Here is a 72,089-nt window from a genome sequence, read left to right on the forward strand (position 1 = left end):
GGGTTAGACTCGCTAATGTTCAACAATCGTGATTTCGTTAGAGAAGATTCCTTTACGCCATGTCACCGATAAGCAATCAACCAGTATCTTGGGGGGGGGATGAGGAGGGGGAAAGGAAAGCCGAGAGACACCAACAATAAAGTCGTAAAAACTGCTGGGTTAGTAATAAACTTTTCGGGTCATTCTGGACATTCTGTGTCAACAGATAATAAACATGCATTTGTGTCACCTGAGGTGAAATGGTGAATAAAGGTTGCAGGTATCTTGTGTTACGTTCACCTGGCCCCTGTCGTCCACATAATTATGTGGACATCACATTTTGGGTTGTCGATACTATAAAACTTAATTCATCATAAAATGAGCCCGATGACCACGTACGTGGAGACACTTAGTCTGCCATCTAGTGGTGTCAGAAGAGTAAAACACTCTTTTATAGTGTAGACAACGCGAAATGTGATGTGCACACATGTAGACGCCAGGGCTTAGGACGTACAGTGCTTGTACCCTGATAGGGTACAACTGGACAGCAAAAGGTACAGTCTCTTACTTTCTTCGTGTGTAGTTGTGTTTCCATGAGAGTTTTTTTCTTTTTTTTTCAAAATAAAGCAGTATTTCGAAAATTCCAACAAAGTACATTTGCTACTTGTAGGTGTTTCCACTGAAGGGTGTTGTGTATTGCAAATGAGCTGTAATTTACCTAAAGTCTATCTTATTTTTATAATCGTGAAATCAGACTCCACTTTGAGGAAGAGGCTGAAAGCGTTTTGTTTCGTTTCCATGGTTTTGGAACATTGATCTCGATTGCCACTATTCCACTGATTCCACTGGTAATGGAAACCCAACCTGTGTCAGTATGACTGGTTGGTTTAGTATCATTTCGGATTAATTAAAAAAAAAAAAAAAATCAAATGGTGGTATAAAGTATAGTCAAAATTAACACTGTAAATCATTTTGCTTTAATTTATTGCCTGTAATATATTACAGCCTTAATTATCTCTATGTATGTAGTCGGTGTAACAGCGTCTTATCTTGTATCGGCTCAGGTTACAGGATGCAATATCACAGGTGGAAGTGGGTCAAACGCAAACAGACGCCGTCGAACAATCGAGCAAACGGGACGCTTTAAATGTGACTCATGATACACTGGGGAGGAAACAGGTGACGCCTCATGAGGGAAGGGGAGACTGTACAGTAGGTGTGTGTGTGTGTGTGTGTGAAGGGAGGGGCAGGATCAGGTGATGAACTGAGGTGGGAAACAGGTATTCTTTACTGTTAGTATTAAGAGGAAATGCCATATATATACAGTACAGCAATTTCCTCCACTGTGCATTGTATTCTGTGATATTTTTAATATCACACGGCTATGGTGTGTTAAAAATCCAAGGCTGAAGCTGTAAGGCTGTTTTGTTGGTTTTTGAATTGGAAAAAAATAGAGAAGGTTTCTAACAGTTAGTGAAAATGATGGCTCTTATATGAAATGGAGAATTCAAAGCTTTACTTCTCCAATTTAGTTTACAAGTTTACCACTCTGCAGGTATCTTCCTTAATTACAAAAAAAAGGGGGGGAAAAAAAGAAGAGGAAGTGAAGGCATGTGTGCAGGGAAATACTGAAGCAATTCTCAGCAGGCACAGATTGCCTGAAAGGTGGAGAGGCTGTAATGTGACATACATTTAGTTCCCGACTTTGACTCAGTTTCCTCAAATGTCACCATTTGTCAGAGTTCATAGAATCCTTTCTTGCTTTTTTGATTATCATGCAGAAAAAGCATGTCTCATGTACATTATGGTCACATGCTGCATGTTTCTCAAACTCCGCTTACATACCTGTATGTGTTTGCCATGAAAGGGGAAGTGAAATCTCACTGAATATATTTGTCCTCTTCTTTATCTTGTATCAAATGAAACATCTACATCCTCCAAAAAAAGTCCCTTCAAGCCCCTTCTTGGTATTTTCTTTTCTCTCTCTTTCTTTTTTTATTCCTGTACTGACACTCAACACTGTGACACCTGCAGCGCACGCTCTCAGATTTCCATGTCTTATCCGACACTAGTTTGTCTAGTTTGTTCGCGACGGCCTTCTCAAAAAATGAACCTCAACCTTTCGGAAAGTGCATACAAGGAGATGCAACTTCACCAGATGAAACTAGGAATCTTTTTGTTTGTTTGTTTTAATTGACTTAGATTGAACCTGTGAGGTTCCCAATTTCGTCCACGCACCACCATTCTTACAGTAGCCCAGAATGGACTGACGAACCACTGCACGAAACCACAAATCGTTTGTGAGAAGAAGAAGAAGACGCAACTCGCCAGTAATCGTTCACTCTACATCTTTCACACTACAGTTTTACAATCCACACAATCATAGAGCGCTATCTATCATCTATAAATATCTATCACACATTCAACCTGGGACAAAGTGTCCTCAGGAAGAATTGCCAAATAGCCAGGCATGTAGAATGAGATTTATTTATTTATTTATTTATTTAACCTTTACTTAACCAGGGGAAAAAAACTAATTGGGATTAAAAATCAAATCAAAGTAAAATATAATAAAGTATTCGTTTTTTTGACCCTGGCAGAGTTATATCCTCTGTGTCCATCCCCTGTATGTGAGCTTTAAGATGCTATTAATGGAGTCTACAGTACATCTCATTTTACATTGACTTTTTTTAGGCCTATAGCTGACGCACAACCAGAGCGGACTTTAAACGAGTGTGCGAGAGAAGGACTAGTGTGTCGCAGAGGGCCTACAGGAGTTCGTTCATCAGTAAAACAATGGGGAAAAAAAACCAGCTGATTGACTGTGTGAGTCATTCTTGAATGTTATTGGTACAAAGCATTCTGTTTGTTCCATTCCTGAGTTTCAAATTGCAGGAATGGAACAATAATATTGTTTCCACCAACTTGCACTGATCTTGTTGTCCCTGTCAGTCACGGTTGACAATAACCTTCGAACTTAAAACACACAAACTGTAGATGGCTGTAGATCGGTTTGTTTGTTTGTATTTGACCAATATATAGTTTGAGTGAGACACTGGATGAATGTGTGCAATTCAGACTGTTTTTGCTTAAAAGAGGCTCAGGTTTAACTGAAATTACAGTAAATTAGTCTAACTTCTCTGGCTATGCAACTGATCAAAATATTATGGTGGCCCTGAGGTGCAAAACACAAACGCAAAACAAAAAACACAAACACAAAATGAACGCAAATCACAAAACACAAATGCAAATCAAAAAACACAAACGCAAAACAAAAAAACACAAATGCAAATCACAAAACACAAACGTTAATCACATAACACAAATGCTAAACAAAAAACGCAAAACAAAAAACACAAACGCAATTCACAATCACAAAACACAAACACAAATCAAAAAACGCAAAACACAAACGCAAATCACAAATGCAAATCAAAAAATGCAAAACAAAAAACAAACACAAATCAGAAAACACAAATGCAAATCACAAAACACAAACGTTAATCACATAACACAAATGCTAAACAAAAAACGCAAAACAAAACACGCAAACGCAATTCACAATCGCAAAACACAAACATAAATCAAAAAACGCAAATCACAAAACACAAACACAAATCAAAAAACGCAAAACACAAACGAAAAAAAACAAACGCAAAAAACAAACACAAATCAAAAAACACAAACGCAAATCACAAACACAAATCAAAAAACACAAATGCAAAACAAAAAACAAACACAAACGCAAATCACAAAACGCCAATCAAAATATGCAAAACACAAACGCAAAACACAAATCAAAAAACACAAATCAAAAAATACAAATGCAACGTTTATTGATTTGCGCTTGTGGTTTTGCGTTTGTGTTTTTTGTTTGTGTTTTTGACATTTTTTTGACATTTAAACATAATTTAGGACCCAGTGGCAATCTTGGGAATTGAACGAAATGTGGAGGCAAGGAAGAAACAGACGTAGAGTAAAAAATAATCAGCTAAAACTTTTCGGTGGTGAGACACCATATGGACCCGTGTATCTCTGGAAGATACAATAAACCATAACAGTGAGACGACACGTAGAACCTTGAAGGGCAGATGTTTCTCTATCAGTGACCCTGATGTTCTCACGCAGCTTGAAGGAGCGTTTTTCAGCCCTGCGTTGATACAGTAACTATCAAGAGTCTGACTTTTTGGAAGGTTATGATGGTATTACATCCAGCACATTTGAACTGAGGTTCCCCTGGAGCCGCAGATGAACTCTCACCTCTGCTTCAGAACAACCTGCTCATTTGCAGATTACTTCTACAACAATTATGTGGGAAAAAGTTTTTGCTCATCTGGATCTCATATCTCGAAACAATGATGTGAACTAAACGTTTTATTGTGTGGTGTGTTGTATAACCCTCACTCTAAATCCCCAGAGCAGTTTTAAAGAATCACCGTCCTTGCAAATATTCACAGTACTTGAGGTGGAACACTGAGTTCAGAGTCAGGTGTAACGTGGCCAAAGATTATGAAAATGTACAAAGGTCTGTCAGTGTGTGTGGACTTGTGTAAATGTTTATTTTGTTCCCTAAAATTCCCAAGCTGTGATAAAATTAAACTGTTTCACAATGAGTTTTCTCTCCAGATTACGTAGTTACCTGTATTTAAAGGATTTGCAAAGGTCTTATGAGAGACTGTTGCGTGGTAATCTCAGTGTTGTAACTGTACTTAAGTACAGAATAATTCACGTATCTATACTTTACTTTATTTGCATTTCTAGCAACCTTCACTTTTACTCCACTACATTTTCTCTAATGTAATTCCTCTTCCTGTATTTATATAGAGATTTTCTAGTCTCGATTAACTGCTTTACACTACAGTTTTGACATTTGCACGCTGAAGTACATATAGACAAGCAGAACCAGGAATTGAACCCACAACCTTCCAATTGAAAGATAACTTGCCACTGAGTTACCATGGCCTCATCCTAACTCCTCACTTATTTATTCCTTAAGTACACTTTATGTCATAAAATAAACTACTTTTGCCACTTACATACGCTAAATGTCATATACTTCAAGACTTTTACTTAAAGGTGCATTATGTAATAAATCTAAAGCAACTGGCCATAAAATCCTCCTAATATGTCACAGAGACTCAGGAATAATGTTCATATAACTGAACTCACCAACAACAAAAGTACAGCCAAAATATTTGCATTAAAAAAAATATTTTGCAGACTGCAAATCATGTTTATGTTTTGAAATCATGTTGTGGGCATGTGGCGCCACCTACCGCGGTCTATCAATCATTGCAGTAGTAGTCTCAGCTGCAGAGCAACCACGGGTTGCCATTTACGTCAGAAAACGAAACCTAAAAGACCTCGGTATTTTGAATTTGAATGTAGTAACTGTTTTTGGCCACATTCTTACATAGGGCACCTTTAAGTAATAACTATAAAATGTTACTTCAACTTCAAGATACTTGTACTTTTACGCAAGTATCCCTTTAAGGTTCTTTATATAAGACTGGTTAATCTCTATCCTCATGTGAAAATCTAATTCTTTTTAATTGGCAATTTATGGAAAATAACTGAAACCAAAGCTGGGTTTCTTCTATCATTTGAAGAAATGTTTTCCCCTAGAGGCAAGAAAGAGAATTGTACAGCACTCATTCTAATCTGTGTTAGATTATGGTGATGTGATTTACATGCATTTTTTTTAAACTATCAAGGCCTTGTTAGGTAAATTACCTTTATTTACCACATGTTGGGATATTTCTAACCTCTCATCATATCAGCACTACAGCACCACGTCTACCACATGACTTTTCCTAAATGTTCCAAGAATGAACTCAGAATTCGGTGAAACTACTTTCTCCCTCTAAGCACCATGAACATGGAACGAGCTGCACAACATACTTTCACTACAGACATGTGCCTTGAACACCTTCAAAGGTTGTTTTTTATGGACTTTCACCAAAACACATGTTCTTTTACATAACCTTTTTTAGGGGTTTGGATTCAGGGTCTTGTTGGTATGACCTGTACACTTCTGCATTTTACTTTACTTTTACTCTCTATTTTACTCTCTTTCAACTAGTTCCTTATATCTTTTATATTCTGTTTTCAGTTGTATATCTGAAATAGTTTTGTCTCCGTAACTCTTCGTACCATTTTCTGCTGCTATCTTGACCAGGACTCCCAGGAAGAAGAGCTCTTGTACCTCCCCTGGACCTTCCTGCCTAAATAAAGGATAAATAAAACAAAAATAATCAATCATTATCTCATCTTAACAGCCACTCTCGCAGCCACATTCACACATTGATTTAAACGATACATTCAGACGGTGGGAGAACATCATGCTGGGAGCGATTTGGGCTTCCCTATTGTGCACCAAGGACACTTTGACATAAAGGAGGGTTTGTGATTAAACCACTGAACTTTCCTCTGATAAGTGGAGCAAATGTTCACCTACAGAGAGAGACTTTCATAGCCTGATATTTGGTGGATTGAGTCAGCCCTTGGCTCAACATAATCTTGGACAGTTAGATCTTTTATTCAGGGACTCATGAGTGTTGACCTTGACCTATATATTATAAAATGGTTAACGTGTATTTTTCCCAGCTGGAAAACAAAGCCTTGTTTATTTTTGTCTCATGTATCTGGCCTCATAAATTCTTCCTTAGAGATGAGTCTAAATCGGATAAATCTCTCCTGTCTTTGTGGACCAGTGTCCACTGATTTCTTGGTTGGGATTATTTTATTTCACCTACTCTCTTTGTGGCCTCCCTAACTGACCTGGCCTGATTCCTCCTTATCTTATGAGACATGTATACAGAGGCTCTAAGATAACCTTCAGACAATCTGATGACATTATTATTATTGTTTATTTTTTACATTTTCACCAACTACAATCTTAGAAATAAGGGTTCCAAAAGGGTCCTTCTACAAGGGCTGAGGTTCTACCTGGAACCATTTGCTTCTGAAAAACCCTTTCCCCGAAAAAAAGGATTTTTCAAGGGTTCTTGGTAACACTAATGGTTCCAGTAAGAACCATTTTGATCCAGAGAACCCTTTAAAACCCATTTCCTGAATAAAGGGTTTTAAAAGGGTTGTACCCTATATAAAGGTTCTACCTGGAGCCAAAAATGGTTCTATGAGGACAAGCCGAAGAACCTTATATGGGTCTACTTTGCACTTTTATTTCTAAGAGTGTATATAAACACATCGGAGCAAAATGACTACTCAACATTTTAAAAAAACAGGTTGCATTTGTGAAATCTGGAAACACATTCACCGTTCAACGTTCGCTTGAGCTCGTTTTAATGTACGAAACGGTCTATTTTGTGACTTCTGCACAATTGTGCGATATAAAATGAATCATAAGACCGAGGAAGCGTGAAGATGTGACCTATTAACACACACCCCCAGGATGTCCATACGAGGAGTTGTGTGTTATTCCCACGGCAAATTACCAAGGGTGCACCTGCGGCACAGATCTGCGTGACCACTAAGTGTTAATGATATAATTCCCTATGCCACATGGTTGTAGGGACGCCAGTCCCCGTTAATCACGCGGCATTGATGTTCCAGCACTTTCATACAGACACTGTATCTCGTACGTTGAGACAGATTGAGTCTCCCGTTAATTTGCCCCGGAGGAATTTCGTGCACCTAAATGTCAGCATTCCTGAATGTCAGTTCAGTCTCTCATTGTTAGCCTTTACAGTGAGCGCTCCATGACGATGGAGATCAAAGAGTATACAGTGAGCGCCATGAGCTTGTCCTCCGTTGCACACTCCAGCGAGTCCCTTTTTTTACCCACGGAGTTTTGTAAAGGAACCGAGTTGCTGGGCAAACAAAGAGTCATGTCAAGTTTGAAATAGTTCTGTGCTCTGGGTCGTTTGAAAGCCAAGCCCGAATGGTTTGGTCAGAGAAACACCAGTATTTATGCTGGAATTATACACTGACTTTTGTTCCCTCTCTCTCTATATATATATGTATATGTATATGTATATGTATATATATATATATGTTGCTTCAATTTTTCAATTTATAAAGGAATGTTTTTACACGCTGGTTCCCAAGTATTTGATACTCGTGCCGGCTGTGGAAAGAAAATCTCCAATCTTAGCTGTGAACACTGCACGCAAAGAGCTGGAAAGCAAACAAAAGGTGCTGAATTAAAACATAACAGGCGATCTCTCATATTACTGTTAATACTGTGTGAGTGGGTGTGTGTGCGAGCAAGCGAGGGGAAGGGGAAAAAAAAACACTCTCAAACACTGGTGATGTTTCTTGGAAGGAGCTGCTGTAAGATTCCCAGCATCCGTGATACAAAGTGGGGATCCGTGGAAACACCCGTCTTTCACGTTCACCTGTGTTTACACTGAAATCACTTCACTTTCCTAGTAGTTGGATTACTGCAGAGCATCACAGATATGGTGAGAATAATTTCAACAGAGAAAGGCCTCAACCTGTCAAGCCAAATCCTTTTTGATTGCATGTATGACTGGATTAACCTGCTGTAAAAGTAGAGGGATTAAAAAAGCCAGTGACCCTGGTTAACCTTCATACTGTACCTGTGCCTCCCACTTCATCCATTTTGCTGCAAAGTCAAATTTAATACACATACTGCTTCAAGAATATGCAACCTAAAGCTAAAATGTGACTTTAAGAGCGACCCATAAGAGATAAAGCGTGAAGCTGCAGTGGAGAGGATTGGACTATAGGAAAATAGCTATTTGATTGACATCTGCAGATTGTTAAGAATACATTTTTCGGGGTTCTCATCAGATGAGCAAGGACAGACACACATCTCTTATGTGACAGGACACTGAATCACTTTGCTAATATTGACACGTTTACCTTTTTCCCCTCCAGACTTTTCCTGTTGCGTTTATTTGCAGTGTTATAAGCAGTCACTGTTGATGCTAAGCATCTTTACATTTAAGTGACATGCAAAGTGTTAGTTGACCAACAGTATATGATCTATAGAATCTATAGGAGCTGTCTTTTTTCCTTCCATCATGAGCTAGGACAGGTTTTCCCAAAGCTGGAACCAGAGATCAGAGAAGCTGCAGAAGTTTAGTTCTCTCCAAGATCACTTGGAGTGATTCTCTCTCTCCAAGCTCATCCATAGGGGGCGCTAGGGTGCCCCATTATATGGCCGCATTTATTCCATATCATATCAGACATCAGTTTCTTTTACTAGTCAGCTTTTAGACCATCTAGTGGTCGTTTGGTCCGATCGTAAGGCTCAAAGTCTTACCTACAATGTTGTGCACTAGTTAACAATGAGGAGTGAAATCTTCAAATGTACTAGTCGACTAGTGAGAAGGACAGTGTTCTCTCTATGAACTGTTTGCAGCCCAATTTATACTCCTGCGTAAAGTGCTCTACGTAGGCTACGCAGAGTCCTCTGCGTCGACGCAGAACCTGTTGTAGAGTGTCTGCGTCGTTTCCGGCTGCACGGAATATTTTTTAAGTGTCCGTCACTCCGTCAAGGGACAACGGAGACGGCAAGAGCTGCGATTGGTCCTCAGGACAGGCCGAGCGAAGCTGCTCTGTGCCCGCTCACAGTGAGCACCGAGCGTCCACAGAGGGCGGAGCTGATCCCCGCCAACTTCGTCGCTGCCGAACTATAAATACGTCATATCTTAACACACACAGCACATGTTTAGACTCTAAATGGCCAATTTCTCGCCTCAAATTATCTTAAAACTGCGTTCCGGGGCACAGAAAAGTGAGAAACAGCCACTGTTTCAGTCTTTCTCCCTCGGACGCCATTGCTCACTGTAGCCAAAAGCACAACAACCTTGCGCAGCGACCCCTACTGATCGGGCGGGAAATTGCAGCGCCTATCCGTCACCACGACGCAGAAGTATAAAGGCTCGAGTGGTCTACGTGGTGACGCAGACGGATAACGCATTACGCAGTCTGAGAAATATAATGTGGCCTTTAGGAGCCCAAATGCTCTCCATTCAGACTAGCTGAGGTATTTTTGACCTTTTGAGGCAAAAAGTGTTAACCTTGTTACACTAACGAGTGTTAACGCTAACTGGGGCACTAGTTTGCAGCTTTGTCAAAGACTGACTCGGTAACTATAGTGCAGTGACTTGACCGTGCTGTTGCAGAAGTCGATCCTGCTAGTTATGATCAAAGTTTAAAGGCGCCGTATGTAAGAACGTGGCCAGAAACAGTTACTACCGTCAAATCCAAAATTATGAGGTCTTTTAGGTTTTGTTTTCTCCGCCGTTGTAGCTCAGACGTAACTGGCAACACCGTGGTTGCTCGGGCAGCTGAGACGCTACTGACTGCAATGATTGGTAGACGGCGGTAGGTGGCGCCAGATGCCAAAACATGATTTCAAAACATAAACATGATTAAAATATTTTTTTAATGCAAATATTTTGGCTGTACTGTTGTTGTTGTTGAGTTCAGTTTGTTATATGAACATTATTCCTGAGTCTCTGTGACATATTAGGAGGATTTTATGGCCAGTTGCTTTAGATTTATTACATAATGCACCTTTAATTTACAAAACAGCTTTAGTTTGCGATTAAATCCATAGAGCACAATCATACAAAGGAACAAAGCTCGAAAGAATAAATTAAACCTAAAGGCAAGGGTTATTAAAATTAACACTTTGACAAGTATTCCCAATTTGGAGTTTATTTCGTGGAATTTCGGATATTATTGGCGTGTTCGCAAAATGCCGATCTTGCAGGGCGAGCATGCCTGTGCATCGTTGCTTTTAACAAACACAGGGAGTAAAATAAATACATTCATGTGATGTGAATATTTTGGTTGTACTGTTGTTGTTGGTGAGTTCAGTTTGTTATATGAACATTATTCCTGAGTCTCTGTGACATATTAGGAGGATTTTATGACCAGTTGCTTTAGATTTATTACATAATGCACCTTTAAGCAAAGGCCCAACATGTAGTAAAAAATGTCCCCATGTTTGGGGGGAAATGTCTTCCACAAGATAACCGCCGCTAGTTAACTAGTGACACCTTTGGAACCAAACAAGTTCACTGCAAAGCATTAAGCCTTACTAAGAACAGAGAGAGAGGAGGTGTATGAGCAGAGGAGAGCTTTATGATCTGTTGCCTCTTGCTGTGCAGAGATGCCATTGTTCTTTATAAATTCCAGAGCTGCTGGGAGTATCGTGTTGTTTCACGTGCACCGATGTACTGCAAAGGCGTTTGTGTACGTGCGTGCTCCATAAAGACATGAACGACTCACTCGTCACCTGCTTCTGCTTCTGCTGCTGTGGAGAACCCGTGCGCCATGTGCCATAGATGGATGCGCCCAGATTTACAGCTGCGCACAAGCACATGTGCCCCAGTAGTTCAAATAGACATTTACATGTGTGAACATTGTGGTTCATACTGGCGTAACCCAGCTATTTTTATCTGGGTTATTATTTATTGCCAGAATAAGAGTAATGCTTACGGGCATAAGATATTTACATGAGCCACAGGAAAGTTACGAGAATATTTCATTTGCATTGTGCGCTCGCGTCATTGTCCAGTGACGCAGAGAGAATTCAGAGAGAAAGGCTGTTTGAGAGGAGAAAACTGCAATAACAAAAGTAATGAGTGGAAAAAAAAAAAAGCTTGGGCTATAGAAGGAAAATATCTACTGTTTTCTGTTTTCTTGCTGTTTTTCACTGTTATCCTGAGGAGGATTTAATTGGGTCAGATAGTTGTAGGGTTTTTTTTTTGTGGAAAATCAATATCTGGCAACTGCAGAGTATTTTAGATGAAGTGAGTATCTATCATGCAGATATATGGTCACAGCACTGAAAAATTATCTTTAAACGCTCTGACCCCTCCAATAGAAACATTAATAATTAAATATCTCATTAGGATGTGATATCAGACAAAATAAGCTCCCGTAAAATACAATATAACACAAAATACTTCAATATGCTGTAAAAAAGACTCTAAAAAAGGATAAAAATCAGCAAAAACATTTTAGATGAGTCATGCTTGGGCTGTTTAAAGAACTGTGTTTGAAATGACTCGACACAAATGCGTTGTTAACAGATTCATTGTTCATAAATGGGCTGAAATGATTCAGCACACACACACACACACACACACACACACACACACGCTGCTGCGGAAATAGAGCTGTGAACCTGTGAGAGTCTTAAATGACTCTATCGGACTAATATATATATATATATATAATAATATATATAAACTCGATACTCTGACACAAAAAGTGTCCCATCACTGAAAATAGTAACAGCAAAAATATCCTGTCTCCTCCACCTTTAAAGGCGCCATATGTAAGAATGTGGCCAAAAACGGTTACTACACTCAAATTCAAAATACCGAGGTCTTTTAAGTTTCGTTTTCTCCGCCATTGTAGCTCAGACGTAACTGGCAACCCGTGGTTGCTCGGCAGCTGAGACTCTACTGACTGCAATGATTGGTAGACTGTGGTAGGTGGCGCCACATGCCAAAAACATGATTTATATGTTTAAAATGTATAAATATATATATGAATAATATATTCATATGTTATATGAATATTATTCCTGAGTCTCTGTGACATATTAGGAGGATTTTATGGCCAGTTGCTTTAGATTTATTACATAATGCACCTTTAAGCTGACATTTTAATTTTATTTAATGCTGGATATTCCCAAACAAAATCACAACAACAGCAACAACAAAAGAAGCACTTTGCTGCTTGGTGCATGGCTCATTTTCCTGTCACAACACCTTGCACTTGCTCAGAGTGTGGTGCGTACAGTAGATGTTAAGTAACACATTCCTACATGCACACGCATATTTTTTCTTGTCACCCTGTAAGGTGATCAGTCATGTCAGATTTGGAATACTCAAAGAGTTTTTGACAGCTCCATGACGGAGGGAAACTCGAACCATATATTGACTCAGTCGGTATTGGAAGGAGACATGATGCACAGGAACCCGATCCGTTGCTCTCTGAGGGACTATATAAAGATGAAACTGTTGCACGGAGGTACCACCGCACCCGCTTAACATGTACACGCACGTACTGTACACATACAACACATGTGCTTCTATTACTGAGCCAGTTTCCCAATCAACGACTTTATCTTGCCAAGCCCCTCGAGCGTTTTCCTTAAGAATGCACTTGGAGCATCCTCACAGGCTCCTTAGCATTCATCCTTTTGCATCTGACAAAGAAAGGCCACAGTGTTTCTCTCCAATCAGTCAGAGCCCCCCCTGAAAACTGCATCACGCCAACACCTCTGTCTTTGCTGCTCTGCTGGCGACTGCAGGGCTGTGGGTGTGATTCTGGGCACGGGGGGGTGGGGGGTGGGGGATAGCTAGAAACTGGGCCCTGTGGTCAGCCAGTGCCATGGTTTCCATGGTTTCCCCCCGTCAAAAGGAGGTTCTTCCTGGACCGGGTTCTTTCTGTCCCCCCCCCCGAGGTGCCGGAGCTCACTGAGAGCAGAATTCCACGGTGACTCTGGCTGCCTGTTTGTGTCCATGGCTCTGTGCCATGCACCAGTTAGGAACTGTGGTGAGTGGGTCACAGTGGGGCGAGAGCAGTAAAAAAAGGACCAGTGTGTATACGTTAGCAAACACACGGCAAAGACACACAAGATGTCCTTCTATCTCACATTTTTACATAACGACTCATGTTTTTGGATTTTTTTTTTCTCTCGCAGTGTCGTTTGCATATTACTTATTTTTGGGAACACCCTCTCACACATACGCATGCACACACATGTCAGCAAACACACACACACACAAGCATGAGCCTTTGCCCACAGTGACTCACCGGAAGGAGAGTGTTATAGGATAAGCCCTTTGATAAATAAAGACAATACCGCTCCAGACCGGCTCTCCCAGTCACTTGTGAAAATAGCTCACCTGGAGACAAAGAAGCTGCTAAATGAGGTGTCTCCTCTGCTCAGCGACGACGACAAAAAAACCCGTGTGAAGAATTCAAATGGAATTTTTTTTTTTCTGCACCAGGAAATATCCAGTATCTGGAGAGACCAGAAGCACAATACTGTCTTTATAATGTTTTGGTTGAAGATAACAATTATATACTCGACAGTTTGTTTTAAACTTAATGCTTATGCGATCTCAATAAAACTATAACATCACGTGTTCGTAGTGAGTTATATGACTGTTGGTGTGTTTGACGTGTGTGTGTGTGTGTGTGTGTGTGTGTGTGTGTGTGTGTGTGTGTGTGTGTGTGTGTGTGTGTGTGTGTGTGTGTGTGTGTGTGTGTGTGTGTGTGTGTGTGTGTGTGTGTAATGTGTGCCCATGTATTACTAATGTTGTGGGGACGTAAAAGTGATTACACAGTCACATTATGGGGACTGAAAAAATGTTTTAAGGTTAGGTTGAGGGTAGGGTAGAGTAAGGTTAGGGTCAGGGTTAGGATTAAGGGCCAATTCCAATTCCTATCTTAACCCTCAAGCTCAACCCTTAATCTTAACTGGCCCTCAAAACCAAGTGTTGAGGGTTATTTTGTCACTTAGAAATGGGACACCCCCTAAATGCAGATACGTCTTCAGACTGTGGGGGGCAGAATAACGCGAAAGCTGCGTCCAGTCTGTCAACTCCAAAGAAGAAGAAGAACACAATTACGTCAGGATTATTTATTACGATCCGTTTGTCAGTCAAGTTATTAGGTTGTCAGCTAGTTATAAGATGATACTCATACAAATACCACAACCACGGACATATTCAGCTGACAGTTACCACACACCACGGCTTATTGAAAAGTAAACGATAGCAAACGAACGATTGTCCGCACCGGCCGGGTATTGACAAAAGATCGTAAAATAAAAATAAATGTTACGCAACAATGACGTTAGTAATCCATAATATGGGTCTAAACTAAGATAATACAATGGTTTTCATCATTTTTATATCTCTATTAACAAAGAAAATACTTACATTAGTAGCGCACTCACTTCGCTGCTTTCGGCGCCATCTTTGTTTTGTTAAAACACGCAATGCATTCTGGGTAGCCCTTGCCCTTGTGTGTGTGTGTGTGTGGCTTCACTACAGCTGCAGTGATTCAGCGTCTTGCTGTGAGAGTCCACTGAAAAGATCATTTCCAACAAGTAGTCACACCTTTCATGCATACTGAACATAGTTGTGTTGTTACGTGTTGCCGTTGTTTCACTCTGGCCACAGGGGAATCCCCAAAGAGCACTACTGCTTTTTTTTGTGTGTGTGATTGATCGGTCACTATGACTCCTCTTACGCCTACACAGGACACAGGTTTTTTTTTTTTTTTTTACACTTTGTAAATTGTTATTATCTTAATACCACTGTGCATACAATATTCCCCCCTCAAGGACAGTGTAATAGTGTAATTCTTAAACAAAACACTGGAAAATGCTGTGATTCGTGAAACCACAGCGATTCCAAACGGGCTGACGCTGCTCATCACGCCATGTAAAAAGGCCTGAGTGTGCACTCAGTGAACGGCTGCGTTTCCACTGTGGCTTCAGAAAAAAACACACCTGGGACTCCCCCACAACATGACAGATGGAGGAGCAACCACACACGCAGGCTCCGCTCCGTGGGGCCAAACATAACAATAAGCCATCGACCGCTGGTCAGCAGTCGTACGCTGCTCCGCTTTCCATGATTTGACAATGTTGAATCCAAGGTTTTCTGCGGTCATGGTCAATGAAGACTCTGTCCACAAGTGCACACTCTAGTATGAGGTAAAAGACGTATAATAAGTGGATATCTGTGTGGGGGCCACTCGAGAAACCAATATTTTATGTGGAATTACACTCTTTATATTGCAATTTGTTTTTGCATTGCCAATTTTCTACAGATTACACTCTGACTATCTGATCATTGGGGTGGCCATGAACGTTATCCTCCACAAACACCAAAGAACGCTCAAGGAGAAAATAAAGAATGTATACTTAGAGGTAGAGGGACAACAAGTCAATGCATTCATGGCACATCGTCGAAGCAACAAATGTGATTGTACCACAAGATCTTACACCATATCTGACCTTAAACACACTTATTAATAAGAGGGCCTCATTATCCCTGAGGTAGACCTGAAAAAACCTTTGTTATTAAAACTTTTGACCATTAAAAACTTTATTAAACAACTTTGAAAATATGATTTCAAAGACTGGAGGAATTTAATTGACTGATGACATAATATACATTACATTAATTGACAAATCAACATGATCCTGTATTAATATGGAGGCTTTACAGGCAGGATGTTCATAATCATCTGACTGACGCAGTTCTGGCTCCCCCTGCTGGACATAAATCCGCAGTGCAGCTTTCTGTGTTGATTCCAAACCATCAAAATACCGGTGATAATTATCTCCTTTCGCTATAATAAATAAAGTATTCAAGTGGATTATTCCAACACCAATTATATTTGATTATTTGGGGATTATAACCGGCTGTGTTTTGGCCCAGATTCAAAAAGATAAGATTACACTTTCCTGCTCATTATTAACAATAGCAAATGGATGCTGTGGTTATTTATGGCATGGTTGTTTATTTAGAGTTATTTATATAAGGCCTGCTGCATCATCAAATTCTGATTTATTTATACAAAGAAACAAAAAATGTGATTATAAAAGCTAAAAAAAATTTGATTATATTAGAAATCAGTTTACTAAACCACAGTTATAGGGAAATGGGATTAGTCATTTTTAATCACATGGATTAAAGAGCATGAATACATTTGCGTTTATTTATTGTGAACTGACGTCATCTGTAGAAACTGCGTATTGATCATATAAGTTCCAGTGAACTTTAGACTGTCTACTAATAAACTGTGTGACCTCAGTTGGTCTGTCTGAGAACCTGCCCTGCAAAAAAAAAATATGGAAAATCACAAGAGCATATAATGGTTTTAGTCACTGCTGAGACGTGATGATGAAAGAGTGAATAAGTGACCACACTTTTAAATTTTAACAGCCAGAGACTGCGCGTCAGTGATGTCAAGTTTCTATTCCATTTAGGAGTTGTAGTTATAGTCACAGTGGGTTTTTATGTGTGTCAAAACAAATAGTCTCATCTTTACTGACTTCATAATGGCTCATTCTATTTAGAGGATCATGAGGTAATTCTTAGGTTTCACTAAATCATCTTTCAAATTAATTTAATACAAATAATTCTTGAATAAAAATAAGCCCTATAATCTATAAACCCTAATCTCTGCCTCATGCAAATGCTGTTTATATTGTATATATTATAATAATACAATTATACAATCTTATTAGTTAATAATAATAGTATAATAATTTATTTACTGATGTTTACTTTTCAAGATTTCCACTTGTAATTGTGTCATTTATTTTTATAGGGAAGTGTTATTACTTATCGACCACCCTATTAACCGTTTCCGGAATACCAGAGCAGAGATGTTGAGTAAGACAAGATAGAAATCTGTCACTTCCTGCCATCCCTTCCACTGTATACAATCGGACGTGTCCACGGATCCAAATCCACCAAATCTGATACAATTATATTTATTTTGTGATTTGTATGATTTGTATAATATTTAGATTGATTTTAAGATTTCTGTCTAACTTTTAAAGCACATTCTGGAATTGCTTTCCATTGATTTCCCCCCAAACATATGGGCCTATCATATAGTTCATATAATTTTTACTATTTTTCAGCACATATTGTTTACATTAATTCATTTTTATATTTCTCTCTTACATCGTTGTCATCACAATGTTTGGAAATAGTTTTGATTGTTAAAATCTGATTTTCTCTGCATTTTCTGACTAAAAACCGGAAGCCAGTTAGTTTTTGTTAACAAACCGGAAATCAGAAGGAATTCCACTCTCATTGCGCTCTTTTAATCTTTGTACATTTGTTAACAAGACACCGGCTTCCTGCAGAACGGTCAGAAAGAATAGTCACCTGTTATTGTTCATCCACTCATCCAGTTATTCATTCACCCGAGTCTGTGAGTTGAACAAGAAACCGCATCAAACCCGGATGTTGACTTTCAACTGCTCGATTACATTTTGTTTTGCTAGGTTTGCGTTAACTTCCGGTGTTTTATTACGACCTCCCCTTCCGAAGCACATTAGCTAACCAACAAAACAATTATTGACGTTAATATTAAAACACTGCAGAGTTGGATAATTCATGTAAAAGGTTTCAAAAGGTTAGTGGAATGAACCAGCTAATTTGACAATGACACGGTGAAAATGTGTCGCAACAATGATATCTTATTGTTCGAAGCTAAATTGTAAAATTATGTAATGTGGTCAAGATAATCTCTTTCAACATCAGAATTACGTGTACGACACTGTTGTCATTGTAAATAATGGTTTGTCCTTATTCTTAGTCATATAGTCATATATATGTAGTTATAGGAGCCGTTACTAGGTTATAATATTATGACGTGAGTGTTATTCTTTAGTAAAGCAAAAATGGTGTTTATGGTAACAAAACGACTGAAATAGCCTCATAACACTACACAATAACATCTATCCCCACGGTTACGTAACAAAGCTTTATTTACATTTTATTTGTTACCAGGCTGCTATGTACATGGACAGGTAGTGTTAATACCACTTAATTAAATCTAACTTAGTATTTTGATTATAATTATAAGATGAAACATTTAACTTCAACGACTATCAACTTGCATGTATTAATAGCTGATCTTTAGATCATAAATAACATACATGCTGAATTTAAGGATGTAGCTGCCCATTTAAATGTTGAAAATATTCTGTGGCCCATCAAAAGTATTTCTATGTACAAATAACATTGGAACTTTTTATTTGGGCTCTGCATATTATCCAATAATTGTGTATAATAGTCCATCCTTATGAAGCTAACAATTCGCAAAGCACGTTTTAAAAAGAATGATCATAGATATCGCACGGTTATTTGAAGCTTAGTTAATTATAAACAGAAAAATTACAATCCGTCTTCGTTGACCTTTTATGACCCTCAAAATGCAAAATCCTCATAACCCACATTTTGCGAATCACGACTAAACATTATGTCAAAAGTGAAATAGTGTAACTCTTTACAAAATGTGCCTTGTTACAGACAGCAACCGTACAGCTTTAATGTGATGCATTACACATTCTATAACAGCATATTTAATGATGTGTTTACTTTTTTTTACGTTTTCTATGGTCTGGATCGTTGTAGGTGACACCGACAGACGCAACCACATCATGTAAGAGACTGTCAAATTCATCATTTTGAGGAGAGAGCATTGGTATTACTTTTGATGTGAAATGTCTGAATGTTTCCTTTTTTTTCTTTTTCTTTTTTTTTCTAAAGGTCAGGATTAAAATATCACATGTCACTGCCGGTGGCTGTGGGTGTCCTGGTGGTCGGCCTCCCATACTCCATCTCTCTGGTTGCCCAGTGGCTTTATGGATGGCCCAATAAGCCTGGATATAAGAAATACATAGAAGCTCTAAAACCAAGGTAAAAAAAAAAATGTTTGTCTCAGTGTTTTTAATCATTAAGATGAGTTTTTAATTCAGTTTTTTTTCCACTTTCGTTGTCTCCGTCAGGCGAATATACTGTTTGACCATAGCTGTGCTGGAAAGTTTCAAATATCTGCAGTATGGAAGACTTTACTTTCAGGGGAAGTCTTGGTACACGGATGACAAAAACAATATGCACTGTGAAAAAGTGAGTTTTTTTTATAACATTAAGTTTGTGAATATGTGTTTCAGACATGTCATGAAATACAGAAAACACTACAGCTTCATTCTCTGCTAAGATTCTGATATAGAAATTAAATATAGAACATTTCTGAATCATGCATGCTCTAATGAAGGTAACATAGATCGATGGCTCAGTAGTGGTTAGCACTCTTGCCTTTGCAGCAAGAATACCCGGGTTTGAGACCTGGTTGGAACAAGGTGCATGGAATTTGCATGTTCTCCCTGTTTGTGTTTTCCGGGTTCTCCAGTTTCTTCCCACAGTCCAAAAACATGCAGATTTGGGGATTAGCCAAATTGGACACTCTAAATTAAATGACCGTAGGTGTGAGAGTAGATGGGCTGTTTGTCTCCCTATGTGGCTAAAATTTCCATCTCGGTGCTTTGTAGGCCATTGTCTTTGGTCGTCGAGGCAACAAGCTGGACTTATACCACCCACCAAACAAGCCTGAAGATGCTCCTGCACCGCTGGTGGTTTTCATTTATGGAGGTGCGTGGGGATCAGGAGAGAGAGCCACATACTGTCTGCTGGCCAGACAAATGGCTGAAGAACTGAGTGCAGTTGTCATTTGTCCAGATTACTACACCTATCCAAAGGTAGGGAAACGACACAGAATCACTAATGTCGTTTCAATTATTTGATTTGGAGAGCGTGAAGGATGAATACTCAGTGGTACCTCAAACGGCAGATAGTACATTCACTTATAATTTATCATTTAATGTGATTCACAGGGGAATGTTTTAGGAATGGTACAAGATATCGCTGACTGCTTGGTCTGGGCCCATGAGAGCGGACAGAAGTTCAATTTTGACAAAGTAAGACATATTTTCCACTGTTCTGTGGATTTTTTTTGTTTTTTACTTACTTTACTAAAAGTCCTTTTTTATGTAATAAGTACAGTTAAGTTTTAACTGAACCTTAACATTTCTAATGTTCGCCTATTTCTAAAAATTTTGCATTTGTATATTCTCTTTGGGGAAAAAATGTTTTAATGAACTATGTGAATTATGAACTTTCAATTATGAATTTTCTCCTGGAATTGAAGGAGTCAATGGTATCGAGTAACAACAGTAAGTGTCACTTTAGGACCAGCAGCAGACAGGTGGAGACCAAATGTTGCAATTGTTTTTGGTGTGTTTTTATACATTTTATGGTTTAATGAGGACCTCCTGGTGTGTTTTCACACTGTTATAAGGTGTTTTTTTGGTTGTTTTTAACCCTGCAATGTCCTGTTTTTTATGGAGAGGATGTTGATGCAATGAGGGAGGGAAAAACACATTTTACCTATTGCTAATCAGGTGACACCTAATACTCTGTGCCTAAACATAACTATAGCCACGAAATGGTGAAATATCAGGTCATATAAACAACATACATCATTTAGCTTCAGAAACATACGCTCACATGTACAAGTGGCACATAGAATCTTACTGATATTTTGTTGTTTTTGCTTTGACATTCATTCATTGTCAACCACTGTATCCTCTACATGAGGGTCATGGGGAGCTGGAGGGAGGCAGGGTACACCCTGGGCAGTAAGGCCCATGGGTCAGACTGGGTCACAAACCCGGACCGTCTTGCTGTGAGGCAACTTTGCTAGCACTACACTGCCATTTGGCCCATTTAACATTCATATTGACCTTTTTTCCACATCTTTCCATCCTTAGTCATATAGAGTTCATGGTAGAAAACCTGTCGTCATGTCTTGTTGTTTTGTTTGTTTTACAGGACAATGTTGTGTTAATTGGCCATTCAGCAGGTGCACATCTGTGTGCTTTGACCACGCTGTTTCTCACTGACACAAGAGAGGAGTTATACATTGAGGCCAATAAACAACGGGATATTACAATGGCGATCAAGGGAGTTATTGGTAAGGATGAGTAAAAACAGCAGTTGCAGCTATGTATTCTCATAAAGAAAACAAAGCTGGAATACATTTACTGTGACATCTGTCGTATTTCCGGGACAGGTCTGAGTGGCGTGTACAACATCATGGACCACTATGAGCATGAGCAGAAGCGAGCAGTTGAATACGTGTCCACTATGCACAAAGCCATGAATGGAGTGGAAAACTTCCCATACTACTCACCATCACACTCACTAAAAACACTCAGCCAGGACAAACTAAACAGGTGAGACTTATTCAATAGGTTATTTATTGTTTTTTATTTTAAAATTTTAAGTAGTAATACGAGCACTTTTGATTGATAGTCCTCTCTTTTTTTAAAATATTATTTCTGCCAGGGTGCCTCCATTCGCTCTGCTCCATGGCACCAGTGACACCGTTGTTCCCGTTGAATCGTCCACAAAGTTCTCTGAACTTCTCACCTCGCTGTCAGTGAAGGTGTCTCTTTACCTGCTGCCGAAAGTCAATCACGTTGATATTGTGACTGACCTCATGGCATCAGACAGACACTTCTACCATCCCATCTACAGCTGCATCAAACAGGAGTACAGAAAACATATGGGAATCTGTTGACGTCAGTCACCATTAAAGACATTTTAACTATTCATTCCTTATTAATATTACATGATTGTGCCAATTAACAGTATTTACAATTAATACTTCATAATGAGTCATATTTTGCCTGGATGTTTTTGGTTGTGATTCCATTAAATGTGAACTGAAGAGATTGGACTGCAGTGAATATGTCACCCACACAACAGTGTACACAAATAACTTGAAGTTAATTCATTTTAACCATACATATAAAATTAAGTCTTATCCCTTAAAAAAAGAAAGAAAACAAAACACCTTATAGTTGTGAGGACCTGTTAAAATACAACTATGGGGTTTGAAGCCAAATTTGTATCATGTATCATATATTAAGTTTATACACCATTTATATATAAAATAAATATAATGTGTTGCATTTATGAAATGTAAGAACTATACAAAAAGAAAGCACCAACAAAATAGACCTATCTTGAAATAAACCACAGAACTTTGTGCTAGCTATCTATTTCAGTCCTGTATTTGTGGAAAATGTATAAAATGACGAGAGCTTCAGTGAGGAGAGATTTCTATCGGCTCATTGACAGCAACTAGGAGGTTTTTGACCATAAAAACAAGTACGTAAGTAGATCTCCATAACTCGCATATATGTGCGATAAGACCACTCTGTTGCAGCTTTAAAACACAAGCAAAAGACAAATATAAGGAAATCAGATTAAATCTACAAGCAGATTATGAAAATGTTGTGTGGAGTTGGCCTCAAAGAACTCTCAATTTGAAAACGCTCAATGGAATTAAGTCAGTTTCCAGTTTTAGTGCAACATATGGTGCAGAATGCCAAGTCTGTGTGATTCTTTCCTCTAAACCACATGTGTCAAACTCAAGGCCCGGGGGCCAGATGTGGCCCACCACGTCATTTTGTGTGGCCCGCGAGTGATTAATTGGCCCTAAAAATCTGTGTTAAAATAGGTCTATGCTGCTTAAAGGCGTGCATTGACCATAAACTACATTTCCCACAATGCATGGCGATTGCGTTACCCGCAAAGGGACGGCATCCCGCCACTAGATCGCAGTGTATCACTGTATATGCATTGTGCGACAAGTGAAATTGAGACTGAGACTGTGATCGCAGCAGAATGTGTTCACAAAAGCCACAACCAAAAAACGATGAGGCAGTGAAAGCTCGCTTTATTATAAAGCTAGTCTTGTTTTGGTGTGTTTTGGAGCAGTGCATGCTGAAGGTGTGTGAGCAGCTCTGCCCCGACCAGATACAGACTTTTAAAACTGTTAGTTTGTCAAGAAACACCATCGCGGACCGGTTTACATATATAATGCATCATATTTGTAACTTGAATAAGTAATAAATACAGAAAGTTATTTAGCAATATGTTACGGAGTAGTTACCTTTATTTTACATTATATTTGGTTAGTGACATTTTGGCCCTGTCCCAATACCTCCCCTAACCCTACATTTTTCCCCTTACCCTAAATTTTGCACGTTCACGTGTAGGCTGGAGCAAAGGGAAATGCGATTTTGCTACTATAATCAACCCTCAAAATGTAGTGAGCTCTGATGCGGGCTTAAAAAGAAGTGGAAGATGAAATTACCCAGGATGCTTTGCGAATTCAGCGAGTTGGCTGATATTTTTCAACAAAGATGGCGGCCACATCTGCCGAGGAACAATTTCGTTGTAATATATTTTTGCAAATAAGCACGGTACAATGTCGAATTGTGTTGGAATATGTTGGTTTGATATACATCCAAAGGACCGTTAAGCTTTGAACACTAATATCAGAAAATAAGTGACGATTTATGAAAGCAGCTAGCTTACTAGCTAGAGAGCAGCTTCCCTCAACGAGGGGGAAATTACGGTTGAGGGCACTCAAAACCAAGGGGAAATTTTAAGGGGTCATTCTGTATGACAGTTGAATCTGGCCCTTTGAGGGTAACCATTATGCTGATGTGGCCCTCAGTGAAAATGAGTTTGACTTTTTTTCATCAATTAGGTCCTAATTACTCCATCATAAGTAAGTAATTTGAAAGAAAACAATTAAATAGTATTAAAAAAAATTTCAAAGCTGGAGGGAACCACTGCAGAGGGGCTGAAGTGACACATGTGGCTGTAGAGCCTCAGGTTGTAGACCACTGGCCTAGCTAAAACATGTACATACACACACACACACATGCGCGCGAGGCGGAGTCAGACACACAGGTCTGGTCCACTTCACTGCCTCCTCCTCCTCCTCCTCCTCCTCCTCCTCCTCGTTTCAGTGCAGTTCAGCCGGGCTTTAGCCGCCGCAGACCTCCGCTCGTCCTTCCACTACTTTGAGTGATTTAAAGAACTCCGTGTTTGACGAGAAGAAGCCTCGGCAGGTGCGAAAATATGTAACTGTCTGTGACAAAGAGTCCGCTGACACCAGTGTTTGTTTGAAGAACAAGACGAAGACGAACATGGACTCTTCTGTGGAGACAAACACCCGGAGGAAGTTGTGTATAGTCGGTCTCCTCTGGTGGTCGCTCGTGGTCGAGCTGGCGTCGGGAGGTAACACTTTAATTTCCCCACATTTTTTTTTTATCAATGAAAACGAACACAAACGACGAAGTTTATGTGCTGCGTTCAATGACTCGACTTTGTCACTGTTACGACCGCCGGCTCATTTTGACGGGTTTCCTCCAGTTGATGTAGTTCAGTGAGGTAACACGGTGTATGTCCTGAAGGTAACTCGACATTTCCAGGTTAGAACAACTCCAACATAATCATTAACATTTTTTCCTGACTCGTATTTCATTCATATGTGAGTTACAGCTCTATTTCTGCAGCAGCGTGCGTGTACGTGTGTGTGTGTGTGTGTGTTAAAAGCAGGCTTAGTGTCACTTTCCTGAGGATTATTATTAAATGATTCCTGTGCGTGCTGTTGAATTGCTGTGACTCTTCACAGGTCTTAAACTGTAGAAGCTGCAGTGCAGCAGGGTTAAATGTGGATGTGGGCAGCCTGGCTGGCCGTTGGGTGTTTTGGCTGCAGTCACATTTTATTTCAGCAACAGCTCCAAGTGTTTATTTTTAAATATACATGTGAATTAGAGTATCTTTCAATAGAGGTGTTTGCGTCTTGCACACTTTGTGACATGAACAAACCCCTCCCAACATTGTCATGGAAAAATGTAGAACGTTCGAGCCCCTGATAAAAGAGTAATCACTCTTTGAATGGAGTGTTTATTCATTTGTCCAATGGGTGTGCCTCAAGGATCCATCTTGGGGACCTGTATTATTTCATATTTAGGTTTTTGTTTACCAATCAATTGTATATTATATATTTTAGTAAACACTTTTTACTAGTAAAGATAAGCAAAACTAACATCTGGTCTCTGGGAAATGTAATCACTAAACATAAAGAGGTGCAACATTCATAAAATAATTATATTATTTATTTTTGTTTAATCTTTATTTAACCAGGTACAACCCACTGAGATTGACATTTCTTTTCCAAGGGTGACCTGACTGAAGAGGTCAGCAGCACACCTCATAGTAAATATTAGAGATTTAGGAGACAGGTTACAAACAATAACAATAATGTAACAATAATAACAACAATGTGTGTATAAAGTTTGCTTGGCATTTAAAGTGCAGGAGTTGATGTCACGCTAATAAATCAAAATCACGGGCACTGTTTACTGGTTCCTTTACTGGTTGTCTATTAAGGGACAGAGAAAAGTGTTATCTTGATGGATGTAGCTGCTCTAATTGACTTTTAATGATGGAGCGTTTCCATCATGGCGCAGTTCAGTTTGGTACAGTACGGTACTGTAGCCTATTACTCTGGTACCCCAAGGGAAGGGTACCGAAAAATGGAACAGTTGGGGCCAGTTGTTTTGGTATTAGTCCCAATTGAAAAGCAAAAAAAATACCTATCGTACCATACCGAATTCCATTCCCCTCGGTGGAAACACGCCATTAGTGACCTGTTTGTTTGCGTTGTTGTGGTTGTTTTCTGTATTGTCGGTTTTGATGATACAATGTTTAAGCCAGGTCTCTCTTGAAAAATAGATTTTAATCTCAATTAGACTTGTCTTTCCTGGGTAAATAAAGTATACTATATATACTATATGAATCTAAGTTAGTCATATAGAAAGTCTATACACAGCACCGTTCAGAGTACAAAAATGGTGTGTAAAAGCTTTAGATGATGCACTCATATCCTGGATTAAAAAAGGAGATTAACCTCATATAATGTATCGGGCCTTTGATTTCTCATGAATGAGACATTGAGGTTATTTCAGACTTACATTGAATAGAAGGTTTATGGAAAGAGATAAATGTCTTGGGGAAGATGCCAAGATTGCATAACTTTTAACATTCTGCTAATTTTCAAAGACATTTATAATGACGAGAATGAACTTATTTTATGTTTCTTTTAAAATGCACAATAAACTATATAGTTGTGGCTAGTATTTATATTATTTTGTTGTTTTGTGCATGCAGGGTGCACACACAGACACAATATGAGTATAGTGAACGCACCCACAGCACTCTTACCTTATCAGGGGCAGCAGCGGAGATGGGTCTGTGATGCCCACTGCACTGGAAGAACTATCTGACTGTGACAATGGCACACTTAAATGAATTCGAGGATATGGACAGTCACTGTTGTGCTTCAGGACCTAAGGGAAAAATATATTTTTTTTTTTGCTCAGCTTCAGATGTAAATTATTTACATCTGTGTGGACTTTCATTAGGTTGATTTGAGTGTGAGTATGTGTCATCTATAGTCAGTGTTCCTCTGCACTGTCCGCTTGAGGACAATGTGGAATTATATCTCTGTGACTCACAGTCAGCCTATAACTACAATATAGACAGTTGCTATACCTCCAGTGCATCACATCCTTGAATGTGTACATCCTCTGCGTGTTCACTCCACCTTGTAAAAAAAGTCTTTGCTAAAAGATCCACATCTCAGCCAGGCGTTTCCTAACAGCAACAGAGTGCTATGACAGGCTGCAAAACACAAGAACACACAAAGAGACAATTCAGTCAAGTTGCATCTCCAGTTAGTTGTATGAACTGAGCACACAGGCAGTGACAAGTGCTGGTCGTGCCCCTCAAATTAACTGTAAGGTGTTCACTAAAAGGTCAGTGTGGCTTTGTTCTTGGAGCAAGCGATTTGTAAAGTCTCCCAAAAGAAATGTCGCAGCTGTACAGAAAGTGCCCCTGCAGACACAAAGATTATAGAACAACCTTCAAACAGCCTCTTTCTGCCTCTAAAGGACCACTCTTTTAAGTCCTCACTGGTATGTTTATGTGTGGGGCATTGCTTTCTTCAGGTCTACTGTGCTCTTTCATCTACACAACCCCAAAACATAACCATGTCTGCAGATGAAAACGGCAACAAATATTCTTTCTACCATGATACTGCCATCTTTCTAAGAATCCAGTCTCTTATAATCAACAAAAAACAAATAAAACACGACGCTCAGTCACGACATGAGCGCCATGTTTGGCGACACCACCGAAATACAATTGAGCATGCATGTCCATCCCTGTGATTTCATCAGGAGATGTTGCTTTCCTCATGGCTAGTTTTGGAAATGCTTCCTTCCTGTTCTGTACACAGAGCCAGTCAGATGAATGAACATGGTGTATAAATGAGAAGGGACAACAAATTCAATCCGAGTTGGGGTCAGAATAAGGATAAAAAAAATAATAATTGTGTCCCTATGGACCATTTAAAAAAAAAATATATTTTTTTAGCAGAACATTAAGTAAGCTTCACACACAAATAATTATTAATAATGATGCACTGGATAGATGATGATAATTAATTTAATACAACACACACAGGAATTAGATTTGTTGGCTGCATTTGTTATGATCCACAGAAGCTCTGGGTAGTGCTACTGAATTCCTGAATTCGATGTCTGATTTGATTCAATATAGATTTTTCAGTTTGCATACCAATTTTGCTTGGTTATAAAAGAGATATTCATAATTACAGGACTACAGAAAATTTCAAATGAAGATCAATGAGAATGCAGCCTGACACTTTACACACTCATAAAACTGACTTGTTTAAATAAAACCTTTGAATTATTTCCTTTTGAAATTAGTGTAGTATATAATTTATAAGTAAATAAACACATTACTTACCGAGTTTAGATCTGATATTTTCAGTGTCATAAATGAGTAATTTAGTCTGAAATTATTACATCTGTGTCATTTATTATTCTGTTGATCTTTTTAGTGAGTTTTCTGCTTTGTTTTGTCAGCTAAAACAAACTCAAAAGGAGTTTGAGGTTGATATTCCGTGACATGTATGCCAGCTTCTGATAGATAACTGCACATTGATATGACTGAAGTGTCACTTTACATGCTTTACTGCTTTAACTGTCCATGCAGCTTGTGTTTGATTAAGCAATTGAGTCATTAGTTCATTAACTCTTTTAATGGAGACTAACAAATGCATCAGCTCGATTACTCTGTAGCTTCACCACGTCAATCACTGTGGCCCATTAGCAGTGAGCTGCTCTTGCCCCCAGGTCATATACTCGAGAAAAGGATGTCTGTTGTTAACCTTTGATTAGGCTCTGGGATTCTGGGCACTCATAATAAACTGAACTGGTCGTGCCTGGGCACAGAGGCTCAGATGAGAAATCTTCAGAGTATGTTATTCCAGATTACAGGGTGATTCAAAATGGCAGGGGGGGTGAGGTAGGAGAAACAGCTGGGTCCGTCTGCCAAGCCGTTTCTGGAACATGGAGCTATAGACAATGTGAGGACGTCAGAGCCTTTCATGTTCAGGTTGATGGTTCCTGTCAGAGCGGGACAGGCCCAAACGTGTCTGGCTTCCTGAGCCACATCCACTACCTTAGTTTTGATGCTGGGGCTGTGCCATTATTGTCAAATGACTTTTTAAAGTTCAGATATATTTCATCATCATACTTTTGAACAGTATATGAGCAACTTTCTCCTAAAGCCACAAACAACCTGAGACACAAACCTGCAATTCTGGTGCAGGAGTTTAGTTTCATGCTCAACGTGGTCATTATACTATAGGTAAAGCTTTTACAGTCGTAATTATACTTACACTGCACTTGAATGCATGTAAACCATTATAGTTGAGGGGAAAAGTACAAACAAACCTAGGCCACCAGGAAGGCTAAGCTGAGCACATAAAGAGTCTTACAAGCATTCTTTAAGTCGGGGGGGGGGGGGGGGGTGTAATTTGTGTGTGTGTGTTTGAGAGAGAAAGATATTATCACTCGCTCTTCTCCACTTGTGAAGAACAGCCACAGTGATAATTTTATCTAAATGTCAAATGTTGGCTTCATTAAGACCACAATGCTTGACTTGACTTGCTCTGTGTTTACCGTTGTCACCACTGCTGAAGTTTATCTTCCAATGCTTCCACATTCTTCACTTGATTTGAATGACTATGATGCAAAAAGACGATTTGCCAACCCACAAAAAGGCTGTGAACGCCACATTAGACCATATAACTTTCCCTGTAGTTCTCTCTCTGTGTTATATATATATATAAAAAAACTATCTCTCTCCAATGTCTCTTTTTGCAGCTTCCTTCTACGGGGACGGCTTTGTTCACCTCAAGGCATCCGAGTCGTCCAACCATAACACGCTACGCATCCGCTTCCGAACGTCCAGCACCAATGGCCTGTTGTTCCTTGCTGCCAGCCAGACCCACCACCTCCTACTAGAGCTCCATGCCGGTTGCCTCCAGGTGGGTACATCCATGGCCCCAGCACATAAGCATATGTGTTTCAGCGAGAGCATACATGAATGCACACGTGCACGGGCACACATGCGAGCCGCTGATGCAGATGTGTGTGCTCGACCTGATACGAGCTCACAGTAGACACACAGACCTGGACCTTGAGCTATAGTTCCATCGCAGCTGACAGTGTCAGTCTCTCAGCACAGTAACTCAAGCAGACAAGGTGGTGTGAGCTGCTGGTGGTGGTGTGGGTGTTGAATAACTTTCTATTGCTTTTTCATAAAAATGATAACTCAACTCAAACTTTCAACAAATGTGCAAAATGCAGTTTTGCAGTGTCCAATTACATGGCATAATTTATCCAACTAGCAATAGTAGAAGAAGGAGAAAAAAAGGGTTTAAATGCCAAGGACCCTAATGTAAAAAAAAAAAGTGTACACTAGAAGAATCTTATTTTAATATCACTAACCACATGTTTGGATTATCTTGTTTTGTCTAACCAATGACCCAAAATCAAAAAGAAACACAATTTATGACCTGAAGCAAAGAAAAGCAGATGAGCAAAATTATTGGAGTGTTTCTAGATTTCTCACATTCAGTCAGGCACATTTGTAATGTATTATCAGTATCTGACGATACAATACATAGCCCAATGTTTATATTTCCACCATGTTTATAGCTGTTAATGTATAATATATATTTAATATGTTTGTGGCTATTTTTAGCCCACAGCATAAGTCTTGCTGGATGATCTTAATAAGAAAGGAAGGATTTTATGCAGAAAAATCAAAGTGTGAATGTGTGCATTGTAATGTAGCTTTTGCTCGAGAGGCTCAGGAAATCTTTTTCTGTTTGCATTAGAGAACAGGGTTTTTAATCAAACTGACAACTGTGTAGCATTGTCATATTTGTTGAGCACAAGGACTGAAACGCTTGCCCCTGTTCTTTGAACTGCCACAGGTCACCGAACATTTCTTTCTTTCTTTTTGTTCACCCACACAAGTTTTCCTCGGGCTTGGGGTCTCGTTCTGTGTGAGTCAGACATCAGCGTTGCTCCGTGAAAAAGCTTTGAATGAATAGCAGGGACTCGGCAACAAGCCATGACAAGCATGTCATCTAAATACAGCATTGTTTTGAGATGGTGACATGATGCTCTGTGGGCATAACTGAAGGCTCAGAGATAATAATGCTCTTCCTGCTTTAAATTACTGACGGGACTCACTGTTGTAACACTAGGTGACTTAATGGAATGCATAAGTACTGTCTTTCCTTTACAGATGTCAGTGGTGTCTGTATAGAGTTAATAATATTCTCCTTAGATGTGTTTAGACAATAATTATTGATACTTATTTCACCTGAAAAACAATATAGTCATTTGTAAACATACTTAACACATCCAAACTTTCATTTGAAAGTCTGCAGCCATGTATGTAGCTCTGTGAGGCCTTAAAATTGGTTTAAGCAAAGTGCTAATGTATGTCTACTATTCATTGGGCTTTATCGTCTGTGCAAAGAAACAGGTACAAAATTTAAAGACAATCTGCAATTGTTAATTGAGACATTTTGTCAAAATTAATTGACTGTTAAGATACCAATGCCCTACAACCACTGATTTGATCAGTAGACCCAACACTGCCACTTCCTAGAGCCATGCCACTGTGTGGCTAACAAAAATACACTAACAATCACTATTGTTTTGGGAAAATTCAAATAGCTAGTATGGTGATACAGGTAATTGAATAAACTGTAACTTAACACTAATTGCTCCTGATATCTATGTGTACATTTACCTCTATTTTTTTTATATTATATCATATTTTTTAATTGAGGTGTTTTGTTTCTAATTTTAGCTGAAACTGGACCTTGGATCTGGGGAGCATGTGTTACAATCTGACCAAGGAACCCAGCTCAACGATCTGGCCTGGCACTCTGTGGAGGTCCACCATGTGCAGCGCAACATCACCCTGACTGTAGACAAGAATTCTCACACAAGGGTAAAGATGCCAGGCTCCCAACATAATCTCAACATCTTGGATGGTCTCTATGTTGGAGGTTCAGGGGGCCTCGACAGAACCTATCTTCCCAGAGACCTGATTGGCTTCCGAGGCTGCATGGAGGATGTGGTCTTCAATGAGCATGACTTGCTGTCATCACTGAGGCCATATGCTGGATTTAAGAATGTCCACGAGGTATCTTTAGGTTGCAGTCCCCAATTCTTTGCCACTGAAGAGGACCCTATCAGCTTCTTCAGCTCTAGGGCTTACATTTCTCTTCCATCCTGGAATACCCAACAGGAAGCAGTATTTGAGTGTGTTGTGCACACATCAGCCAAAGAGGGGATTGTTTTGTACAGTTCAGCCAGAGAGGGGGACTTTGTGGCTTTGGAGATTCAGGAAGGTTTGCCAGTGGCCTTTGTTGGGAAAGCTGGAACCAAAATTGAACTTCGTTCTCTCACCTTCATCAATGATAAGAAATGGCACTCTATCAAGTTGCATTTCAGTTCCAAAAGCCTTGAGCTAACCGTTGATGGAGAGCTGGTAAAAAGTAGCATCAACTTTCGTTCAAAAGGGATTCAGCTCAAAGGTTATCTTTTTATTGGAGGTATAGATGACAGCACCAGATCAGAAGCCAGGAAGGTTGGACTTGTCTCTGTGTCTGGAAAGCGTGTCAGAGGAGGTTCCTTCAAAGGTTGTTTGAAGAACATTGAGGTTAGTGGAATGAAGATAGGTCTCTCTAATGCTTTGGTCACCAAGGATATCTCAGTAGGTTGTGAGCCAGAGAAAGAACCAGAACCATCAACCACAGTGAGCCCAACAGTTGCTCCGGGACCCCTTTTTTACTTGGTGACACCAACGCCATCATTTCACATGTCTACCCTCGCAAGGGGTTTGGACAGCAGGTATGGCTCCAATTTTGTGCAGCTCAAGAACCTTGTGGTGCACGAAGGTGGTCGAGCGTCTCTCGATGCCAAACACATTAAGATCCTCCTGGACTTCAAGAAGCTTGGCATTCGACAGTCTCAGATTATGTTTCGAATTGGAGAGCAACCAATACGTGGACAGATGAGGCTTGATGTGGATCAAGACCAGGAAGAGAACACCTTCAGCATGTTGGACCTTTGGCATGGACGAGTGATGTATATCCATGGAGGCTCCGAGGAACCGGATGATTTTTTTATGTTTTCTATTTATTCTAGCAGTAGAAAGCAAGTTCCTGATTATCTGAAGGACAACAAATTGCACCGTTATAATATTACTGTGACACCAACCAATGATGCACCTGAGTTGAGTCTCCCTGAAGGAAACCTCTTTGTCCTGTTGGAGAACTCAAAGAAACGCCTCACCACAGATGTTTTGAAGGCATCAGACATTGATAGCAGCAATGACAACCTTGTCTTCTCTGTGCTTGGGAACCTGAATGCCGACGCAGGATATTTGGAAATGGAAAACAAACCTGGCAAAGCAGTGACCTCATTCTCATATTCAGACTTGGAGGATCTGAGGGTGTGCTATGTACACAAAGGAGTTAGAAACTCAAGGATAGTTCTCAGAGTTAGCGATGGGGAAAGGGTCAGCAACACTGTGGTTCTCAGGGTCATGGCTGTAGCACTGGAGTATAAGATTGCCAACAACACAGGTCTTGAGGTCATTCAAGGAGAGGCCGTTATAATTAGTTCAAATAATCTAGGAGTGCAAACCAATGCTATGAAACAAATGGTTGACATCCGGTATGATATCATTGAACCCCCTCAGTATGGAGAACTTCATAGGCTTCACTCAAGTGGTGAATGGAGGCCTACTGACTCATTTTCCCAAAGGCTGTTAGAAAAAGAGCGCCTGAGGTATGTCAGCACTTTTCAAGATATCCAGACATCCAATGCCACTGATTACTTCAAGTGCAAAGTTAATGTGGCTGCAAGAGCGACTACTGAAATACTCTTCTCAATTTCTGTGAAATGGGTGAAGTACCATCTCGTGAAGAATATTATGATAGACTTAGATAAAGTTAGAAAAGTAACGCTGGACTCAGAGCATATTTATGCCACAGCGGAAGGTGTGGTCCTTTCAGAGGATGACCTTTATTTTCGGGTTCTCACCACTCCAAAGAAAGGGAAGCTGCTGCTTGACACCACAACCTTGAGTAAGAACTCAACGTTTAGCCAAAGGGACGTTACAGATCATAAAGTTCATTACGAGCTAGTTGATAGGCCTTTCGAAGATACAAGTGACAGGTTCAAATTTCAGCTGGTTTCCAAACACGCTCAGTCTCAAAATTACGATTTCCAGTTTTCTATTAAAGCCGATGTCAACAGTGTGTTTATGAGAAATGATGGACTCTCACTTCTCGAGGGAGAAAGTAAACTTATCACGAAAGATGCTTTGTTTGCAGAAACTCTGAGCGCAAAAGATTTGTACTACACAGTCATAAACGGCCCCAGTCATGGAAAGCTTGCCCGAATCAGCCAGTCAAATTCCAATGCTAGCTATGACAACATCTTAACCTTTAGTAATCAGGACATATTAGAGGAAAGGATAATGTACGTACATGATGATAGTGAAACAACTCAAGATGGCTTTACTTTCATTGCCTCCATAAGCCAAGGGTTCAAATCTTCTATTGCAGAGGATGAAATTGGCTCTAAAGAAGGGACATTTAACATATCTATTAATCTAGTCAATGATCGAAAGCCTGTACGTGTTATTGATAAAGTTTTTCATGTCGTGCGAGATGGGCAGAGGTTGCTCACTGCAGAGGATTTGCTTTATCATGATGAAGACTCGGATTTTGATGACAGTCAGTTGATTTACACTCGCCGTGGAATCCCACTGGGAGACCTAGTTCTGGTTAATGATACAACCCATCGCCTGTTCCAGTTTCGACAGCAGGATCTGCAAGAAAAGCGGGTGTTGTTCATTCATAAAGGTGTGAGCACTGGCAGATTTGTTCTCTTTGTTTCGGATGGAAAACATTTTGTATCGAGCCTTTTGGACATCAGCGCACACGACCCTTTCTTAAAGGCTGAGAACAACACTGGTTTACTGGTTCAGAAAGGCCAGTCTGTCACCCTGTCCACCAGTAATTTTAGTGTCATATCGAATCTGGACATTAGAGATGACCAAGAGGTACTGTTCAAGATGGATGAGGCTCCAAAGTATGGAGGACTTTATCTCCGTGACACAAAAGTGATGTTGTTCACACAGTCTGACTTAAAGAACGGACTCATCTCCTATCGACACAACGACAGCAAGCATCTGGCAGACTATTTCAACTTAACAGCGAAGGCTAAAGGTTTACAACTTAGGGTGACCATCAATGTGAAAGTTTACCTGGAAAGTCATCAGAGGCCGCCCATTGTGCTGCATCACAACCCGTTACTGGTAGAAGAGGGAAAACCGGTGAAGATTGATGAAAGTAAACTTGAGGTGAGTTTCAAGAGTGTTATGTGAGTAATGCTAATGCAATTTTTGGTTCAGATCTTTCTGTTATCACTGTAACGCAGTCAAGTTTTTGTATATATCTATTAGCATTACATTTAACAACTAATTTTAAACCAGCATAATGATATACTTATTTCAGCACCATGTTTCATTAGAAATGTTTCAGGTTAAGGACATCCTCTTCTATGTCGTTTTGGTAACGTAAAAGATGTTTGATACACACTATCAACAGAAAATATTATTATACTGTCCTGTGTTTTAAAGCTGCTGAAAATGTTAAAAAATTGAGAGTCGACCAGCTTTTCTTTTCGTTTTGCAGTGATGCCTTGTTGCATTTTCAGTAAAATGAAAACTTCACTCTGGTGACACAGGGAATATTCTAAATTTAACCACCGTCGATGTTTTTGTTTGTTTGTAGGTCACTCACGAGGACAACCTGCCATCTGAGATTGTATTCACAGTCAAGGTAGCCCCCTCTTATGGTTTTCTCCGGAGATTTGTTGAAGTGGAGAATCACTACATCGGAACCAAACATTCTCCTGTGAAGACATTTAACCAAGAGGACATCAACAGTGGGAACATTCAGTACATGCAGGCGGAGCCCAACAAAGTCAACGACACCTTTATCCTCGATGCCACCAACGGGGTCACTGATGTCGGCAACATCAGGATGTCTGTTGACATCATCCCACGTCTCATACCACTTCAGGTCTCAAATTTCACAATGAATGAGGGCGCCTCCAAGGCATTGACGGAGGACGTGCTACGAGTCACCAACCAACACTTTTCAGGAATCAACTTCCTGTATACTTTGTCCGAGCCCCCACAGCATGGTCACATTGAACACTCCAGACATCCTGGTGTGTCTATAACCTCTTTCACCAGGAGGCAGGTGAGACATCCTTTCACACACACTTAAAACTGCACTTTTATTGATGAATAAATCATTTGATTTAGTGAAGCAATAAAAAATGTAATTGCTGTAACTAACACTAGAGAGTACAAGATCATGTTCTCTATAGGTTTTATGATGTTGATGCCATATTATAAGTTTAATTCTCAACCCCTCCCTTTCCCAAGTGCATTAGGGAGCTACTTTGAATACCAGAAAGGATCTTTTTTTGTCTTCAGCTTGTCTGATGGCAACCTCTGTAAAGCAAGACCCTTACTAAAAGTACCAGGAAAGCCATATTCTTTTTATTTTAATATGTTACACTCGTACACTAACACAAACTTACTTATGGGGAGTGTATTGAATTTCTGCCAACAAATGCTCCTAAATGTCACACACTGCATTTTAAGTTTTACCCTAAGTCATCCAGAATCCCAAGATCCTGATTATTGTTATACTTTTCATATTCCTGCTTTAATTTCAGAAATTTGACAAAGCAAGAATATCTTTTGTTAAAAATATATTCTAAATCTGTGTATTTCATGCCTTGACTTTGTACCGCATAGTGTCTCAACTCTCAAGTACGTAGGAATATAGAAACTGAAGTCTGACATGTTGACTTGTTTTTCCTGCATATTAAATAAATCTTTCAACGATCTCCCCACCAGGTTGAACATGAATTTATTTACTACGTACACGACAGCAGCGAAACCTTGGCTGACAACTTCACTGTGGTGGCCAATGACTCAGGTCTGAGGAAGCAGAGTGCAGCACAGACCGTGTACATCCAGGTTACAGCTGTCAATGACGAGCCTCCTGTTATTACAGCCAACAGGGTCCTCAGGGTGAGTCTGCACTGCTCTATATTTAAACTCTTGACTTTTTTTTCCCTGTACTGTGGCACCATAGCTTACCGTCAGATGCTTTTCATGTGGACATTCTTGCAAGTTGCCCTAGCTGGCTGGCTGCATGAGGGAAAGTATGTTTGCTATGTGGAGGAGGGTCCAGGGTGGCGGGCAGCACAGACCACACATCCTTTGAAATGCAGTCTGTATCGAAAGTGCCTGCAACATGTGTCGTGTTGACATGTCAAATTTAGAACTAATTATTGTACCACTAAAATATATTGCTGCTTTTTAATGAGTTGCTATTGTATATTTTAGTCTGTGTTGACTGGAAATTTGTTTTTGAAATGGAAAGAGATTAAAAGGATTGTTGGCTTTGGTTTCTATGTTGAATAAGAATAACAAAGAAATTAAAATGAATATAAATCAACCCTCGGGCATTAAACAAACCTATGATCTTCTTGCTGGGAATGTGATACTTGGATTCAATCCATTCCAGAGCATCATAGTGTTGAATGGCATAATGTCATAGTCTGTAAATAGGATACACTGTGAGTGTATGACCGGAATTCAATTATTACTGCAATGCATCAGAACTCCCCTCACTATCTTATCCTAAAAATGCTTTTACCACACCAATCTTAAGAGACATTTTTGCTTTTATACAGTGTAACATGTAAAATATGTGAACAGTAAATTAGACTGATGTTGTCATGTGTATTATGTTCACTCAGTAGTGCTGACTTGCAGTCTATCAGCTTTAGCGGCTCCAGTTGGGAGAAGTCCAGGTGGAAAGAGGGGTTGAAGTATGAGCCTCTATTGTTGTGTGTTGCTTTGCCCCAAATGCCTCAAATTCCTTTTTGAATCCTGCAGATTTGACGAGCGACGACAATTTACTGCAGTGAAGGACATGAACAAGTACAAGTTCAGTTCAGAAACACAAACGAAATACTTTAAATTCAGTTTTTTGGAATTTTAGGTCTCCAAATGTGACCATATCTCATTATTATATGACGTTTCATGTTACATTGAAGGTCAGGTTTTCTGTATTCTCAGTGTCCACAAGGTGGCTCTCTGCTACTGCACATCATGCTGGTGCTTAGGGTGTGGACGGTTTTCTTCCAAGGAAGGAAGCTCTTAAAATGACAGTTTTGTTTGTGTTTTTCTTATTAAAAACAGCTGTGAGTTAATAGTTTTAAAGTACAGAAATCAGATTGCATTTGTCAGTGTATCATAGAGGTTATTGTGTATATATGTTGAAGAAGAATCCCTTTAATTACACTAGAGAAGAGAATGTTTGTCTTAACTATGCAAATCATTAATTTAATTCAAAATGCACCAACATTACACACACAAGAGTTATTTTTAATTATTTAAAATAATCTTAGCATTACGCCAACAAACATGAAATATTCTTAAAAACTGAGAGCTGGACTGACAAATATTTTAGCTGTTTGCGCACCAGATGTCAATAAATAGTGTCGTCATAATGTCAGCAGGTTTACCTGAAATTCACTGAGGTTTCTCATTAAGCTGTGAGTAATATGGTCACATTCTCAGTTTGTCATGATTATTTATCACTCATGACCAGACAACAAGAGAGAGGCTTTTAGAGCATACAACATGAGAGAAAAGGCCCATCAATCACCTCAGAAAACATACATTGGCAAAGTCTCCCAGAAATAGTAGATCAAAGATAAACAGTAAGTGTCGTGAGGTATGTTTTATTTAAACTTAACTGTCTGCCGTCGAGCAGATGATTGCCCTGTTACTTCTGAGAGATTGATTTTCACTCTGTTGGTGCAAATTGATCATGTGTCCCTCCTTTGAGTCTGGGGAAATAGCTGATGATGATGATGCTGATTGTCAGACCGATCCTGCTGTGACTTCCTGTTTGTTCTTGGAAGTGTAGTCATTGACCGCTTTGGATAATACTCATGCTCTCATGTGGGGCAAGTGTTCATGTGGGCAGACATGGTGTGGGTCTGTTGTGGTGTGGTTAAGAGGTGATAATTGAAAAAGTGACCCATGAGTCTGTGAAGCCCTAGAAGCTGGAGTTTATTCTTTCTTTCTGAAACACTTAAATCCTCTCCACCAGCATGTTATTTATCAATAAATAACGCTTGTGTTTGTAGCCCTTCCAATACCCAATGCTTTAATTATTATCACTCCCTGCCTCAGCTCTCATAGAACACAAGCAGTCTTTACAGTTTTCCCCCTCTTTATCTTTATCTGAATTAGCAAGGAAGAATTTCCAATCTCCACCACAGATTCCATCTTTTTGGATTTTGAGGGCAGAATTTGACAATAGAGCCGAAATGAGTGGGTGGGATGAATCCGTTGTAATTTGTTAAAGTTTAGTCTGTTTAGTGCTGAGCGGTATGACCAAAAATCTACATCATTAAATTACTGTCTGCTGATTTACGGACTCTAACTTTAACATCACAGACAGACCTACTCATGGCCTATTGTTTTTGTTTTGACTCGTTTTTCAGCAAGTATTTAGTTGCATCCATTCTCATCTTGCAGTGTTTGCAACACATTTTTTTTTATGTAGTTGTACTCGCCTCATTTCACTCTGTGAAGTGCAGTTCTACACCAGAGACATTTCTCACATTCATTTTCACAGAGTCGTAGTGAGAAGCTATCGAGTATAAATACTGTGAAGCTAACAGTGTGTGAATGGTGAGATCTCACAGTCATCCACTTCTTATCTTGTGTCTCTTTGTGTCACCTACTAAAATAAATCAATATGGATGACTGTCTGTACTCTTCTGGAGTTTGTATGGTTCACTGGACAATGCAATGTCCTCCAACCAATCTAAATATTGACATTTATTCATAATTTAGTTGAAATGTGACTTGAGTTAGTGTCTTGTCTCACCATCTTAAAGCACCTCGGAGAATATTTTTTCATAGTAGTTCTGATCTAGTGGATAAAGATTGGGAAAAGACGGCGAAGAAACATGGACTGTTGTGATAAATGACAAGGACAGATCGGTTCTTTCTGCTGGCTTTTTACATGCTTTTCTTTTGTATTATATATGTGCTGCTGAGAGTAGGTGCTAAAATAGCTGCTCCTGAGGTGCTTTTATAATAAATTCTGAATAAAATATACAAAATGATAAATGTACTGTATCTTCCAGACTTCATAAGTTGATATGTTCATTAATGTTGGAGCAAATTTTAAAAATACCTGTTTCCCACGTCCATCTGCCCAGGTTTGGGTGTCCTCAGTAACGGAGATCAGGCCAGAGGATCTGAAAGTGCAGGACCTGGACAGTCCACCACAGGAGGTCCACTTCATGGTGACCCCACCGAGCAATGGACACCTGGCACTGAAGAGTGCCCCCATGAAGGCCGTGCTCAACTTCACCCAGGAGCACATAGACCAAGGACAACTGCTGTTTGTGCACAAAGGTAAACTGTGTTTGTCTCTCAACAACTGGATTAATGGGAGGGGTAACATGAGGGCATTCAGTTTAAAATCTCTGCCAAATAAAATACACAGGAGGAAACTAGTGGAGCAGGAGACATAAATAAGCTGTAACGTTTAAAATGAGTACAATTTATAGCAAAAGACATCGACAGACACCAAAAAACCTGTAATAGTGCTGTCAAAATGTAACATTCCTCTGCTATTTTCGTGATTGATATTAAAGAAAAATAAGTCAATGCAAAAAAATGATGCTGGGCTAAAATTCAGCACTTACATGATGTCATTCCACAGGAATGTTTGACGTAATTGAGCAGCTGCTATACCATAATATGTGTTAAAAACTAGAAAAGAAAAATAACCTAACATGATACAGATTTATTACCAAATGTAATTTACCTGTGTTTTTAAAGTATACATATTATTGTTGTTCCTCATTTATCCACTAGATGCTGCTGTTGTTGATGATTCCTTTGGTTTGCCCTGTTCATGAATCATGTCTGTCTACAGCAAAACTGAGTTTCTATCAAGGTCTGAATTGAAACATTGATACTGAACATTTATTAAAGGAGCAGTGTGTAATATGACGTAGCTTCACTCCTCGTCCTCCTCTCTCATGTGCGTAGGAGAACCTACAGTGACCTTGAGTCAGAAAAAAAACCAAGTGTTTAGTAAGTTTAGTGGGCTTTTAAATTAAGTGTTGGTGGATTTGGCATAAAATATAAAGATTTAAGGTAAAGAAAACACAATATTTTGGTGTTTCAGGGGATTAGACATCATTAAAAACACAAGTGTGAATGTTTTAATTTAATGTGGGACCCCCCCCACCACACACACTGAATCTTTTTTGCTTTTTTAAAGCAACACTTACCTAAAGTGCTTAAAGTAACAACTTTAAAATAATTTTGATGGGTCACTGACCATTGAATGGTGCCTCTTTCATTCCCACTCTGCACACTGAACCTCTCCTGTGTCAGTGTGTTGAGCAGACCCAAACACTGTGAGTAGTGTATGACTTAAAGAAAGATTTAGAATCAGGCAGAGAAAGTTATAGAGTAATGCTGTACTGCATAATGTTGCTTTCAGATGAGACTATTCACCTGATATGAATTCATTCCAATTCACTTTGTCCCAATTTGATTTCCATTTTAATTTGGTTACAATTCAGTTTCATTACATTTTACTCTGACGTGAAAAATAGTCTTGGAGAAATAATGGCATCATTTGTACAATGAAACGTTACATGAGTATACTTATTATCTGACATGATTGCCAAGTGCCAATTAGTTATTTCTTACATTTGAAGGATTCAGCACAGTGACTGCTGCGTGTCAAGTCAACAACCCAGAACAGGCAAACGAGTTCAATATATTCACCATGTACACATGCATGTGTTCAGTATATGATAACCAACAACTTAAAATCAGATCACTAGACCGCCAGTGTTTTAAAAAAACTAACAAAAAAACAAAACATACCTAATCTAAACATCACTCATAACCTCAGAAACGCCACTGCTGCAAATCAGAGGCTGGGACACACAACAAATACACACTGTATAATCCAAAGAGATTGAGAAAGAACCAGAGGGGACTACTGTATATCATTAAATATGTGTTGGTTCTTTGATGTAAGATTGTAGATACTGTTGCATTAACTTGAACACAAATGTCTTGGGGCCTGGGGTTTAATTCAGATCAGACTTTTACCCCACTGCACTTCTCCTTTCCTTTAATGTGCATATCATCATTAGGCTTAAGGTTAACAGGGGACACTGAATTGACCTTAAGGGCCAGGTCACATACTAAAAAGAGTGTTCACATCAGTATAGTGTTACATGCGTGCTTACTCAGCATCACATTCCTTTGGTTTCTCATCAGGATTTGGTCCTCGCATGTTTTTCCTTGTTTTCATTGAGCACTCGAGTTGAACCCGTGTCAGCACCAGCTTCAGGAGTTCGCTTAGTGGTTAAAGCTTTGTATTTTAGTGTGATCGACACAGGTTTGACTCCAATGTTTGACTTTTACACAAGATACGTGCACATGCAAACTGTGTTTGTTTGTCTCTCTATGTTAGTCCTGTGATAGTCTAGTGAATGCATGTTGTACCCTGTCTCCCTCCTAACTTCAGCTGTTATTGGCTCCAACTCCCTCTGTGACACTTGGAGGATCAGCAGTTTAGATAGTGGGTGGATGGGCTTTTGTCCAGCTCTTCGCTGTCGTAATAGTTCATCTGCCTTTACACTGTCTAGTGCCTCTGGTGGAGCAGCTTCCACCATGATTTTGCTTCTCATGCAAGAGGACCGTCGAGTCAATGTGTCAGTGTGCATTTATAAGACTTATCTTAAAAGATCAATCTTCTGATTTTATTGGATTGTGCAGATAAAGTTGAGTATGAACCACATTTATTTCTCCCTTAAACCCAGTCTTAGTTGAGACAGACTGGAGTGCTGGTAGCCAAGTTGGACATGATATTACCTTAAACTATGAAATGGTAGATAAGATCTGTCGACAGTCTCAGGTCATTTTCCGCTGACTCCTCTGATTCATATCTGTTCTCATTGCCTGTACTTGCACAACTGACACTGTTGTAATAATGGTATGAAAGGTTTACACCCAAACCTTTATGCTGAAGAGTTTCCCTTTCTTCCAATGTACACACACGTCTACACGGAGTTCGACAAATTATTTTAAATGAGTTGTCACTTATTGACTTAGAATAATAATGTTGAGCTTGCTTTGCAGTTTTCCTCAGGACCATTATCAGGACTGCTGATCACTTACTTTTATTCTGTAGAAAACAGGCGCAGCCGATTTGTTCATTCGCTCACCATGAAGTACAAACAAAGAGATTCTCATGTATTTGTTTTTGGTTTGTTTGTTTTTCAGGTGCCATGTCTGGAGGTTTCAACTTTCAAGTCAACGATGGAGTGAATTTCACCCCCAGGCAGATCTTCAGCATCACGGCCAGAGCCTTAGTACTCAATCTAGAGAAAAACCGTCCACTCAAGGTCTTTCCAGGTAAATCACGATGGCACTTTTCCACTACATGGTCCCAGCTTGACTCGACTTAAAAATACTGAAAACATTTAGCACAGATCTAAAATCTCAATATTTAACATGACGAGATGCATCACAACCACTGCCGCTGTATTTCAGATCAGTGACTGTGTCAGACGGAGTCTGTGCTCCGGTCATGAAGGAAGTACTGAACGATTCTGTGAACAAACCTTTTTAATGAACTGATTCAGTACATTGAAAACATCTACAAGTCACTAGTTTGTGTATGTCGCATATATGCATATGTTGTGGAAAAGCGGCATAAGTCTTTGAAGGATAAGCCTGGAGTTATTCTAAAAATAACACATTTTTGCCATTTTCTAAAATACATTCCAACTATTTAAAAAAATGGATGAAAATAGATATAAATATATTATTCAAACTGCAGTAAGTAAAAGGGGAGGACTATTTTCAGTTGCATATTAACACACATTTGGTCTTTCAGTTAGTATTTTATATACTGCAGTATTGTCACATACTTGTACTGTGTCAGGCTGCTTAAATAACTGAAAGAAACTATAAACTGCTCCCTCAAAGGCGGTGAAGCAGCAGCTGATCTTTGTGTATCTCTCTCATCAACTGACAAAAACTCTTGTTAAACAGACCTATTATTAAGCTTAAGCGAGAAATTGGTTTCCTCTTTTTCTTTGTTTAATTTTCAGCTGAAGAGTGTGTGCATGTGTGTGTGTCCAAGACACCTTTTATGTACTGAATATTCAAGCCCTACTTCCTCTGCCTGGAATTCCTCAAGTCCTTTTCCAACATCCAACTCATTCCATTACCTGAATACCAGACTGGTGATGTTTTGGAAATACAACATTAACACCGAGGAGTTTAAGAATAGTCTAGCTGTGGTTTGTATCTACGAACACATCTGAAGCTTTTTCCTCCACTTGTCTGGTTTGTGACTTAGTGGGAAAGGATATTGTGTGGACAGCAAATTGCCAACTGGCATGCTCTGCTGAGCTTCTCAGCCACAGGGTGAGAGTGGACTTGAAAAGCTGTGCCACTGTCTGTCTGAGGCAGCGCTGTTTGTGCTTTGTGCCAGGCAGGGCAGGGAGAGGAGGAGGGGGGGGGGGTTATCTGACAATGAAGGGATCTGATGGGGTGAGGGGTGGAATGAAAACCTTTCACACTGTGGAGGGGAGATGAATGTTTTTCTACTTCCTCGCAAAATCCTCAAACGTCTCACTAAATGGTTGCATATGCCACATTGAGGAAAACCTGTGTTCATTCAGGCTCTTCTTAAAGCTGCACTGCATAACTTTTCAGGGTTTTGTTTAAGTTGTTGTTGATGATATTGTTTTCAGCATTATTTGTATGTTTCATCTTTCATATCAAGCCCCGTTTGGAACAATTTCAGAACAAGGGCCTTTCTGCAAGGAGTTTGCATGTTCTCCCTGTGTGTGCATGGGTTTTCTCCGGCTTCCTCCCGCAGTCCAAAAACATGCGATATGGGGATTATGTAAATTAGTCACTCTAAATTGACCGTAGGCGTGAGAGTGTGAGTGAATGGTTGTTTGTCTCTATATGTGGCCCTGCGATGGACTGGCGAACTGTCCAGGGTGTACCCCACCTATCGCCCAATGTCAGCTGAGATAGGCACAGCACCCCCCGCGACCCTCTGGTGGAGGATAAAGCGGTAGATGAAGGATGGATGGTTAACACACTAATTTAACATTTTAACATTGTAAATAACTGCCAGATATTCTGGAAAAATTGGCAAAAGCACTTAACTCACAGGACATTTTCCGGGCCTTTTATGGTTAAAATAAGCTAAAGTCCAGACAGACAGGTGTTCAGGGTTTATAAGCATTGTATGAACTCATTTGAATTTGATTTGAATGTATCAAACATTGTTTCCAGTAAAAATCTAACCACTGCAGTTTTAAATCCACCTAATCTACTTGTATATTGTTACTTTTTCCATGGCCAAAATATGAATACAAGACAATGTAATGTATTGATACAGGCCATGTTGTAAGACGAGTGCAGATCCAATGGGAAAACAGCGAGTGCAGGGTGTGTGTGCCATCGTGAGTCAAGCCGCTGAGCGAAACTGTAAAGATGCAGATCTTACTGCCGGCTGTTTGAAAAGTAAACAAACACTTAATGAATCAGATGCACATATTCATGTAGGCCCAGGGTGTGCGTACACTCTGGGCCTACATGAACATGTGCATCTGATTCATTAAGTGTTTGTTTACTTTTCAAACAGCCGGCAGTAAGATCTGCATCTTTACAGTTTCGTAAAGATGGGCCTTAAGGAGTTTGTCTCAAACTCCTTAACCCATGTTTTTACAGGGTGGTGTGAATAAATGAGTCTTGTCAATGCAGGTGTTAAAGGGGACATATTATGCAAAATCAACTTTTTTATCATTTAAATCCTTATATCTGGGACTCTGGAGGTCCTATCAGTCGCCAAAGTGTGAAAATACTGTGGTCCTCCTCAGTCTAAGTATAGGCGATAAAACACGAGATGTTGACTTTCGAGCTCATTTGGACGTCACAATGCGCTAGATTCATTGGGTGTGACTGTGCCTCAAGGACCAGGCAAGAGGACAAAGTTTTACCTGCTCTGGTCAAATGCTGCATCCATGGACCATTCACACGTCATAAAATAAATCCATTAGGTTTTTATCAGCCTTGTCTTTTGCTTTATCAACCCTGTCTGTGACCTGACTAGGCACATTAGAGTGAACTGTTTTGTAGGTGTCTCTGTGCTCACTGGCCTGTAACAACCAGGTAGTTCTGGGCCAATAAACGTTTTAGCATGCAGCAGTGAGATACATCGCTGTCAATAAGATGTATGTGTACACTGTAACTGACAATGTAGAAAAATCTGTTTAGTGCATGGTAGACAATAAACCCTTGTCTACCATGCACTTCATGAATATAATGAATTTCACTGTACTTTCACTGCTTTTTCAATCTATCGATGCTGTCCATCTTTTTTAAACTGTCACACAGTCTTCACACTGGCAACAGGACTATGGGAATCCATGTTAATCCATCTCACAAGGAAAATAATCTCTCTTCAGTGAGGCCCTATTATCATGCTTGTGTTTTTCCCTCGTGTAAAATGTCTCAAATTTCATGCATCAAAGGACACTCACCCTATATATTCCACTCTCTTTTTGAGTCAAATGATGTAAAACGTCCCTTCTCAGCTTTTTTCTTGACAGACACAGTTCCACTATGAATTATCCAAGACGTTTGTTCCCGCATTTTTTCATATCAATCTCGTGTCTTTCCCACAGGCTCTTCAGCGCTCATCACAAATGAAAGTTTACAAGCGGTGACCAACGACATCAGCAACACCTCCAGTCGCACCATCACGTACAATGTGGTTCGGCATCCTAAACTGGGGCGGCTGGTGATGAAGCAGCCTGATAATTCAACGGTAGACATCGCCACTTTCACACAAGATATGGTGAGTGACCACCTGGAGGTAACAGTACAATGCTTTAATCACTAAGCCAACTACTGATGGAAACTTTGTAGAAACTACAGTACTTGATGAGGACACAACCAAGATACCAGATTGCTTTCGTTTCGGACAAAACACAAATCTCTTTAAAATAAAATAAAAAACAACAACAGGGGGTTAGAGAAACCAAAGCACGATTAAATATCAGGCTTCTTCCATTCTCTGGGAAGTTTCCAGGTTTCCACTGTATGAATAATAAATTGAATAATAAATATTTTGCTTCCTCATTATTTGAGATATTGACTGAGATGTGTGTACTGAGTGGTATTACATGAAAGGCTTTCATGCAAGTAGGTATTTCTCATGAGTGTCTGACATGTGTGATGCTTTATTTATGTCCTTTATTTAATGCTGAGCAATGCAGATTCAAATGAATAAAAAATTACTGAGGTGTCTGAGCTGTTCATACAGTTGATTGAAGCATTTAAGAAATGTGCCAATCTGCTGCTGTTGCAGGAATGTGCTTTTATCGTTGGTGTTTCTGTACTTCAGGTGGATCGGAAAGAGGTCGTGTACATTCAAACCCCCATTGAGTCCGTGGGCTGGGAAGCCATGGACACCATGACGTTCTCTGTAGCATCACCACCTGCTTCTCTCGACAGCCAGACCTTCAAAGTAGACATTTCCTACGAGAATACTGGACCTGAACACAACACAGTGCTGCTGGCAAACACAGGTATGAACATGAATTCATTATGCTCCTCTACAGTATTTGAGCTATATGTTATCAACGCTGTAAACACTCAGAACAGCAATGCTTACATTGTTGTTCTTAGAACCACACTGATGCATTGGTTTATACACCAGACTGGCTTTAGTTTGTATTGATTTATTTATTACAAAGGGCTGGGTCATACTTTCAGTGTCCACATGTCCACAGAACGGGGCTTGCACTCCAGCTACCAGCTACGTTTGTGCATGCGCTGTCCACACACACCCAACGCGGTCTTTGCGTGATCCAGTGTGCACCGTGCATAGAAGTATGCTAGGGTCTTAAATGAGAAAATCTGCTTGTGCCCTCAATCCGCACTTAAATGAATAATAAATACATTTAATAAATTAAATAAATGCAAATAAAGGCAAACTCCTGGTGAGAAATTTGCGCCACCAAATTTTGGGATTGAGCACATGTGTAGAAGGCTAAATTTCCATCTATTGGAATGCCAAGCCACTCTGTAAATGCAGAACACAGTATGACCTGGCCCCAAAGATATGAAACTAAATCACAACTACTTTTGTATTTTCTTGGGAATAGGTGCGACAGTAACAGAAGGAGACAACGTCATCATTGATGAGTCTAATCTTGACGCCACTAACCTGATGTCCAAGCTGCCGATGCCTCAAAGGAGTGCCTATGAGGTCTGGTTTCAGGTGACATCTCTGCCTCAGCATGGTGTCATCGTGGTGGGTGAAAGGAACCTCACCAAGGAGAAACCAAACTTTTCCCAGTTCATTATAAACAAATATGGAATCACCTACAAGCATGACAACTCAGAGACGACACATGATTCATTTGTCTTCAGTGCGTGGCTAAACCCCAAGGGCAAAACAGCGCAGCGTCCTCAAGAGGACGATGAATTTGTTGAGGAGCGTTTTAATATCACAGTCACGCCTGTGAATGATCAGCCACCTTTGCTGAAAACCAAAGCTCCGAGGCTGATGGTGGTGCAGGGAGATACAGTTGCCCTCTGGCCTGAGAATCTCAAAGTTGAAGACCTGGACAATCCTCCTGATGATATTAAGTTTTCTGTGATCAGCAAACCAAACAATGGTTACCTCGCTCTTGAAGGACGTTTGAACGAGTCAATAGTGGCCTTCACTCAAGGCCAAATCAATAACGGAAGCGTCTATTTCATCCATGATGGAAGTTCTGCCTCTGGGGTTTTCTATTTTAGTGTCACAGATGGTCATCATAAACCAATATATAAACTATTCAACCTCGAAGTGACAGAAATCACCATTTCTCTGGTCAACTCCACCGGATTGACACTAGAGCAAGGAAAGACTTCAGTGTTATTAACCCGGGACAATCTCGCTGCTGTTACCAATGGGAAAAACATCTCGATTCACTACCACATTACAAGGCCTCCAAACTTTGGCAAAATTCTGATGGAAAACCAAGCGGTTACACAGTTCGAACAGGAAGATCTACAGAGCGGAAGGTTGTCCTACCATATGATCTCCCTGTCATCTGCAGAAGACAGCTTTGAGTTCACCGCCTTTACTTCAGAAGCAAATCTGACCGACCAAGTTTGCAACATAACCGTCACGCCTTTAATCCACATGGGCGAAGGTTTGAGGATTCCCAATGGGATTCCTGTCGAACTCAGCACTAGCTTTCTTAATGCTTCTGCACTAGCTACCATCAGCAATAGTGACCCTGTCTTTGAAATTATTGCCCATCCTAAGTACGGGAAGGTGGTTCATATGAAGCATAAAATGTCCACAAAAGCAGGACAAGCTGAATCTTTCACCTTTCAGGATGTGTTACAGGGCAAAGTAGCCTTGGAGCTGAATGCCAACATGACCGGAGTTCAAGAGCTTAATGACTCGCTGGTGTTTCTACTGAAAGCTGATAACATTCAACCTGCTAACGGGGAGTTGCACTTTACTGTTTTGCCCTATGATCCAGTACTTTTTCCTACCACAAAAAGTCCTGTCCCTACCACGTCGTATGTCCCCCATACACCAATCCACACTTCCAGAAATGGTACTGCCAGTCCAGTCCTGTCTACAGCTTTCCTGTCCACCCAACAAACAAGCAAAAACCAGCAAAAGTTCAAGGGACGCAACCGCTGGGGAAACTCCAATAGAACAAGCATTTACAGTACAACTGTTGGCAAAACCACACGTGGAGCAGAGGATTTCCCCTTAAGGAACACCCCAGTCCGTGTAGAGTCCTACCCTCAGAAGACCTCAAATCCGCTCTTGGTGATCCTGCCACTGTTGGCCCTGCTGCTACTCGTAATCATCTTTGTCGTCCTGGTTGTCTATCTACGGCATCACAGGCAAAGGAAGATGAGCACTGCTGCACCAAAGGAGCCGCCTTTCCCTGGTCCTCCAGACGGCGAGTTCTACCAAGGCCAAACCCAGAGGAGCACAGCAGTTCCCATGGTGACTATTACTCCATTGAACCCCAGCTGCCCCAGCAGTCCTGTTCTCGATCGATTACTGATTACAAACCACGGCTCGGGCTATAACACCGTTGATTCAGACATGTACTTGAGTTCTTGGAGCAATGGCTCCCCTGCAGCATCTTCCCAAATTATTAGGACCGCCACGCCAACTCTTCAGAAGAATCAGTATTGGGTGTGATCTTACACAAAACAAGCTACATGTTTTGGAGGTTAACTGTTACAGGTTTTGATCACACAACATTAAAACTGTGGTTGTGTACTTTACCCTCTTATGACCATGATGATAATCAAGCCGTCTGGATTTATTTAGATTTTATGGCTGTAGAATTGTCAAAAAAATGTCCAGTGAGTGAGTGCTTCTGCCCTTTTTTTCCAAGATAACTTTCAATATCTGTTATTGAACCTTTGAGGAATTACGGTACTGAGAAGCTGACTGTCTGTGATTGGCCGGTCGTTCTGCGGAAGTCCTGAGGGCTACCGTAATGACAAGCATATGGGCTCAAAGCTTTATTTTTCTGCTTTCCGGTATCCATCCATCCATTTTCTACCGATTTATCCTCCACATGAGGGTCGTGAGGGGGCGCTGTGCCAATCTCAGCTGACAAAGGGCGAAAGGCAGGGTCACGCCCTGGATAGATCGCCAGAAGTATGCATGCCAAAAGGATGGTAGCAGAAGGGTTAAAGTGGGCCATAATTAATTAGTACCAGTTTAATCTTTTTAATTTAAGGCTACATTAGTCATTGTTTCTGTAATAATTATGACAAATTATCACTCAAAACAAAGTAGCACACAACTAGCCAAGGAAGATGACCTTTGTGAGTGTTTATTATAATATAAAATGCAGTCTATGACTTTTCATTTGTTTTTAAATTGTTCTGCCCCTGCTGGGCCAAAATGAGATTTATTTGTAGCTTAATAAATTGGTTCTTCAAAGTTCTTTGCAATACATTAATCGGAGTCGAGAGACCTTTGAGTTCTCTTTAATGAAGCACTGGTTAACAATCCCAACAGCAGCCACCAGTTAGTGCGACAGACCTCAGTCACTTTAGCATTTTCCAAAACAGCCGTCAATGTGTCCAACTCTAAACTATGTTTGGTGACTAATCAAATCCCTCACATGGTCTGGCCCTCGTGCTTGTTGACGTCATCAGAGCTGGAGCTAAATGTTAACAGCTTGAAACTGTGAATTACGTAGACTGACACTGGTACAGACGTGTACATGTTTTAAGCATGTCGGTCGATTGTGCATATATATATTTTTTATTGTTGTTTTATGTATTACATATTTCAGAAGAACAACTTTCTTTAAACTCAGGTATTTTGTTATTAATGCTCATTTACTTCATATTTTAATGTTTGACAGTTTTGTCGCCGATGCGTCCCGTCATAGTTCTGTATTAAAACAGGATTTTGTACTTTTGTCAAAACAGTATTATGTTTTTAGCCCATGTCAAATCACACTGATGATGCAGTATTTTTTATATTCACAATACGATTTAGTGGAAAATCAAGGCACTGATTGAAAGATTACACATTTCAACGAGTAGATTTAATCTGTAATCTATTAACAGGTTCTGCCACAATTTAACTTCACATAACTTTAAGGAGGTTGAGCTGCTAACTCTGAAACTGTTACTGGGAGTGGTACTAACTCTCTGGGGTGACACATTATGTAAGGGGCAGTCGAGGGGAGTGCACGAGGACAAGAACGCCTTGTCTTCTAACTGGGAAAACCCAGCTAATAGGACAAAAATGGAAGATTTATTGACTCAATTAAGTGTTTTACAAGTGATTCAACACTCACGATCCTGTTTAAACTGTGTCCTAAGATATCTACTGTACACACTGGTTGTTTGACACTGTAAATGAAAGGTACTGTTCCGAAATATTATGCTATGGGAGATGATATTACGTTGCTTTAACAGGTAACAAAAAACACTGTAAACTTGTATGAAGAGACGTGTCTATCCAGTGTATCCCATGACTGATGTCGTAGCCTTCTATGTAACTGGAGTGTCATATTTATTTATATCATATTTTTAATAAACCACTTCAAAAAGATTGACTTTCTATCTTTTTATAGTCGGTATGAAAAGCATCTGTGGCATGTCTAGATGACTAGCACCCAAATGATCTCCTACTTCCTCCTGTATGAATGAGTCAATCTCTAGCGCTATAATTTTAACTGCACTCGCAGCCTGTTCCCGTCCTCTGAATGATACTCACGGGCAGCAAAGCATGTTGTGCCAGACGTCTTCTCGGAAGAAACATCGGTTATCATTATCACAACTCCCACTTTCCTATTATTACTTTAATTGTGGTTTTCTCGCATGCGGAAAACAAGAAAAACCTGCAGGACTTGGTCGTCGTGCGCTCTGCACCAGGGAGTGTTGGTGTTCTGTATTTTCCCATCTCTGTAGGCCTTGTTTATAATCTGGCTAACTGCACTTAACCAGATTATAAACATGAAACGTGGTTTAGAGACGCTCGAGGAGCGTTTTCTGCAAGTGAAGCTTCACTGCTGTGAGTCAGTCCTCATGACTGATGGTGTCATGCAATGAACTCCATTATCTGTTTTCCCTGATGCCAAACACAGTGCAGACAGGGCACATGAAGGATGTCTGTCAGAGGTGCACAGGTGTTAATAAAAGATTATGCTGAGGACGTGAATGTAGTCCGTATCGAGGGGCTGAAGGGGAGTTGTTTTTTTTGGAGGGGGGGGGGGGGGGGTTTAACAGCAGAGGTTTGGTGAACAATGGCATCACATGCTGGCTGCAGACTTAGCACAATGATGTCATGCTATAGACTCGGAAAAAAACCAGGAACTCTGTTGGGACTGCAAACCACAATATTGTCATTTCTAAAAAAAAAAAAAGAAGGAAATTCCAACGGATGACATTGAATGGTTTTAATCGTTAACAGAGTGGACACAACATGGTCTGATGGTAAAAAGACTGAATAACCTTTAACCGGGTAGGACAGATGAAAAATTCTTATTTACAACTATAGCCTGTTAAAAAGCAGACTTTTTTTGAGGGAGATGGAAAAAGGGGGAATCATTCAAGGAATCAAGGCAGTGGTTTTATGGATGACAACTGCTATTTAATACCACTACCAATCTATCACCAATAAGGGCACAGTTAAACCATGTGTATTAATCTGACTGAGGTAACAAACATGTCCGAATATGTTTACATTTGTTTACTGTGAGTTAATAAATGCAGATTTCCCACTCGCTAATGAAAAATGAACCACAAGCTTGTGAAGCAAGTATATAGAAACCATCAAAAAAAATAAAGCTGCAAGCACCATTGTGCAGTAACTGTGCTGCCAGCAGATGGCGCTATTCACATGACTCATGCACCATCTCCTGTGTCACATGTAAAGTTTTGAGCTAATCGGTCAATGGGTGGCGAAGTTATAGGCCACTTTGTGATAAAATTCACGAAATTCGTCGAAATTCACAAAAATTCCGATTGTTGCTGTGGTCACGCCCTTTTTTTTTTAATCTTTGAAGTGTCTCACACAAATTGACATGTTTTTTTCTTCTTTTTTTTATGTAGGTACGATTAACATTCTCGAGTTTCGTGCAAGACGGACGCCAAATTCAAAATGGCTGACTTCCTGTTGAGTTGAGGTCATGGTCCCGATTAACCTTTTTTGTTAGTCTCAGGCTGTGACACGTTTCCGCCAAGTTTCGTGAAATTCGATGCAACTTAGTATCGGCTTTGTCCTACCGGGTTTCACCTTTATGGGGCACTACTGAGCCATTTTGCATCACTTTTTAACGTATTCTCCTTATGTTATAAAACATTTTCCCCGGTTTTGATTTGTGTGCTAATTTTTCGTCCGTTTTAAACAACATTTAGTGCCTGAAAATGCGATCATTTCGAAAGAAAAAAGTAAATTCCAGGAAACGCCCAGGCGTGGAAAGGTGGAAAGGAGAGGATTACAGCTGTACATATAATGAAATATGGGTGTTTTCAGTAACCATTAAATATTAACAAGTGACAAAATAAGTAACCTGAAATAATAATTAAAAAAAAGTGGCTGCAAATAATTCTCCAATAAGAAAATGAAGGAAGGGGGATTTTGTTTTATAAACAGTAGCAGACAGGAAGCAGCAGAGAATGTGCCTGTGACACACAGCCAATAAAAGGCTGATGCTCACAGTCTGCATCTGGTGATTCAGACGACGCTTTAAAAGATATAAGACGGAGGGATTTTCTTAGGATTTCAGAGGGTTTTTGACCACACGGGTTCCTCCCTTTTTATAGACGGTTACACACAAATCGGAACAAATAACAAACAATCTCACACAGACACTCGCATCGTTGTCGATGTTTTTTTCCCCCTGTACTTTCCCAGTTTGGATCCAAACTGACCTCAGTCCCAAAACTTGTCAAACCAACGTTGTTTCAAGAGTCACGGACAGAAGTTTCATCGCGACGAGAGTAGAAATGAACTCGTGCATCTTCAGACACAGACGAGGCCACCCACAACTGTTACACACACACACACAGTCGGCTCGCCTGTTAGTGTTTAGGGATGTTAATTATACGAAAGGATAAACTAAGATCACAGGGACGACAACAAGCACAGCTCACACTGAAATCACTTACAGAGATGGATCACTTGTTTTAATCCCAGATTTACTGTCTTTTGTCTGGTGGAACAATAAGCTATAAAGAAAATAAAAGGGCAGATACTGACTGTAAACAATGAATAATAGATACAAACATTATTTTTTGGCAATATTAATAGCTCTGTTGTCATATTTTCGATCAAAATGTCAATTCACACTGATTGGTGTATTATTTACAAGGCATTTTTGTTGTGTTATGTTAGCAATACAACACAAATACCCCATAATCATTCATTATTTAGAAAATGTGATTAGAAAATCTGTCAAGCTGTTGATTACATGCATTGTTTGAAAGAGTCATAAACAGTCAAAGTTGCAGGTAATGTGTATATATATAATGCAAGGAATATAGACGGGAGGAAAGTGGTACGTTAAGAAACTTTTCCTCAATCATATGCACGCCTGATTTATAACTTACTTTTCCACCCCAAAAAAAACAACTCTCAAAAACAATCATGTTAAAAACAACTCATTTGAAGGCGCCAGTAAATGCTTGTCAGCATGTTCACAGTTCTAATAATTAGTGCAAGAATTATCGTTAGCAGGGCCGGACCTATGCATCTTCGTGCCTATGGTTGCTACCATCCACTGTTTTAAAGGTGATATATTATGCAAAATCAACTTTTTTAATCATTTAAATCCTTATATTTGGAGGGCCTATCAGTCGGCGTGAAACACGCCTTGTTGACTTCCGCGCTCATCGGGACATCACAATGCGCTAAATTCCTGGAATCGTTGTCTCGCGGAGCTCCGCTTTGTCCTGGCGAGGGCAACAGTAGTCCGCGATAAGTCTGCGTTAAGTTCTATTCTTGGCTCCACAGTGCAGCACAGAGTTCTACACAAACTTACAGCCTCAGAGGATTTATCTGTCCAGTGGATACATGTTATATATGACAGCAATGTGCCTGCTAGAGCCTGCAAATTATCACTTTTCCAAATGCTAACTGCTGTTAGCTCCCAGTAGCCTCTGTGGCTGATGTCATTTCCTGTCCCTTAAGATTCGTTTTACTTTTTTTTTAAGGTGGACCTAAAGAGATACTACTAAACAGAGCGTTCTGAACAGGGCTGTTTTGGCAGGGTGATTGATCTGCTGTGGTGCTTCATCCTTATGGTATTTTGACCAAAGCATGTCACAGACATGTTCATTAGGACACCAGGGAACTAGGTTAACTTGGAGAAATAGTGTATAATATGACCCCTTTAACACAGATTTAACTCCTCAGACTCCTCCCTCTCTGACCTAATATTAGAATTGGTATTATTACATGTTTTTCAATGGAAAATGAAGACAACTGAGACAACAGTGAAGTTATTCACATTTTAAGTGCACCCTGACCCATGTAACGCAGGTACGGTCAAATTATAGTCGCAAAAAAAAAAAGAGGAAACGAGTGCGTAGAAAACGCTGACATCATGGCATGTGGGGGGGGGTCATGAAATGTGGATGTCTGGCAGGAAACGGTCACATGTTGGACACTCAGAGCAGTCGGGGGGTTTAAACACGGCTTCTGCCTCAGCTCTGGATGCCACCGTTTAATAATGAAGCTGATGCTGCTCATAATGGAGATAAGATATTGTCCCATTGTGACACAGACAGATATTTAAAAAGAGAGCGGAGAGAGATAATTAGACAAAATGAGTCGTTTGCTCTCAGATATTAGGTCTCGGATTGATCCCTCGTTAATCTAAAGGGTTGGTAATGATGGGGCAGAGTGCGAGAGAACAAAAGGAAGAGGCTCAGAGAGACAAAGCAGGCCAGGCTCGCTCACTTTAATATTGTTCCACACAGACTTAACCCAGGTGGCTAATTGAATCTCAGCCACCACAGACAAAGACATGTGTTTCACTCCTCTCTCCTCTCTCTCACTTTCACAACTAAAACCTATAGCTATTATAATAATAATAATAATACTAGTAATATCTAGTCTATAAACACATGATCCACAAAGTGTTAAGTTAAACTATAAAACTTCAATCAAGGCGCGTAAAATACTGCACTGGCTCTCAGAATCTAACGCGCTGCTGTTGAAAACGCCGACGTTTGCCTTTAAGGAGAAAACACTTATAAAGTTAAGTGTCTTTCCAGAGCTGGTCGTCCAGAACTCTGCTTTTATCTCTCTCGTGAATTTCTTATCTTGGATAAGAAAGATTTGCCGCTTGATTCGCTGTCAGGCGTTTTAGGGGTTTTTTTTGGGCTGTGAGCAGAGTTTTCCTCTCCACTCAAGAAACACTGAGTACAAACATCAGAGAAAGAAATGGACGTAAACATCTAATTTTACTGTCACTTTGGACTTTTGCCCTGCTTTTTTTATATGATGTTTGAAAAATCACTGTCCTTTATTGGATGTGTTTTTTTTTCCCCTCTGCACGCTTTTACAACCAGACTGAAACACTTATTTACCTACATATGCACCATATGATCTTTTTAAAATGTTGTAATAACTAATAATTTTCATTATTAATTTTTTCTTTTTACTGCAGACTTATATTTATTTTTATTTTTTTATTTTATTTTTTTTGCAAAAAGCTTATGCTACGGTGGCCTGGAAGTGCAAAACATTATTACAAAACATGAAACGCTTCCCGAAAACAAATGAACCCTTTAAAACCTTAGCCTCAAAATGTCTGTCAGGGCCAGAAAATGTCCCCTGAGTTCATGCTTTCGTCCATTTTTCCAGAATAACTTTCAATATCTGGCAGTTATTTTCAATTTACTGCGTGTTAAAATGATGTATTAACAATTTAAAATGAAGAAAAACAAAGTGCGTAAATTTGAAATTTGAACAATGTCCAAAAACAGGCCAAAAAACGGAAACTATGTACAGACGTTTTTTCCAACTCTCTCCTCTCTGTTGACAAAGACGCTGATTCGCGAGCAAATTTATTACCGTAATAACCTAGCTAGAATTTTTCGGATTGCACTGTCGCGTACTTGCGGTAATTATATGTCTGCGATACGCTGCGATATGCCACTTATAACAAATTGCATTAACAAATGAACAAAAGCCACAGTCCTTACGCAAAGGGAACTTACATTTTGTTTAAACATGTTAAAACATATAATAACCTTCACATATTTTCCACTGCAAAATGAAGGTACGGTTTTAATTTGGCCTCATTAGTTCCAGCATCTTGGCTGAATAAATGACACCAGGACCATTCTGACCCGTGTGTTGTTCCTGTTCAATCTCATGTCGACGACCTCTGGGTTACATCATTATCTGACACACACATACACACATTCACAAACATCTGTCCATTGATTTGTTGTCCCTCTGTTTATACTGTAGAGTTCTTCACTGTCAGATCATGGTGATAAATTATTATTTCTTTAATTCTTAGTTTAGAACAACAGGGTCAGTGCACTTTACTAAACAGCTCTGTAAATGTAGCAGAGTTTGTCCTGGTCAGCTGCTTCTTTGATGACTGTGGTCGACACTGTGGATCTACAGGGTCATTAGCAGGTCAGCAGGAGTGTGATTGACTCCATGTTGTATCACAAGATGAGAGAGAATAAGGCAGCTCCTTTTTGGCAATCTCACTTTAGTGCCGAGGCTTTGTTGTTGAACGTGTGTGGAATCGAGGTAGAATTATGGTGGAATTGTAGTGGAATCAAAGTGGAATTGTGTTGGAATCATAGTGGAATCGTGGTGGAATCATAATGGAATCATAATGGAATCATGATGGAATCGTAGTGGAATCGTGGTGGAATCGTTTTGGAATCATAGGAGAATCGTGGTGGAATCATGGTGGAATCATGGTGGAATCATGATGGAATCATAGTGGAGTCATGTTGGAATCGTAGTGGAATTGTGGTGGAATTCCATAGTACAATCGTGGTGGAATCATAGTACAATCGTGGTGGAATCATGGTGGAATCCTGGTGGAATCGTAGTGGAATCATAGTGGAATTGTGGTGGAATCATGGAATCGTAGTGGAATCATAGTGGAATATGGTGTAATCGTGGTGTAATCATGATGGAATCATAGTGGAATCGTGGTGGAATCATAGTGGAATCATGATGGAATTGTAGTGGAATCATGGTGGAATCATAGGTAATGGAATCATAGTGGAATCATAATACAATCGTGGTGAAATCGTGGTGGAATCGTAGTGGAATTGTGGTGGAATCATAGTACAATCGTGGTGGAATCATGCTGGAATTGTGATGGAATCGTAGTGGAATCATAGTGGAATATGGTGTAATCATGATGGAATCAAAGTGGAATCATGGTGGAATCATAGTGGAATCATGATGGAATCATAGTGGAATCATGATGGAATCCTGGTGGAACTGTTGTGGAATCATGGAATCTTAGTGGAATATTGTGTAATCATGGTGCAATCGTGGTGGATACTGTAGCTTCACCAAAATGTGGAAACACACATACGTCAGTGAATGTCTGCCAGAGATAAGATTGGTTCTATCCATGAGAAAGAGACGTGAGCAGGGGAAGCTGCGTCTTCTCTACTTGTTCTCGGGTTGTTTATTGCAATTAGAGCTATAAATGAAACTGTGATGGGACTGGGGGAGGAGAGAATGCATATCAGCCCACAAAGACAAAAATGTGTGTGTGTGTGTGTGTGTGGGACTTGGAGAGCAGCCAGAGAGGTGGGGGTGGGAGGGCAGTCAGCGTTTTTCAGACAACATGAATGAGGCCCCATCAGAGTGAGCTTCCTGTGTGAGGACTATAAAAACAAAAGTGGCTCTAAAGCCTTCAGAGTGTGCTCCCATTATTCCTGAACATTCTGCCAGGTACAGGACGCACAACACGTCCTCTGCAACAATTCCCACAATGATGCCTGAGTATAAACTGAAAACATGAAAACTAACAAATATGTGTCTCTAAAGGTCAATCTGTGAAGGGTGTGGTCCATGGAGTTCCAATTAATGTTACAGTACACTGAGGAGCTATATTTTTGTTGCGTCTCTTTATGACGTGTGGAAACAGGTTCATCCACTGAAGACCATGAATGAACACAGTATATTTCACTGTGCCTTAAATAGATCATTTGTGTGTGTGTGTGTGTGTGTGTGTGTGGAGTTCATATGTTCTACCCATGTTTGCATGTTTACTTTACAGTTTCTCCAGGTTCCTCCCAAAATCCAAAGAAATGTGTGAATGGATGTTTGTGTGTTGGCTCTGCTGTAGACTGCTGACTTGTGCCACATGTATGTGCTGCCACTAAAGCTCAACGTGAGCCGAGATCAGTGATGATTGTTCTAAGATACCTCTAATATGTAGTCAAATATGGACTGTTGTATGTGTATGTATATGTGTGTATATGCATATATGTATACATGTGTGTACATGTGTATATATACATAAGATGTATGTTTTATGTGTATATATATGTATATGTGTATACATATGTATATATATGTGTATATATACATGTATGTGTATACATATGTATATATATGTGTATATGTATACATGTATGTGTATACATATGTATATATATGTGTATATGTATATATGTGTATATGTATATATGTGTATATATATATACATGTGTGTATATATATATATGTATATATATACATGTGTATATATACATATATGTGTATACATGTGTGTATATATACATATATGTGTATACATGTATGTATATATATGTGTATACATGTATGTATATATATGTGTATATACATATGTATGTATATATGTGTATACATATGTATATATGTATATATATATACATATGTGTATACATGTGTGTATATATACATATGTGTATACACATGTATATATACACACATAATATGTGTGTATATATAAATGTGTATATATACATATATGTGTGTATATATGTGTATATATTATATACTTGTGTGTATATATATACATATGTATATATATATGTATACATATACATGTATACATATATACATGTATATGTATATATGTTTATATTGTATTTACATTTTAACATGTGCTGGAACGTGATTAGAATGTTTGATTGGATAAATGCTTCGTTTGCAGCGTTTGCAGAAACATACGCGAGAGCTGAGCCTTTTCTGCCTCAGTCCTGTGTGGATTGTACCTATACACTGTAAATAAAAACACCATTATAGCATTTCAGTCTCAGACAGTTATTGTTATTAGAGGTTTTAATGATGGGTGTAGTTCTTCCATCTTATCTCTATTTATCTTGCACCTTAAAATCCACTGCAAAAATCTATCTACCGCTTCATCGTGGTGCCAATTTCGAGACAAGTGACACCACGACAAGTCGAGACAAACAACCATTCACTCCCACACCTGAGGTCAATTTAGAGTGTTCCAACCAGGTCGTGACCCCACCCAGGTCTTCTTGCCGCAAAGACAAGAGTGCTCACAACGACACCAACCATGTGTATAAAGTTAGTGTTTGACTCGATTAGTTAGACCAAGAGAACAGTGTGTTGATTGTCCGAACTGGAAAATGTCTGTCGGTTGTCATTCATCCAGACCATAATTCTCCAAAAGTAAATGAACCAGTAGCAACTTGGACTTTTGGCAGTTTTGTCTCTTGAATGAGAGAAATTGAGATTACTACTTTTGTGGTGACAGAAGTATCAGGATGTTAATTGTTGTTGTGTTTACTCCGCTATTTCAAACCATTCCCACCTACCAAAATAGTCACGTCCTGTTAAAGTTGAAGGTTTTTTTACCCTTAAATACAGTTTTATAAGCAGGGTGTAGCAGCAGGTCTGAGCCTTCTCCCTCGCCCCCAGGGTGGGCAGGGTGCTGCTGTTCTGAGGTCAGTGGATAATCTCATGGGAGCTGCTCTCAACAGACCCACACGTTTGTCTCATATTGCTTCCTGCGACACGAAAAAAAAAGGGAAAACAGAAGATGATTCGCATGAATAAATTCTTGCTCAGTTCTTGTTACTTTACTTTCGGAGGAAGTTTTTAAATTAAAAAATGTCTCTGCGGGTTTGACTGCGTCAAAGTTCTGTTTTCAGATCCCTGACAAAGAGTTGAAAAGTAGTTAAGCGGGGAGGAGTTTCACTGAAGCCAAAGCAATATGAAACTGAAGTGTGAGATGAATTACAGTAAGTCGCTCCTATGACCTGAACATGTTGTCCCTCCCATGCCGTGCAGTCAGGTGATGCCATTGTCTCAGACGACATGTGAAATATTTCAAGCATGACTTATGGTGAAGTTGCCACCTCTGATATGATCATTGTTTTCAAAAGCAAACATCACAGCCATGACTGCACTGTCAAATCATTAGCCATCAGCAGATACACAGTATGTGAATCCAAATGTCACACCGACACTACCGTTGAAAAGTTTGGGGTCACCTATACAATTTGTTTGTGTTTTCCATTAAAAGTCACACTTTTATTCATCAAAAAAGTTGCAAAATGAATAGAAAATATCGTCGAGACATTGACAAGATTAGAAATGAGGATTTTTATTCAAAATAATAACCAGCAAAACTGTTTTCAGCTGTGCTAACATCATTGCACAAGGGTTTTCTAATCATCCAATAACCTTCTAACGCCATTAGCAAACACAATGTACCATTAGAACAGTGGAAATGGGCCTCTATACACCTATGTACATATTCCATTAAAAACCAGATATTTGCAGCTAGAATATTCGTTTACCACATTAACAATGTATAGAGTGTATTTATGATTCATTTAATGTTAAATTATTGGGGAAAAAAAGTGCTTTTCCTTCAAAAATAAGGACATTTCTAAGCATCCCCAAACTTTTGAACGGTAGTGTGCACTAGTCGAGGTTTAAATGAGTGAAATGGTGTTTTGTGTCGGCAGCTTGGGACTGTGAGGTGAAGCCAGTGTTGTTGAGAGGGCGTTCTGTGATTGTTTGAATCTCTTCAGCACACAGATTACAGATTATAGTCTCTGAGCTCAGTGTCAGGACAGGGTCTCTCTCTCTCTCTCTCTCTCTCTCTCTCTCTCTCTCTCTCTCTCTCTCTCTCTCTCTCTCTCTCTCTCTCACCCAGACTCAAAAGACGAGAGCAGACGCAGCTGTAACTGAAAACACATCCCACCTCCAGCAGGAATATGCTGAGTACAAGCAAACACCTTACCTTCCAAAAGTAGGAAAAATTAAAAAAAATAAAGTTTAGTTTTGCAAAGTAAAGAGAGAGAGTGGAGCTCACCTTGTGCTACATAGCTGCATTTGCACTGCATGATGTCAACTTCATGATTATCATTACAGATTTGTGTATAGACCAACCAGTGATAAGTTTTTCTGTCTAATTATTGAGACTAGTGCAGTGCCCGTAGGAAGTATGCATTCCTATAATGGGAACTGAAGAAGATGTTTCAGTTATGGTAATGCAGGAACGAAAAGGCTAACATAATGCAAACACTGTGCAACCTCATTAGGCACAACGTAGCTAGCCACTGGCGTGGCTGACAGTCACAACAGCTAGCTACGCTAATGCTAATCGAAAAATGTAAACATTTGCGTTGTGCCTAATGAGGTTGCACAGTGTTTGCATTACGTTAGCCCTAAGCTAATGCTAATCGTAGCCTCGCTAGCTAACCTTTGGAAACAGGTGGGCCAAGTTAGCCGCAAAGTAGTAGCATGCTAATGCAAAATAAATACGTGCTTGCGTATCGGTGAATGGACACCGACTTCGTCATTTCAGTATAACACCATGTTCTGTGGTGAACCGTGTGAAAATGTCTCACCCAACATGAGGACAGCTTCTTCACTCCCACCTCCCCGCTACAGACAGCGCAGCTACTGCTGATGAGCCCCTGCCTGCCTGGTGTAGCGTGATAAATCAGTGAAAATTCAAATTCCTCCAAAAAAAATCAAGAAAATCAAGGATGCACACCATCGGGCCATGCTCAACCCATATCCAAAGTCTTAGGGCGATCTGACTAACGTTCAGTGAGATATGTCTGTCACAGACACACACGTTCGCAACTTGCTTTATAGGTAGATACTTAGAAATCTCACTTTCCTTCTGAAACACCACAAAGTCCTCAGGTGTCTGCGTAAAGTAGACAAACTAATTCTAATACCATCTATGTGACCTAAAGACAGGACTGTCTCCCCGTGTAAACTTGATTGCCATTAAATTGAACTCCCAATAAAGGAATGAATGCGTTTCTTGTTTCAAATGCTCTCCAAGAAAAAGTAAATCAGAAAAAATCACTCCGAAAAACAAACCTTCAAATGAAAGCAATGCACTTCCATAAATTAAAACCTCTTTTTTTTTGGTAAAATGTCATTTTGATTTTGTGCTTATAAAGAAATAGTATTTAGTACATTTTAAAATGAGGTAATGCTCCCACCACCACCCCTGATCAGGTTGGATGTCCAAATCTAACCACAAAGATCCCACATAGATCTACTTTTTGCTTCATAGTAGGGTTAGCGATGCTACGAAGCTACGACTCCAGAACACAGGGATTCACGAACACTGCGCGGCATCGGTAACTTTGGCGGTTTGATCATTGATGCATCACGATCAGATCAAATTGTGTTTTACACGCCTGTCTGTTCCACAGCTGACTGACTTTTTTTGTTTTTTTGTGACAATGAATTAATGAATTAGTTCCAATCGGTTACAACTCCCACCCAAACTGAAAGTTTGTAGAAAAATGACATTGTCCAAGTATACGTTGATCGCCCTATTACGGTGAGCCATTTATTTGAATCAGGTGTGTTAGATCGAGGCGACCTCTAAAACCCTGCCCTGTAATTCTTGCAGTCACTACATTATTCTCTAGGACTTTGCAGATTTGTGTGATTTAGGGCATTCAGGAAGTGCTTTGTTCTGTCTCCAGAACACTGAAGAGTAGAGCCTTTCCTCGATATCTATCGTGTTGCTCACAAAGTCCTTTGAGGACCTTTCTTTTTACCGACGTCTTGCTCCCATATAGCAGTGACCAAACAGGAAATGCAAGGAATACAAAAGCTGCTTCTTCAAGATGCTAATCTATCATCATTACTCTTGAAAAGACAGCAGGTACAGTACGTATCCCATCATATCTGACAAGCTAATTAATTCATGTGACACATGCCAAAACATGATTTCAAAACATAAACATGATTTGCAGTCTGCAAAATATTTTTTTAATGTAAATATTTTGTCTGTACTGTTGTTGTTGGTGAGTTCAGTTTGTTATATGAACATTATTCCTGAGTCTCTGTGACATATTAGGAGGATTTTATGGCCAGTTGCTTTAGATTTATTACATAATGCACCTTTAAATTTTGCTCTTCTGGCCGAATGTCGTCCCTGAACTACTGTACACCTTCACACCTCTCACCACATGAACAAGGTAAGATTAGCACACAATCTGCATTTCATCTGCACAGGAAGCCGTGACAACATGCACAGCTTTATCACTGTCACACCTTGACTTTAAATACAGTGAATGTGCAGAAAAAACACATCCTTTCAGAGAACTCCTGTGTGTGGTTTGCACTTCTCTTTTCAGTGTTGTAATGTTAGAAGAATAAATGTCAGAGAGAGTCCGACATGTTTTGTGGGTTTTCACACAAGGCATTTCCTGTCTTTATAATGTTACACTTGCAATCAGGACAAAGCAATGGGTGGAACTCAGGGTCAAAATTTAGGACTCAGGAAGTCAGATAAGTTACTTAAAACACACATTTAGTCCTTTTTAAAAAGTTAGAATATTACATGAATGGTATGAAAAGGAAGATCAGACCCTCCTAAATTGTAGTGCCATGACCTGCCACACAGGTATGTATACAGTACATCATCATCGGATAGTCTCTAAAAGATAAATATCAGGGAACACTCTGCTTGTTAATTGTTATTATTATTAATATTGCTAAATTGTAAACCCTTACACTGCTTGTTACTGGCTAAGTTGCTGAGTAACACTGAGTGTCAGGACTCCAAAAAAAGGAAATAGTTAGTTGAGGGTGTGTCCTTATTGAGTATTGAGCAAGCGATGACAACTTGTTTTTTTTTATTGAAATATGATTATTTTTCTCTCTCAAGAATTGAAATGCCTCAAAATGTCCTTCCTTTGCTTGTGTCCTTCATATTTTCTATACTCAGTGATTGCACTTGTGTCGTCATGCTCTGTTATCGAGCACTGCAGCAACATCTGGAAGGGTATTTTCCGGCACCACAGCCCTCACACACTTGCTGTGTGTGTGTGTGTGTGTGTGTGTGTGTGTGTGTGTGTGTGTGTGTGTGTGTGTGTGTGTGTGTGTGAGGGGAATGTGGTCAGCTGCTGACTCTGTTAAAGTCCAAATCTGAATGGAGAGTTGTTGTTTCCTGTGTTAGACTGTGCTGAGTTAGAGGCATCCTCTATACTGCATATTTATGCACCACATTAAGCATCGTTGCACACCTTTTGCATGCGTTTTTAAAATTGGGTTTATTCCACATTTTAATATGTATGTACATATATGCACCAGATAACACGTATCACTTCAACTAATTCATAAAACCATACGGTCTGGAAGAGCAGGAATGTAAAAACAGGAGCACCCATTTCTCCTGGCGTTGGCAGCACTGACGTAAAGCCTGAGGAAGGAGATCGCCAAAGGCCGTGTAACTGTTCTTTTGGTTTTTTATTTAAAGCACATTAAGTTCCCCTGCCATGTATGAAATGTGCCTGTTGATTTTATGCAGAAAAGAATGTGGAAGAAAAATAGAAATGATGATGGAGAGAATTTGTGTTTTCCATGTGTGAAAGCTGCTTCATGTCAGTTTTAACTATTCTTATTACTAATAATAACTATTCTAACTTCTTGGCCTGACTTTTCATCGGGACTTTTTTTATTTAGCCGGTGAAATATCTTGATATCCACGTGATAAAGTGGTCTAAACATCTGTTATTTCCTGTTTCCAACATAATTGATCCTAATGACTGTGGGTTTTTTCCTCTGACCTTTTACTTTAGTGGCACAATGTGAAAATTGATTGTAATTATCGCCTTTTTTCTTTGTTGTAATTGTATAAAAGGCGTTAAAGCTGTTGCGCTGTGAATCTTAAAACTGTGCCATGTTGTTTTATGACCAAATGGCTGCAAAAACCAAATATAGTACAGAGTCAGAAAGCCTCACAGAGACTCTTAATGTCGATTGGAATTAAAGAGCATCTGCTCGCCCCTCAGGAAATGATTTCATGAACTACATAATAAGACGCTGTTTGAGAGAACGCGTTGTGTGTATTTTAGAACAGCGCCGAAACTTATCACGGTACATTTAATTAACTGGTTTGGAAAGTGCCTTTGGGCCACACGGTTGGTGCAGAGGTTAGAACTCTTGTCTTTGGAGTTTGCATGTTCTCCAGTTTCCTCCCACAGTCTTAAATACGTGCAGATTTAAGGATTAGTCAAAGTGGACGCTCTAAATTGACCGTTAAGTATGAGAGTGGTACCAGTGATCCTCATGCAATATTAACATAACAACAATCATTTCTGTCAACGTGTCTGTAAATATTCTGCTTTTGAGCAGTGGCATAAGAAGACGGAAACCTAAATGGATCATTTAATGAGAACATATTAACATAAACAAATTTACACAGCTGCGTTTCGTCGAGAGCCGCTGCTTTCTGTTATCTCATCTTCATCACGCGTCAAACAGGTTTTCAAAGTAGGAACTGCACTGCTCCAAAAACAACTTTTGATAACACTTTAGATTAGGGAGCACATGTTCACCATAGGTGCTTACTAACATGCATATAAGTAGCACACTAACCTTTTATTAGTAAATATTTAGCACATATTAACACCTAGAAAAAACCTTAAATCATGTCGTAATAGAGAATAAGGTGTTAATACGTGCTTAATGATTACTATTAAAGGGCTAGTATGCTATTTATATATGTTAGTAAGCACCTAGTTAATGGTGAATATGTGTTCCTTAATCTAAAGTGTTACCCAACATTTTAGTTGTGTCCATTTTACTTGGCGTTTGGTGGCAGCAAAACGAAACTCTCTCTTTCTATCGACTGTTTTTGACCTTTTCCTGTTCACTGCGCGCTCGCTGGCTGTTTGCTGTCGTCTGCCCCAGCACATATAATATAACGGTGGCCAGATGTCCCAGATGGCTGGCTGAGCGCTGCGCCGTCAGCAGATCTGCGAGCCGAGCATGAGCTTAGTATGAAACGCCGACCACGGCAGCACAGCAGCACAGCAGCCCCCTCCAGGGAGGCAGCCGAGCTAAAAACCCTGCACGTCCACAAAATTTACACTCTTTGTCTTTCTGCGGTTATTAAAAGATAATTTAGCGTCGCACTCCGCGGTGAGAGAGCGAGGCACTTTGAAGGACATTTAAAAGGCACATTATCCTGTCGGCACAAGTATTTCAGAAAATATATACAGGACCAACAAACATCTTTCTGTGAGGGAGGAATTTATTTTTTTGCAACTGTGCTTCTACATTAATGTAAAAACAGCAGCACAACTGTGCAATGTGCTATTAAAACAGCGTTAGTAAAAGAGTCGAGGGAAAACCTCAGGCACCTAACAGCCTGTCTGTGAACAACATCCTTAAAGGAAACCTTTAAAAGCCACAGCTTGTCAACACAGTCGCATACGAATAACCCGCAATGTAAGTGTCCATCATACTCTGATAAAATGAGCAAGCCTGCATAAATGTGTAAGGCATACGTTTCTATTTATGATCCAACAACACTCTCTTCCATAAAAGACACTGCCCGTACTCAAAGTAGAGCTATCTTTAAGTAGCTGTGTAAAAACAAATATAATATATTTCAACATATACAGTATATAAAGTTTTTTGAAAAAAAAAAAACACAATACGACCAGAGAGACATAGTTGAAGGCACAGCGAGACAGTGGTGACAGTGGCTGCTCAGTGAGGAGACTGTAAACATGAAGTTTGTTTTAAGAGACACGGAGAGAAACACACAGGAAGGGCTTGAGTGTTTTCCCAAAAAGGCAGAGTGTTAGCCATAAAAGCGTCGCTCCTGCAGAAGTGGAGTTTAAAAGAGTGATGTAAGACCCAAAAAAACCCCACTGTGACTCACTCTGTAATTGTGAACCATGTCCTTATTCATTCTCATTCAATCAAAAGGCATAACACCTTTAGTTTGTGTAAGACGTTGGCCTAAAGTCATTCATTTACATGTCCTCACCCAGTCCTCAAACACTGCAGCATAATCTTCCTCGATTGGCCCGTCCTGCTGGATTAACAGCGTTCAGCAACTTCACGGTCCTGCTGCTGTTTGTCAAAACTCCGCTGCTCGAATTAACAACCAGTTGCGAATGTGACGCTACGGATTGGTCTACACGTCGTCGTATTTCTGCAGAGCCTCCTCTAACTTGCCCGTGATCTTTTGAAAGAAGGAGATCTGCTGCTGGAGGAAGTGCTGCATCTGCGCCTTGAAGTCGCGCACGCGGGTCCGGTGGAAGTGCTGGATCTCGGCGAGCGTCGCGCAGGAAATGATGTTGCAGCGCTCGTTGATGCCCTCGGCCTGCGCGAGGTCCATCTTGCCCTCCTCGACGTGCTTCTGGCTGTCTTTCGCCTTCGTCAGGGCTCCTGTTTGGAGGTGAAACACAGATGTTTAGAATCATGTCCGTCCATCTTTTAACTGCTCCATAATGAGAGTTTAATTTCCTATGACTTTTGGTGAATTCCAAGAGCTTGAGGGTTAAGATAGGAATTGGCCCTAAATCTTATTTCCTTTAATTTGTCAAAATAAAAGAGTTTCAGATCGTCCTCAAAAGTAATTTAATAATCTGAAATTTGTTTTTGTAAGAGTCAAGACCAACACTTGACAGTGAACCTAAAAGTAAAGGCAAATGACCATATAAGCCATAAAGACTTAAATAGATTGTTCCAAACTCCCTTAACATATGAGCCACGTCAGTGTCTATAGTTAGAAAACATGAGTGGGTGTAACTCTAAAATATCTATTACATTGTGTCACTTCAACCTTTTTTTTAAAAAAACAACCATTTATGGGGTTTTCCTGGCAGTTTGATCCCGTCGACTACAGTTCTGAGGAAATATAATATTAAAGTCAACAGCTCAGTAGACATGAACAGGTCTGTTTTACAAGACTTCACTGAGCCAGTTAGTAATCGACTATTGCAGTAACACTCTCCAACTAGCTCTGCACTTAACTATGTGAAAAAGTATAATTTTAATATCCACACTGTCTCTATGAATCATCAACAGTGAAGGAGACCTTTTCCCTGGTCATTCGGCTTTAGCCTCAATCTTTTCGCACAATAACAAACAGATTTAATGCCACATTCCAGGAAACTCTGAATTTAGACATTTTTCAGCATCCTATATGGAAAAAAAAACTCAATGCAGCCCTTCACTAAATGAGGTTCTGACCAAACCTTATGTTTGTATTTAAAGTGGCGTTAAACCCTCCTACACCACTCTGGTCAAACACCAGCTACTACATTCAGATTTTTGTCATTAGCTAGTTTGGAGCATCCTCTCATCTCTGGTTCACTCTCTCTCATCACTCGCACATCTAATCAGCAACAGGCTGATTGTGCCAGACTCCTCCCCCTTTTTAAATTAAACTCCATATCAAATTTCACTACCAGACCACACCCCCCTCACTACACTCTCCCTCCCTCCAACAGGTCTCAGCCCACTTCTTTGGCATTTTTCAATACGAGGAATTGGGCCGACTTAGCTGGAGAAGAGGGAGTTTAGTTACACTTTAATGAAAATAATGAACATACTGTATATATAAATATGTATATATATATACATATATATATATATATATGTATATATATATTCCAGAAAGTATTAATCAAACAATCTCTAATATATCTTCATTCCTATCCGGCAAAGTTACATTAGAAGCCCGCTCATATCTATTCATGTCAGAATCAGGAAAATTCAACACAGCATGAGTAAAAATACATTTTCAAAAACTGTCATTTAGTGGCTATCGATGTGTTTGTATCACTTTGACGAGGGCAGCTGTGTAAATAAGCTTACTCCTCTACCACACATTGAACAGGAAATTAACATATACAGTAGCACTCAAACTACTGAGTAAAATCCCAGTCGTGTCTAAGTTCCCACGCTGTCAGCAAAGAGGCTCTCGCTGACGACACGAACATTTTGGGGCTCAGACCAGAAATCAGCCCACAACTTTCCACACAGATGGTTGAGTGGGAGCAGGAGGCAGGGCCACAGATGCAGGAGCTAATGACTTCTCAAACCACTGACATTTTCTGAACCGAGCAAAGGAAGAAACGTCATGAAGAAGAAAAAATAAAGGTGAAATGAGAGAAGGGCCAGACAGGATATGATCTTTTGCTTAAGCCTTCTACTTTAAAACTGTTCAGCATCGTGTCATGGCTGCGAGCAACACGGCATTTATTTAAGGCAGTAAATGTAAATGTTTCTTGTCATTTGAAATCAGGAAGACTATGTTGATAGAGTGTATACCTTAATCCCTCACACTACAGGATCATTTGGCCAGATGATCTGTTTTTATCAGTCTAAAATCAGAAGACACCCACGATTGTGGGAAGATCGAGACGGAAATGTGGCCAATTATCCTCTTGTGTTGGGGCAGACTTTATCAATGTGTGTCTTTCATCCACGTCATTTAAAAAACTATATTTCTGTTTTAGTGAACAGACATGAGGTCAGTGTGAATGTGAATCCAGCGTGGGTAGGATGCTTATCTCAGGATAGATGTCTAAACAGGGCCTTGGGGTTTTGTTTTGATACCCTTTTTTTTAAACATTTTATAAAGCAAACTAAAAAAAGATCATAGTTGTAGCCGTGTAGATGTTTTAGGCCACACTTGCTGTATAATTCCTCCTTGCGTGTGGGGAAAAAAAAAACGTTGGTCAACTCATCGCTGTGAAACAGGAAACCACCACTGACGCACTGTGTGTGTGGCTGCGATGTTTTAGTGCAGAAAACGAGGTGTTGTAACGGTTCGAATTGACAGACTGTGCAGCAAGAGAAATGCAATGATGTGCAACGATGTGGCGAAAACCAACTGACAATAAAAATGTAATCAAGTCAAGAAATGGCTTTGAATTTGACAAGAAACCTCCTGTATTGACCTTTCATGAGATTCTGAGCTTGTTTCCTGAAATGTGAGACCACATAAAGTCTTTACAACTACCCTTTGCCTCACCATTGCAATACTTAACACCTAGGTTATAAACTAAAACTTACAGGAGCAGGGAGAGGAGAAGGGACATGCTCGCAGAATGACCCCCAAAAAGACATCTCTCAATCCTTCCTCTCAAATCTGCCCGCTTTTGCCTTCCGGCTGCAGCTCCCTCAGCTACAATTTAACCCAGATCTTTAAAATTCCTCTCATGCACAATAGAGCGAACATGACAGAAAGAGAAGGGAGGACAACAGTGGAACAAGAG

The 72,089-nt window shown here is 39.8% G+C and overlaps 3 protein-coding genes across 3 annotated transcripts in view; 2 read left to right on the forward strand and 1 right to left on the reverse strand.

Annotated features, from left to right (window-relative positions):
- Positions 1–19,099: 19,099 nt before the first annotated feature.
- LOC310940263 (uncharacterized protein) lies at positions 19,100–22,125 on the forward strand (the record flags this gene model as incomplete). Its single annotated transcript, XM_083905194.1, has 8 exons — positions 19,100–19,146; positions 19,254–19,403; positions 19,493–19,613; positions 20,036–20,242; positions 20,378–20,461; positions 21,375–21,516; positions 21,616–21,778; positions 21,891–22,125. The coding sequence occupies 8 exons, from the start codon at positions 19,100–19,102 to the stop codon at positions 22,123–22,125; spliced, it is 1,149 nt and encodes a 382-aa protein (XP_083761320.1).
- Positions 22,126–24,553: 2,428 nt separating this feature from the next.
- Positions 24,554–50,573, forward strand: cspg4ba (chondroitin sulfate proteoglycan 4ba; the record flags this gene model as incomplete). Its single annotated transcript, XM_083905195.1, has 10 exons — positions 24,554–24,644; positions 29,669–29,832; positions 31,677–35,249; positions 35,683–36,156; positions 36,825–37,001; positions 40,223–40,421; positions 43,326–43,457; positions 46,757–46,929; positions 47,479–47,662; positions 48,242–50,573. 10 exons carry the CDS (start codon positions 24,554–24,556, stop codon positions 50,299–50,301), a joined length of 7,227 nt encoding a protein of 2,408 aa, XP_083761321.1. The 3' UTR covers positions 50,302–50,573.
- A 17,633-nt stretch (positions 50,574–68,206) lies between these two features.
- The window catches only part of snx18a (sorting nexin 18a), a 12,768-nt gene continuing 8,885 nt past the window's right edge, over positions 68,207–72,089 (reverse strand). The window contains exon 2 of the mRNA XM_083905447.1: positions 68,207–69,249. Within this exon, the coding sequence (XP_083761573.1) occupies positions 68,996–69,249 (254 nt within the window). The 3' untranslated portion in view covers positions 68,207–68,995. The remainder of the gene's footprint in view (positions 69,250–72,089) is intronic.

This window comes from Microchirus variegatus, assembly GCF_963457635.1.
Source record: "Microchirus variegatus genome assembly, chromosome: 18".
NCBI classification, from domain to species: domain Eukaryota; kingdom Metazoa; phylum Chordata; class Actinopteri; order Pleuronectiformes; family Soleidae; genus Microchirus; species Microchirus variegatus.